At 44.0% G+C, this 61002-nt stretch overlaps 2 long non-coding RNA genes across 2 annotated transcripts; both read left to right on the top strand.

The window, feature by feature from the left end:
* The first annotated feature begins 9755 nt into the window (after positions 1-9755).
* On the top strand, positions 9756-10566 carry LOC122436472. Its single transcript, XR_006268022.1, has 2 exons — positions 9756-10296; positions 10379-10566. It is a non-coding gene; the product is annotated as an uncharacterized LOC122436472 (long non-coding RNA).
* A 1933-nt stretch (positions 10567-12499) lies between these two features.
* Positions 12500-18150, top strand: LOC122436466. Its single transcript, XR_006268014.1, has 2 exons — positions 12500-15508; positions 15922-18150. It is a non-coding gene; the product is annotated as an uncharacterized LOC122436466 (long non-coding RNA).
* Positions 18151-61002: the final 42852 nt, after the last annotated feature.

Below are 61002 nucleotides of genomic sequence, written 5' to 3'. Positions count from 1 at the left end.
ACACACAGGCGAGAAGGCCTATGTTTGTGGAGAGAGTGGGCAAAGGTTCAGTCAGAAGTTCCATCTCATCAAATAACAAAGGACAGACTTAGGGGAAAAGCCCTATGTTTGTGAAGAGTGTGGGCGAAGTCTCAGTCAGAAGTCAGGTGTCCTCACACACTAGAGTACACACAGAGAGGGGAAACGCTATGTTTGCAGGGAGTGTGGGTGAAGCTTCAGTTCGAAGTCAGTTCTCAGAGACGAGGACACACAGGGGAGAATCTCTGTTTGTGGGGGTTGTGGCTGAAGCTTCCGTGTGAGGTCCAATCTCATCAGTCTCCAGAAGACACACACAGGGGAGAAGCCCCATGTTTGTGGAGAGTGTGAGCAAAGTTTCAGTAAGAAGTCAGGTGTCATCACACAGGAGCACACACATGGGGAGAAATCGTATGTTTGCAAGGAGTGTGGGTGAAGCTTCGGTTAGAAGTCCGTTCTCATTAAAGCCCAGAGGACACACAGGGGGGAAGCCCTGTTTGTGGAGGGATGTGGGTGAAGCTTCAGTGTGAGGTCTAGTCTCATCAGAAAGAAGAAGACACACAGGGGAGAAGCCCCGTGTGTGTGCAGAGTGTGGGCGAAGTCTCAGAAGTCAGGTGTGCTCACATATCAGAGTACACACAGAGGGGGAGAAAGGCTATGTTTGCAGGGAGTGTGGGTGAAGCTTCAGTTGGAATGCAGTTCTCACAGACCAGAGGACACACAGGCGAGCGCCCTGTTTTTGGGGTGTGTGGGTGAAGCTTCCGTGTGAGTTGCAGTCGCATCAGACTCCAGAAGACACAGACAGGGGAGAAGCCCCATGTTTGTGGGGAGTGTGTGCAAAGTTTGAGTCAGAAGGCAGGTGTCTTGACACAGCAGAGGACACTCCCCGGGTTGAAAGCCTATGTTTGCAGAGGGTGTGGGTGAAGCTTCAGGTAGAAGTCAGGTGTCATCACAGACCAGAGTACACCCACCGGGGAGAACCCTGTGTTTGCAGGGAGTGTGGGCGAAGCTTCAGTTCGAAGTCAGTTGTCAGAGACAAGAGGACACACAGGGGAGAATCTCTGTTTGTGGGGGTTGTGGGTGAAGCTTCCTTGTGAGGTCCAATCTCCTCAGACTCCCGAAGACACACACAGGGGAGAAGCGCCATGTTTGTGGGGAGTGTTAGCAAAGTTTCAGTAAGAGGTCAGGTGTCATCACATAGGAGCACACACACCAGGGAGAAATCGTATGTTTGCAGAGAGTGTGGGTGAAGCTTCAGGTAGAAGTCAGGTCTGAGAGACCAGGGGACACACAGGGAAGAAGCCGTACGTTTGTAGGGAGTGTGGGTGAAGCTTCAGTTCGAAGTCAGTTGTCAGAGAGAAGAGGACACACAAGGGAGAATCTCTGTTTGTGGGGGTTGTGGGTGAAGCTTCCGTGTGAGGTCCAATCTCATCAGTCTCCAGAAGACACACACAGGGCTGAAAGCACATGTTTGTGGGGAGTGTGTGCAAAATTTCAGTCAGAAGGCAGGTGTCTTCACACAGCAGAAGACACACGCCGGGGAGAAACCCCATGTTTGCAGGGAGTGTGGGTGAAGCTTCAGGTAGAAGTCAGGTGTCATCACAGACCAGAGTACACCCAGCAGAGAGAACCGTGTGTTTGCAGGGAGTGTGGGCGAAGCTTCAGGTAGAAGTCAGGTCTCAGAGACCACAGGACACACCGGGGAGAAGCCCTACGTTTGTAGGCAGTCTGGGTGAAGAATCAGGTAGAAGTCAGTTCTCAGAGGCCAGAGGAGACACAGGGGAGAAGCACTGTCTGGGCCGGGGGGGGTGTGGGTGACTGTTCAGTGTGAGTTCCAATCTCATCAGACCCCAGAAGACACACAGGGGACAAGCCCCATGTTTGTGGGGAGTGTAGGCCCCCACTTTCAGTCAGAGGTCCCATCTCATCAAACAAGAGACGCCACACACTGGGAAGAAGGCCTATGTTTGTGGAGAGTGTGGGCCAAGTCTCAGAAGTCAGGTGTCCTCACACACCAGTGTACACACAGAGGGGAGGGGTGAAAGAAACGCTATGTTTGCAGGGACTGTGGGTGAAGCTTCAGTTAGAAGTCAGTTCTCATTAGAGACTAGCAACAGTAAGGGGAGAAGGCCTGTTTGTGGAGAGTGTGGGTGAAGCTTCAGTCTGAGGTCCAGTCTCACCAGACTCCAGAAGACACACCCAGGGGAGCAGCCCCATGTTTGTGGGGAGTGTGGGCAAAGTTCAGTCAGAATTCCCCTCTGATCAGGGAAGCCACACACTGGGGAGAAGCCCTAATTTTGTGGAGAGAGTGGGCAAAGTTTCAGTCAGAAGCCAGGTGTCCTCACACAGCAGAGGACACACACAAGGGAGAAACCCTATGTTTGTAGGGAGTGTGGGTGAAGCTTCAGTTAGAAGTCAGTTCTCATTAGAGACCAGAGGACACACAGGGCGAAGCCCTGTTTGTGAGTGGTCTGGGTGGAGCTTCAGTGTGAGGTCCAGTCTCATTAGACTCCAGAAGACACACACGGGAGAAGGCCCATGTTTGTGGGGAGTGGGGGCAAACTTTGAGTGAGAAGTCCTATCTCATCAGACAACAGAAGCCACACACAGGGGAGAAGCCCTACGTTTGTGGAGAGAGTGGGCGAAGTTTCAGTCAGAAGCCAGGTGTCCTCACACAGCAGAAGACACACACCAGGGAGAAACCCTATGTTTGTAGGGAGTGTGGGTGAAGCTTCAGTTAGAAATCAGTTCTCATTAGAGACCAGAGAACACACAGGGGCAAAGCCCAGTTTGTGAGTGGTCTGGGTGGAGCTTCAGTGTGAGGTCCAGTCTCATTAGACTCCAGAAGACACACACGGGAGAAGGCCCATGTTTGTGGGGAGTGGGGGCAAACTTTGAGTGAGCAGTCCTATCTCATCAGACAACAGAAGACACACACAGGCGAGAAGGCGTATGTTTGTGGAGAGAGTGGGCAAAGGTTCAGTCAGAAGTTCCATCTCATCAAATAACAAAGAACAGACTTAGGGGAAAAGCCCTATGTTTGTGAAGAGTGTGGGCGAAGTCTCAGTCAGAAGTCAGGTGTCCTCACACACTAGAGTACACACAGAGAGGGGAAACGCTATGTTTGCAGGGAGTGTGGGTGAAGCTTCAGTTCGAAGTCAGTTCTCAGAGACGAGGACACACAGGGGAGAATCTCTGTTTGTGGGGGTTGTGGCTGAAGCTTCCGTGTGAGGTCCAATCTCATCAGTCTCCAGAAGACACACACAGGGGAGAAGCCCCATGTTTGTGGGGAGTGTGAGCAAAGTTTCAGTAAGAAGTCAGGTGTCATCACACAGGAGCACACACATGGGGAGAAATCGTATGTTTGCAAGGAGTGTGGGTGAAGCTTCGGTTAGAAGTCCGTTCTCATTAAAGACCAGAGGACACACAGGGGAGAAGCCCTGTTTGTGGAGGGATGTGGGTGAAGCTTCAGTGTGAGGTCTAGTCTCATCAGAAAGAAGAAGACACACAGGGGAGAAGCCCCGTGTGTGTGCAGAGTGTGGGCGAAGTCTCAGAAGTCAGGTGTGCTCACATATCAGAGTACACACAGAGGGGGAGAAAGGCTATGTTTGCAGGGAGTGTGGGTGAAGCTTCAGTTGGAATGCAGTTGTCACAGACCAGAGGACACACAGGCGAGCGCCCTGTTTTTGGGGTGTGTGGGTGAAGCTTCCGTGTGAGTTGCAGTCGCATCAGACTCCAGAAGACACAGACAGGGGAGAAGCCCCATGTTTGTGGGGAGTGTGTGCAAAGTTTGAGTCAGAAGGCAGGTGTCTTGACACAGCAGAGGACACTCCCCGGGTTGAAAGCCTATGTTTGCAGAGGGTGTGGGTGAAGCTTCAGGTAGAAGTCAGGTGTCATCACAGACCAGAGTACACCCACCGGGGAGAACCCTGTGTTTGCAGGGAGTGTGGGCGAAGCTTCAGTTCGAAGTCAGTTGTCAGAGACAAGAGGACACACAGGGGAGAATCTCTGTTTGTGGGGGTTGTGGGTGAAGCTTCCTTGTGAGGTCCAATCTCCTCAGACTCCAGAAGACACACACAGGGGAGAAGCGCCATGTTTGTGGGGAGTGTTAGCAAAGTTTCAGTAAGAGGTCAGGTGTCATCACATAGGAGCACACACACCAGGGAGAAATCGTATGTTTGCAGAGAGTGTGGGTGAAGCTTCAGGTAGAAGTCAGGTCTGAGAGACCAGGGGACACACAGGGAAGAAGCCGTACGTTTGTAGGGAGTGTGGGTGAAGCTTCAGTTCGAAGTCAGTTGTCAGAGAGAAGAGGACACACAAGGGAGAATCTCTGTTTGTGGGGGTTGTGGGTGAAGCTTCCGTGTGAGGTCCAATCTCATCAGTCTCCAGAAGACACACACAGGGCTGAAAGCACATGTTTGTGGGGAGTGTGTGCAAAATTTCAGTCAGAAGGCAGGTGTCTTCACACAGCAGAAGACACACGCCGGGGAGAAACCCCATGTTTGCAGGGAGTGTGGGTGAAGCTTCAGGTAGAAGTCAGGTGTCATCACAGACCAGAGTACACCCAGCAGAGAGAACCGTGTGTTTGCAGGGAGTGTGGGCGAAGCTTCAGGTAGAAGTCAGGTCTCAGAGACCACAGGACACACCGGGGAGAAGCCCTACGTTTGTAGGCAGTCTGGGTGAAGAATCAGGTAGAAGTCAGTTCTCAGAGGCCAGAGGAGACACAGGGGAGAAGCACTGTCTGGGCCGGGGGGGGGGGTGTGGGTGACTGTTCAGTGTGAGTTCCAATCTCATCAGACCCCAGAAGACACACAGGGGACAAGCCCCATGTTTGTGGGGAGTGTAGGCCCCCACTTTCAGTCAGAGGTCCCATCTCATCAAACAAGAGACGCCACACACTGGGAAGAAGGCCTATGTTTGTGGAGAGTGTGGGCCAAGTCTCAGAAGTCAGGTGTCCTCACACACCAGTGTACACACAGAGGGGAGGGGTGAAAGAAACGCTATGTTTGCAGGGACTGTGGGTGAAGCTTCAGTTAGAAGTCAGTTCTCATTAGAGACTAGCAACAGTAAGGGGAGAAGGCCTGTTTGTGGAGAGTGTGGGTGAAGCTTCAGTCTGAGGTCCAGTCTCACCAGACTCCAGAAGACACACCCAGGGGAGCAGCCCCATGTTTGTGGGGAGTGTGGGCAAAGTTCAGTCAGAATTCCCCTCTGATCAGGGAAGCCACACACTGGGGAGAAGCCCTAATTTTGTGGAGAGAGTGGGCAAAGTTTCAGTCAGAAGCCAGGTGTCCTCACACAGCAGAGGACACACACAAGGGAGAAACCCTATGTTTGTAGGAAGTGTGGGTGAAGCTTCAGTTAGAAGTCAGTTCTCATTAGAGACCAGAGAACACACAGGTGTGGAGCCCTGTTTGTGAGTGGTCTGGGTGGAGCTTCAGTGTGAGGTCCAGTCTCATTAGACTCCAGAAGACACACACGGGAGAAGGCCCATGTTTGTGGGGAGTGGGGGCAAACTTTGAGCAGTCCTATCTCATCAGACAACAGAAGCCACACACAGGGGAGAAGCCCTACGTTTGTGGAGAGAGTGGGCGAAGTTTCAGTCAGAAGCCAGGTGTCCTCACACAGCAGAAGACACACACCAGGGAGAAACCCTATGTTTGTAGGGAGTGTGGGTGAAGCTTCAGTTAGAAGTCAGTTCTCATTAGAGACCAGAGAACACACAGGGGCAAAGCCCAGTTTGTGAGTGGTCTGGGTGGAGCTTCAGTGTGAGGTCCAGTCTCATTAGACTCCAGAAGACACACACGGGAGAAGGCCCATGTTTGTGGGGAGTGGGGGCAAACTTTGAGTGAGCAGTCCTATCTCATCAGACAACAGAAGACACACACAGGCGAGAAGGCGTATGTTTGTGGAGAGAGTGGGCAAAGGTTCAGTCAGAAGTTCCATCTCATCAAATAACAAAGAACAGACTTAGGGGAAAAGCCCTATGTTTGTGAAGAGTGTGGGCGAAGTCTCAGTCAGAAGTCAGGTGTCCTCACACACTAGAGTACACACAGAGAGGGGAAACGCTATGTTTGCAGGGAGTGTGGGTGAAGCTTCAGTTCGAAGTCAGTTCTCAGAGACGAGGACACACAGGGGAGAATCTCTGTTTGTGGGGGTTGTGGCTGAAGCTTCCGTGTGAGGTCCAATCTCATCAGTCTCCAGAAGACACACACAGGGGAGAAGCCCCATGTTTGTGGAGAGTGTGAGCAAAGTTTCAGTAAGAAGTCAGGTGTCATCACACAGGAGCACACACATGGGGAGAAATCGTATGTTTGCAAGGAGTGTGGGTGAAGCTTCGGTTAGAAGTCCGTTCTCATTAAAGACCAGAGGACACACAGGGGAGCAGCCCTGTTTGTGGAGGGATGTGGGTGAAGCTTCAGTGTGAGGTCTAGTCTCATCAGAAAGAAGAAGACACACAGGGGAGAAGCCCCGTGTGTGTGCAGAGTGTGGGCAAAGTCTCAGAAGTCAGGTGTGCTCACCCAACAGTACACACAGAGGGGGAGAAAGGCTATGTTTGCAGGGAGTGTGGGTGAAGCTTCAGTTGGAATGCAGTTCTCACAGACCAGAGGACACACAGGCGAGCGCCCTGTTTTTGGGGTGTGTGGGTGAAGCTTCCGTGTGAGTTGCAGTCGCATCAGACTCCAGAAGACACAGACAGGGGAGAAGCCCCATGTTTGTGGGGAGTGTGTGCAAAGTTTGAGTCAGAAGGCAGGTGTCTTGACACAGCAGAGGACACTCCCCGGGTTGAAAGCCTATGTTTGCAGAGGGTGTGGGTGAAGCTTCAGGTAGAAGTCAGGTGTCATCACAGACCAGAGTACACCCACCGGGGAGAACCCTGTGTTTGCAGGGAGTGTGGGCGAAGCTTCAGTTCGAAGTCTGTTGTCAGAGACAAGAGGACACACAGGGGAGAATCTCTGTTTGTGGGGGTTGTGGGTGAAGCTTCCTTGTGAGGTCCAATCTCCTCAGACTCCAGAAGACACACACAGGGGAGAAGCGCCATGTTTGTGGGGAGTGTTAGCAAAGTTTCAGTAAGAGGTCAGGTGTCATCACATAGGAGCACACACACCAGGGAGAAATCGTATGTTTGCAGAGAGTGTGGGTGAAGCTTCAGGTAGAAGTCAGGTCTGAGAGACCAGGGGACACACAGGGAAGAAGCCGTACGTTTGTAGGGAGTGTGGGTGAAGCTTCAGTTCGAAGTCAGTTGTCAGAGAGAAGAGGACACACAAGGGAGAATCTCTGTTTGTGGGGGTTGTGGGTGAAGCTTCCGTGTGAGGTCCAATCTCATCAGTCTCCAGAAGACACACACAGGGCTGAAAGCACATGTTTGTGGGGAGTGTGTGCAAAATTTCAGTCAGAGGGCAGGTGTCTTCACACAGCAGAAGACACACGCCGGGGAGAAACCCCATGTTTGCAGGGAGTGTGGGTGAAGCTTCAGGTAGAAGTCAGGTGTCATCACAGACCAGAGTACACCCAGCAGAGAGAACCGTGTGTTTGCAGGGAGTGTGGGCGAAGCTTCAGGTAGAAGTCAGGTCTCAGAGACCACAGGACACACCGGGGAGAAGCCCTACATTTGTAGGCAGTCTGGGTGAAGAATCAGGTAGAAGTCAGTTCTCAGAGGCCAGAGGAGACACAGGGGAGAAGCACTGTCTGGGCCGGGGGGGGGGGTGTGGGTGACTGTTCAGTGTGAGTTCCAATCTCATCAGACCCCAGAAGACACACAGGGGACAAGCCCCATGTTTGTGGGGAGTGTAGGCCCCCACTTTCAGTCAGAGGTCCCATCTCATCAAACAAGAGACGCCACACACTGGGAAGAAGGCCTATGTTTGTGGAGAGTGGGGGCCAAGTCTCAGAAGTCAGGTGTCCTCACACACCAGTGTACACACAGAGGGGAGGGGTGAAAGAAACGCTATGTTTGCAGGGACTGTGGGTGAAGCTTCAGTTAGAAGTCAGTTCTCATTAGAGACTAGCAACAGTAAGGGGAGAAGGCCTGTTTGTGGAGAGTGCGGGTGAAGCTTCAGTCTGAGGTCCAGTCTCACCAGACTCCAGAAGACACACCCAGGGGAGCAGCCCCATGTTTGTGGGGAGTGTGGGCAAAGTTCAGTCAGAATTCCCCTCTGATCAGGGAAGCCACACACTGGGGAGAGGCCCTAATTTTGTGGAGAGAGTGGGCAAAGTTTCAGTCAGAAGCCAGGTGTCCTCACACAGCAGAGGACACACACAAGGGAGAAACCCTATGTTTGTAGGAAGTGTGGGTGAAGCTTCAGTTAGAAGTCAGTTCTCATTAGAGACCAGAGAACACACAGGTGTGGAGCCGTGTTTGTGAGTGGTCTGGGTGGAGCTTCAGTGTGAGGTCCAGTCTCATTAGACTCCAGAAGACACACACAGGGGAGCAGCCCCATGTTTGTGGGGAGTGCGGGCAAAGCTTCAGTGAGAATTCCCCTGTGATCGGGGAAGACACACACAGGGGAGAAGCCCTACGTTTGTGGAGAGAGTGGGCGAAGTTTCAGTCAGAAGCCAGGTGTCCTCACACAGCAGAAGACACACACCAGGGAGAAACCCTATGTTTGTAGGGAATGTGGGTGAAGCTTCAGTTAGAAGTCAGTTCTCATTAGAGACCAGAGAACACACAGGTGTGGAGCCGTGTTTGTGAGTGGTCTGGGTGGAGCTTCAGTGTGAGGTCCAGTCTCATTAGACTCCAGAAGACACACACGGGAGAAGGCCCATGTTTGTGGGGAGTGGGGGCAAACTTTGAGTGAGAAGTCCTATCTCAGCAGACAACAGAAGCCACACACAGGGGAGAAGCCCTACGTTTGTGGAGAGAGTGGGCGAAGTTTCAGTCAGAAGCCAGGTGTCCTCACACAGCAGAAGGCACACACCAGGGAGAAACCCTATGTTTGTAGGGAGTGTGGGTGAAGCTTCAGTTAGAAATCAGTTCTCATTAGAGACCAGAGAACACACAGGGGCAAAGCCCAGTTTGTGAGTGGTCTGGGTGGAGCTTCAGTGTGAGGTCCAGCCTCATTAGACTCCAGAAGACACACACGGGAGAAGGCCCATGTTTGTGGGGAGTGGGGGCAAACTTTGAGTGAGAAGTCCTATCTCATCAGACAACAGAAGACACACACAGGCGAGGAGGCGTATGTTTGTGGAGAGAGTGGGCAAAGGTTCAGTCAGAAGTTCCATCTCATCAAATAACAAAGAACAGACTTAGGGGAAAAGCCCTATGTTTGTGAAGAGTGTGGGCGAAGTCTCAGTCAGAAGTCAGGTGTCCTCACACACTAGAGTACACACAGAGAGGGGAAACGCTATGTTTGCAGGGAGTGTGGGTGAAGCTTCAGTTCGAAGTCAGTTCTCAGAGACGAGGACACACAGGGGAGAATCTCCGTTTGTGGGGGTTGTGGCTGAAGCTTCCGTGTGAGGTCCAATCTCATCAGTCTCCAGAAGACACACACAGGGGAGAAGCCCCATGTTTGTGGAGAGTGTGAGCAAAGTTTCAGTAAGAAGTCAGGTGTCATCACACAGGAGCACACACATTGGGAGAAATCGTATGTTTGCAAGGAGTGTGGGTGAAGCTTCGGTTAGAAGTCCGTTCTCATTAAAGACCAGAGGACACACAGGGGAGAAGCCCTGTTTGTGGAGGGATGTGGGTGAAGCTTCAGTGTGAGGTCTAGTCTCATCAGAAAGAAGAAGACACACAGGGGAGAAGCCCCATGTTTGTGGGGAGTGAGGGCAAGCTTTCAGTGAGAAGTCCTATCTCATCAGACAACACAAGACACACACACAGGGTAGAAGGCCTATGTTTGTGGAGAGAGTGGGCAAAGTTTCATTGGGAATTTCCATCTCATTAATTTACAAAAGACACACACAGTGGAGAAGTCTCATGTTTGTGGAGAGTGTGTGCGAAGTCTCAGAAGCCAGGTGTCCTCACACAACAGAGTACACAGAGAGGGGTAGAAACGATATGTTTGCATGAAGTGTGGCTGAATCTTCAGTTAGAAGTGATTTCTCACAGACCAAAGTGCACACAGGGGAAAGCCGTGTTTGTGGGAGGTGTGGGTGATGCTTCAGTGAGTTCCAATCTCATCAGACTCCAGAAGACACACACAGAGGAGAAGCGCCATGTTTGTGGGGAGTGTATGCAAAGTTTCAGTCAGAAGGCAGGTGTCTTCACACCCCAGAGGACACACAACGTGGAGAAACCCTATGTTTGCAGGGAGTGTGGGTGAAGCTTCAGTTAGAGGTCAGGTGTTATCACATACCAGAGTACACACACCGGGGAAATCCCTGTGTTTGCAGGGAGTGTGGTGAGGTTTCAGTTAGATGTCAGTTCTCATTAGAGACTAGAAGACACACAGGGGAGAAGCCCCGTATTTGTGGGGAGTGTGGGCAATGTTTCAGTAAGAAGTCAGTTGTCATCACACACGAGCACACACACCAGGGAGAAATCGTATGTTTGTAAGGAGTGTGGGTGAAACTTCGGTTAGAAGTCAATTCTCATTAAAGACCGGAGGACACACAGGAGAGAAGTCCTGTTTGTGGGGGCAGTGTGGGTGAAGCTTCAGTGTGAGGTCCAGTCTCATCCGACTTCAGAAGACACACACATGGGAAAAACCCTATGTTTGAGGGTGTGTGTTGAATCTTCAGTTGGAAGTCAGTTCTCATTAGTCACCAGAAGACACACAGGGGAGAAGCTTTGTTTGTGTGGGGTGTGGGTGAAGCTTCAGTGTGAGGTCCAGTCTCATCAGACTCCAGAAGAAACACAAAGGTGGAAACCCCATGTTTGTGCGGAGTGTCGGCAAGGTTTTAGTGAGAAGTCCCATCTCACCAGACCACACAAGAGACACACAGGGGAGATGCCCTGTGTTTGTGGAAAGTGTGGGCAAATATTCAGTTCGAAATCAGGTGTCGTCACACTCCGGGGACACACACTGGGGAGAAACCCTATGTTTGCAGGGAGTGTGGGTGATGATTCAGTTAGAAGTCAGTTCTCAGAGGCCGGAGGACACACAGGGGAGAAACCCTGTCTGTGGGGGTTGTGGGTGACGGTTCAGTGTGAGTTCCAAACTCATCAGACTCCAGAAGACACACAGAGGGGACAAGCCCCATGTTTTTGGGAAGTGTGGGCAAAGGTTCAGTCAGAAGTCCCATCTCATCAGACAACACAACACACACACAGGGGACAAGCTCTATGTTTGTGGAGAGTTTGGGCTAAGTTTTAGTCAGAAGTCAGCTGTCATCACACACCAGAGGACACACAGAAGGGAGAAAGCCTATGTTTGCTGGGAGTGTGGCTGAATCTTCAGTTAGAAGTCAGTTCTCATTGGAAAACAGAGGACACACAGGGGAAAAGAGCTGCTTTTGTGGGGTGTGGGTGAATCTTCAGTGTGAGGTCCAATCTCATCAGACTACAGTAGACACACAAAGAGGAGAAGCCCATGTTTGTGAGGAGTGTGGGCAAAGTTTTAGTCAGAAGTCCCATCTCATCAGACAACAGAAGACACTCACAGGGTAAAAGCCCTATGTTTGTGGAGAGTGTGGGCAAAGTTTCAGTCAGAAGTCAGGTGTCATCACACACTAGAGGACACACACTGGGGAGAACCCTATGTTTGTACGGAGTGTGCGTGAAGCTTCAGTTAGCAGTCAGTTCCCATTAGTGGCCAGAGGACACACAGGGGAGAAGCCATATATTTGTGGAGAGTGCGGGCAACGTTTCAGTCAGAAGTCAGGTGTCATCAGACACCAGAGGACACACACTGGGAAGAAACCGTATGTTTGCAGGGAGTGTGGCTGAAACTAGTTAGAAGTCAGTTCTCGCTAGAGACCAGAGGACTCACAGAGGAAAAGCCCTGTTTGGGGGGGCATTGGTGTGAAGCTTCAGTGTGAGTTCCAATCTCGTCAGACTCCAGAAGACACACACAGGGGAAAAGCCCCATGTTTGTGGGGAGTGTGGGCAAACTTTCAATCAGAAGGCCCATCTCATCAGACAACACAAGACAAACACAAGGGAGAAGCCTTATGATGTGGAAAATATGGGCAAATATTCAGTCAGCAATCAGGTGTCATCACACACCGAGGACACACACTGGGGAGATACCCTATGTTTCCAGGGGATGTGGTTGAAGATTCAGTTTGAAGTCAGTTCTGAGAGACCAGAGGACACACAGAGGAAAAGCCCTATGTTTGTGGAGAGTGTGGGCCAAGTCTCAGAAGTCAGGTGTCCTCACACACCAGAGTACACACAGAGGGTAGAATCCCTATGTCTGCAGGGAGTGTGGGTGAAGCTTCAGTTAGAAGTCAGTTCTCATTAGAGACCAGAGGACACACAGGGGCGAAGCCCTGTTTGTGGAGGGATGTGGGTGAAGCTTCAGTGTGAGGTCTAGTCTCATCAGAAAGAAGAAGACACACAGGGGAGAAGCCCCGTGTGTGTGGAGAGTGTGGGCAAAGTCTCAGAAGTCAGGTGTGCTCACACAACAGAGTACACACAGAGGGGGAGAAAGGCTATGTTTTCAGGGGGTGTGGGTGAAGCTTCAGTTGGAATGCAGTTCTCACAGACCAGAGGACACACAGGCGAGCGCCCTGTTTTTGGGGTGTGTGGGTGAAGCTTCAGTGTGAGTTGCAGTCTCATCAGACTCCAGAAGACACAGACAGGGGAGAAGCCCCATGTTTGTGGGGAGTGTGTGCAAAGTTTGAGTCAGAAGGCAGGTGTCTTCACACAGCAGAAGACACTCCCCGGGTTGAAAGCCTATGTTTGCAGGGAGTGTGGGTGAAGCTTCAGGTAGAAGTCAGGTGTCATCACAGACCAGAGTACACACACCGATGAGAACCGTGTGTTTGCAGGGAGTGTGGGCGAAGCTTCAGTTCGAAGTCAGTTCTCAGAGACAAGAGGACACACAGGGGAGAATCTCTGTTTGTGGAGATTGTGGGTGAAGCTTCCGTGTGAGGTCCAATCTCATCAGTCTCCAGAAGACACACACAGGGCAGACAACACATGTTTGTGGGGAGTGTGGGCAAAATTTCAGTCAGAAGACACACGCCGGGGAGAAACCCCATGTTTGCCGGGAGTGTGGGTGAAGCTTCAGGTAGAAGTCAGGTGTCATCACAGACCAGAGTACACCCACCGGAGAGAACCCTGTGTTTGCAGGGAGTGTGGGCGAAGCTTCAGGTAGGAATCAGGTCTCAGAGACCACAGGACACACGGGGGAGAAGCCCTACGTTTGTAGGGAGTTTTGGTGAAGATTCAGGTAGAAGTCAGTTCTCAGAGGCCAGAGGACACACAGGGGAGAAGCCCTGTCTGGGGGGTGGCGGGGGTGTGGGTTAAGGTTCAGTGTGAGCTCCAATCTCATCAGACTCCTGAAGACACACAGGGGACAAGCCCCATGTTTGTGGGGAGTGTAGGCAAACTTTCAGTCAGAAGTTCCGTCTCATCCAACAACAGACGACACACACAGGGAAGAAGCCCTATGTTTGTGGAGAGTGTGGGCCAAGTCTCAGAAGTCAGGTGTCCTCACACACCATTGTACACACAGAGGGGTGGGGAGAAAGAAACCCTATGTTTGCAGGGACTGTGGGTGAAGCTTCACTTAGAAGTCAGTTCTCGTTAGAGACCAGCAACAGTCAGGGGAGAAGGCCTGTTTGTGGAGGGTGTGGGTGAAGCTTCAGTGTGAGGCCCAATCTCCTCAGACTCCAGAAGACACACACAGGGGAGAAGTGCCATGTTTGTGGGGAGTGTGGGAAATGATTCAGTCAGAGTTCCCATCTCATCAGAAAAGACACGCACAGGGGAGAAGGCCTATGTTTGTGGAGAGAGTGGGCAAAGTTTCAGTCAGAAGCCAGGTGTCCTCACACAGCAGAGGACACACACCAGGGAGAAACGCTTTGTTTGTAGGGTGTGTGGGTTAAGCTTCAGTTAGAAGTCAGTTCTCATTAGAGACCAGAGGACACACAGGGGCGAATCGTGTTTTTGAGTCGTCTTGGTGAAGCTTCAGTGTGAGGTCCAGTTTCCTCAGGCTCCAGAAGACACACACAGGGGAGAAGCCCCATGTTTGTGGGGAGTGAGGGCAAGCTTTCAGTGAGAAGTCCTATCTCATCAGACAACACAAGACACACACACAGGGTAGAAGGCCTATGTTTGTGGAGAGAGTGGGCAAAGTTTCATTGGGAATTTCCATCTCATTAATTTACAAAAGACACACACAGTGGAGAAGTCTCATGTTTGTGGAGAGTGTGTGCGAAGTCTCAGAAGCCAGGTGTCCTCACACAACAGAGTACACAGAGAGGGGTAGAAACGATATGTTTGCATGAAGTGTGGCTGAATCTTCAGTTAGAAGTGATTTCTCACAGACCAAAGCGCACACAGGGGAAAGCCGTGTTTGTGGGAGGTGTGGGTGATGCTTCAGTGAGTTCCAATCTCATCAGACTCCAGAAGACACACACAGAGGAGAAGCGCCATGTTTGTGGGGAGTGTATGCAAAGTTTCAGTCAGAAGGCAGGTGTCTTCACACCCCAGAGGACACACAACGTGGAGAAACCCTATGTTTGCAGGGAGTGTGGGTGAAGCTTCAGTTAGAGGTCAGGTGTTATCACATACCAGAGTACACACACCGGGGAAATCCCTGTGTTTGCAGGGAGTGTGGTGAGGTTTCAGTTAGATGTCAGTTCTCATTAGAGACTAGAAGACACACAGGGGAGAAGCCCCGTATTTGTGGGGAGTGTGGGCAATGTTTCAGTAAGAAGTCAGTTGTCATCACACACGAGCACACACACCAGGGAGAAATCGTATGTTTGTAAGGAGTGTGGGTGAAACTTCGGTTAGAAGTCAATTCTCATTAAAGACCGGAGGACACACAGGAGAGAAGTCCTGTTTGTGGGGGCAGTGTGGGTGAAGCTTCAGTGTGAGGTCCAGTCTCATCCGACTTCAGAAGACACACACATGGGAAAAACCCTATGTTTGAGGGTGTGTGTTGAATCTTCAGTTGGAAGTCAGTTCTCATTAGTCACCAGAAGACACACAGGGGAGAAGCTTTGTTTGTGTGGGGTGTGGGTGAAGCTTCAGTGTGAGGTCCAGTCTCATCAGACTCCAGAAGAAACACAAAGGTGGAAACCCCATGTTTGTGCGGAGTGTCGGCAAGGTTTTAGTGAGAAGTCCCATCTCACCAGACCACACAAGAGACACACAGGGGAGATGCCCTGTGTTTGTGGAAAGTGTGGGCAAATATTCAGTTCGAAATCAGGTGTCGTCACACTCCGGGGACACACACTGGGGAGAAACCCTATGTTTGCAGGGAGTGTGGGTGATGATTCAGTTAGAAGTCAGTTCTCAGAGGCCGGAGGACACACAGGGGAGAAACCCTGTCTGTGGGGGGTGTGGGTGACGGTTCAGTGTGAGTTCCAAACTCATCAGACTCCAGAAGACACACAGAGGGGACAAGCCCCATGTTTTTGGGAAGTGTGGGCAAAGGTTCAGTCAGAAGTCCCATCTCATCAGACAACACAACACACACACAGGGGACAAGCTCTATGTTTGTGGAGAGTTTGGGCTAAGTTTTAGTCAGAAGTCAGCTGTCATCACACACCAGAGGACACACAGAAGGGAGAAAGCCTATGTTTGCTGGGAGTGTGGCTGAATCTTCAGTTAGAAGTCAGTTCTCATTGGAAAACAGAGGACACACAGGGGAAAAGAGCTGCTTTTGTGGGGTGTGGGTGAATCTTCAGTGTGAGGTCCAATCTCATCAGACTACAGTAGACACACAAAGAGGAGAAGCCCATGTTTGTGAGGAGTGTGGGCAAAGTTTTAGTCAGAAGTCCCATCTCATCAGACAACAGAAGACACTCACAGGGTAAAAGCCCTATGTTTGTGGAGTGTGGGCAAAGTTTCAGTCAGAAGTCAGGTGTCATCACACACTAGAGGACACACACTGGGGAGAACCCTATGTTTGTACGGAGTGTGCGTGAAGCTTCAGTTAGCAGTCAGTTCCCATTAGTGGCCAGAGGACACACAGGGGAGAAGCCATATATTTGTGGAGAGTGCGGGCAACGTTTCAGTCAGAAGTCAGGTGTCATCAGACACCAGAGGACACACACTGGGAAGAAACCGTATGTTTGCAGGGAGTGTGGCTGAAACTAGTTAGAAGTCAGTTCTCGCTAGAGACCAGAGGACTCACAGAGGAAAAGCCCTGTTTGGGGGGCGTTGGTGTGAAGCTTCAGTGTGAGTTCCAATCTCGTCAGACTCCAGAAGACACACACAGGGGAAAAGCCCCATGTTTGTGGAGAGTGTGGGCAAACTTTCAATCAGAAGACCCATCTCATCAGACAACACAAGACAAACACAAGGGAGAAGCCTTATGATGTGGAAAATATGGGCAAATATTCAGTCAGCAATCAGGTGTCATCACACACCGAGGACACACACTGGGGAGATACCCTATGTTTCCAGGGTATGTGGTTGAAGATTCAGTTTGAAGTCAGTTCTCAGAGACCAGAGGACACACAGGGGAAAAGCCTTGTTTTTGGGGGGTGTGGGTGAAACATCAATGTGAGGTCCAATCTCCTCAGATTCCAGAAGACATACACAAGGGACAAGCCCCAATTTTGTGGGGAATATTGACAAAGTTTCGGTCAGAAGCCCCATCTCATCAAACAACAGAAGACACATACAAGGGCGAAGCCCTATGTTTGTAGATAGTGTGCGCGAAGTCTCAGTCAGAAGTCAGGTGTTCTCACACACCAGAGTACACAGAGAGGAGAAACTCTATGTTTGCAGGGAGTGTGGGGGGAAGCCTCATTTAGAAGTCAGTTCTCATTCGAGACCAGTGACACTCAGGGGAGAAGCCCTGTTTGTGGGGGGTGTGGGTGAAGCTTCAGTGTGATTTCCAATCTCATCAGACTCCAGAAGACACACACAGGGGAGCACCCCCATGTTTGTGGTGAGTGTGGGAAAAGTTTCAGTCCAAAGTCCCATCTCATCAGACAAGAGAAGACACACACAGGGGAGAATCCCTGTTTGTGGAGAGTGTGGGCAAAGTTTCAGTCAGAAGTCTGGTGTGAATACACACGAGAGGAAACACAGAAGGGAGAAACCGTATGTTTGCAGGGAATATGGGTGAAGATTCAGGTCGAAGTCAGTTCTCAGAGACCAGAGGACACACAGCGGAGAAACCCTGTTTGTGGGATGTGTGGGTGAAGCTTCACTGTAAGGTCCAGTCTCATCAGACTCCAGAAGAAACACACAGGGGACAAGCCTCATATTTGTGGAGACTGTGGGCAAGTTTTAGTCAGAAAACCCATCCCATCAGACAACAGAAGACACACACGGGAGAAGCCCTATATTTGTGGAGAGTGTGGGCGACGTTTCAGTCAGAAGTCAGGTGTCCTCACACACCAGAGGACACACAACGGGGAGAAACCCTATGTTTGCAGGGAGTGTGGGTGAAGCTTCAGTTAGAAGTAAGTTCTCATTAGAGACCAGGGGACACACAGGGGAGAAGCCCTGTTTGTGGGGGGTGTGGTTGAAGCTTCAGTGTGAGGTCCAATCTCATCAGACTCCAGAACACACTCACAGGGGCGAAGCCCCATATTTGTGGGGAATGTGGGCAAGGTTTCAGTCAGAAGTCCCACCTCATCAGACAACAGAAGTTACACACAGGGGAGAAGCGTCATGTTTGCCTGGAGTTTGAGTGAATCATGACCAATAATTCACATCTTAGCCACAGGATGGGCTAAGACAGACTAGTCTCCTCTAAGGGGTCAGAGAGGGTCTATGACCCATTATACTCCCTCAATAATATGAGGAGAGACTTCCCAGGTGGTCCAGTGGCTAAGCCTCCCACGCAGAGACCTACCTTCAATACCAATTGGGGAACTAGCTCCCACATGCTGCAACTAAGATACAGCACAGCCAAATAAATAAATATATAAATGAATATTTTAAAGAAAGTGTGTGATAAGCACAGAATTAATTGATTAAATAGGCCTTCCACTTTTGTGACAGGAGAGGAAGTAAATAAACAGCACAAGTTTTTTTAAGTGTTCTGGAGATGTTCATGCCCAATGCCTTTATGGTTTTTTGTACTCCTTTTCTAATAAATTTTGCCTCTACACAAATCTGAGTCCAGACTACATACTCATTCCACCCTTGTTACTGAGAGCAGTGGGGTCCAGTGGTAGCTGAACCCCTGGGAAGGATAATTCTAAAGCCAAATCAGTTAGGTCGCTGGACAGTCAGTTACTCAGTCCAGGGAGAAGCATCTGGGGTTTGAGACAGACTCATCAGGGAAGAGAATTCCCTGGCCTCCTGGGAAGTGTGGCTTCTCCTCCTAATAGACATTGACCTTCCTTTGACCTCTCCTTGTTGCCCTCTTGTGTCCTCTGACTTCTGTAGCATCAAAGATGAAGGCCACGTTCTCGTGTGTGTGTGTTTGCGCGCGCGTGTGTGTGTGCACACGTGTGTGTGCACACGTGTGTGTATGCACGCGCTCATGTGTGTATCCCTGGCTCAGTCTGGGGCATCTGGTCTCCATCACTCTGTCTTTGCCGCTCCCTCAGGGTCATCACAGCATCTGTACTTCAGATTCAGCTACAGGAGTCCAGGCCTCAGCCCTGCCTTCAGCAGCTGTGTAACCAGGGCAAGATGCTCAACCTTTCTGCGTCTCTATTCTCATATGTGATACAGGGTGGGAGTGTCAGCATTTTGTTCTTTTGCATAAGCATAGGCAGAATCTAGCAGAGGCTGGCCGAGAACACAAGCCCCACCTTTGCTCTTCTTTGTGGGGTTTATATATTTTTTAATTTATTTTTTAATTGAAGGATAATTGCTTTACAGAACTTTGTTTTCTGCATGTCCTTCAGATACCACACCTTCCGTGTCTTCAGAGCTAGCCAAGCAAGGGGCTGTTTAGGCACTCAGCTGCCCTGATGAGGGGGTGTGAGGTCAGGGGTACTAACAGAGGGTGACCTCCCTTTCCACAACTGCCATTCCCGCTGAGCTGGGTAGCCCTAGAGCCGCTCAACTGTCAGTTGAGCTGACAGTTGTCCACCCTGCTGAGAACAGAGCCTGGAGCCGCATGTGCAGGAAATCCCTGTCCGGCCCCAATCCCAACCCCCCACATGGAGGGTCCTTGAAGCCCACATGGCAGCTTTTCTAATGCATGGGCCTCGTACCTGTGCCCATGTGCTCTGGTCAATGCTGTCACAACCTTGAAATTCTTACCTATGGAATGGCTCATCCTTACACTTGCCTTTCATGATTGAAGTCTGATGGACCATAGGGTGTGCTGTGAGCAGAGCAGATGCACACAGCACGGGTCCCAGGAGTGACCAGGATGCACATGGGGACAAGGGGGCCACAAAGCCCTGCCCCCCAGGTGAGTGAAGGTGGTGACTGCACCAGGAAGCAGTCCATGGAAGCTAGCTATCCATGCTAGCTTAGACCCAGAACTGAGCTCTGACACAGAGTGGAGGCAATGGCATTCTTAACAGTCGATCACACTGTGAATGACCTCTTCCCTTCCTGATCCTTCTAGGATGTGTTCAGGAAGCTGAAGTCACCCAGTCACCAGAAGGGGAGAGTGAGCCACGTGGTGGAGGTGGGGGTGGAGGTGCAAACTCCAGGACTGGGTGCGACGGCCCTCAGTTTTCTGCCTGTTCCAGGCTTTTGAATCGTCTCTATGTGAACCGTGTCAGTAATAACCACCCACTATTTTCTCATTTCTTTCATGCTTTCTTAAGGAAAACGTTTGTCTGTGGCTTGGTTTCCTTATAGGAAGAGAAGCCAGGTAAACTCCGCATCTTCTGTGGCTTTACTAAGGGGTCATGGTAAGGAGAGTTATGGTGGTGCAGGCAGAATGGCTTCAACTGAAATACGGCAGGGACCCAGAAACTTGCAGGGGCTTCTCACCTGCACCTCCTGCCAGAGCTGAGCCTGCAATCCCCTGGAAACCTGAGCATTTTTCAAAGCTTCTTCCTCCCTACCCCTCTATTCCCCGCCCCTCCCCTTGAAAAGCTGACTCTTGGGCCAGCCCACAATACCCCCCAAATCCCCCATCACCCACAGCCCCACGCCCTGAAGTGGGATGACCTGGATGGTGGCAGGAATGGTGTGTGACCCCAGAACTTGAGGTCTCAGCTGACCTTGAGCAATGGGGCTGGTGCTTTACACAACCTCCCAGCCCTGGAAGCTGCCAGCAGCCACAAGCCAAGATCTGAAGTGGCATTGGGCAGGGAGGGGGGTGGGTGGAGTGGGAATGTAAGCTGTCTGAGGTCCCATCTTGTCCCCCCGACTGCTGCCAGGCCTCACCTGGCACTGTGACTGCCCTGCACAGGGACACAGGACAGCAGCAGTCACAGGGGCAGGAGAGTCAGCTGCCTCCCTCACACCTTCCACTCTGACTGCAGTCCCATAGCTGTATGAGCCCCACCTGTACATCTCTCTGTTTGGCTACCAGGGCTCAGGGGCCCTGGGTGAGTAGGTGAGGGCAGAGCACCAGAGACCCAGCCTGTCTTCAGCCACCAGACTCATCTTGTCACCAGATTCATGAGCCCAACCAGCATCTGAAGCCTTTTGGAGAATGACACCACAGATGCTAACCTCAGAGCTCAGACTCCTGAAAATTTACTAAACAGGTCTTTAGTCTCTTTTTTTTTTTTTTTTAAGTAGGAGGTTGGCAGGAAGCAGGCAGGGGAATGACTTCCTTGGTGGTACAGTGGTTAAGAATCTGCCTGCCAATGAAGGAGACATGGATTCAATCCCTGATCTGGGAAGATCCCACATGCCATGGAACAATTAGGCCCTTGCACAACTACTGGAGCCCAAGTGCCTAGAGCCCATGCTTCCCAACAAGAGAAGCCACCACACCAAGAAGTTCAAGCACAGAAAATAGTAAGTAGTCCCCAGACCCTAAAACCGGAGAAGAGCAAGCACAGCAACAAACACCCAGCACAATAAAAAATAAATCAGTTGCTCAGTCGTGTCCGACTCTTTGCAACCACATGAACGGCAGCATGCCAGGCCTCCCTTCCCATCACCAACTGCTGGAATCTACCCAAACCGATGTCCATTGAATCAGTGATGTCATCCAACAATCACATCCTCTGTCATCCCCTTCTCCTCCTGCCCTCAAGCTTTCCCAACATCTGGGTCTTTTCAAATGAGTAAGCACTTTGCATCAGGTGGCCAAAGTATTGGAGTTTCAGCTTCAACATCAGTCTTTTCAATGAACACCCAGGACTGATCTCCTTTAGGATGGACTGACTGGACCTCCACGAAGTCCAAGTGACTCTTAAGAGTCTTCTCCAGCACCACAGTTCAAAAGCATCAGTTCTTCGGTGCTCAGCTTTCCTTATAGTCCAACTCACATCCATACATGAACACTGGAAAAACCATAGCCTTGACAAGATGGACATTTGCTGACATAGTTAATGTCTCTGCTTTTTAATATGCTGTCTAGGCTGGTCATAACTTTCTTTCCAAAGAGTAAGCATATTTTAATTCCATTGCTGTAATCACCATCTGCTGTGACTTGGGGGGGCCCCCCAAAATAAAGTCAGCCACTGTTTCCACTGTTTCCAATTCTATTTACCATGAAGTGATAGGATATCCCTTTTGAAACACCCTCCCATCTCTTTCCCCATCCCAACCCTCTAGGTTGTTACAGCATATCTGTTTCAGTTTCATGAGGCATACAGCAAATTCCTGTTGGCTATCTATTGACATATGGTAATATAAGTTTTCAGTGGTCTTGTATGGGTGTGAGAGTTGGACTGTGAAGAAAGCTTAGTGCCGAAAAATTCATGATTTTGAACTGTGATGCTGAAGAAGACCCTTGAGAGTCCCTTAGACTGCAAACAGATCCAACTCCATCCTAAAGGAGGTCAGTCCTGGGTGTTTATTGGAAGGACTGATGTTGCAGCTGAAATTACAATACTTTGGCCACCTCATGCAAAGTGTTACCTCATTGGAAAAGACCCTGATGCTGGGAGGGATTGGGGGCAGAAGGAAAAAGGGACGTCAGAGGATGAGACGGCTTGATGGCATCACCAACTCAATGGACATGAGCTTGAGAAAACTCTGGGAATTGGTGATGGACAGGTAGGCCTGGCGTGCTGAGATTCATGGGGTCACAAAAAGTCGGACAAGACTGAGCGACTGAACTGAACTGAATAATGAGCTATGCCAAAGTCTTTGACTGTGTGGATCACAATAAACTGTGGAAAATTCTGAAACATGGGAATACCGGACCACCTGACCTGCCTCTTGAGAAACCTGTATGCAGGTCAGGAAGCAACAGTTGGAACTGGACATGGAACCACAGACTGGTTCCAGTTAGGAAAAGGAGTACGTCAAGGCTGTATATTGTCACCCTGTTTATTTAACTTAATGCAGAATACATTATGTGAAACACTGGGCTGGAGGAAGCACAAGCTAGAATCAAGATTGAGGGGAGAAATATCAATAACCTCAGATATGCAGGCAACACCACCCTTATGGCAGAAAGTGAAGAAGAACAAAAGGGTCTCTTGATGAAAATGGGAGAGGAGAGTGAAAAGTTGGCTTAAAACTCAAAAATTAAGATCCTGGCATCTGGTCCCATCACTTCATGGGAAACAGTGGAAACAGTGGCTGACTTTATTTTTCTGGGCTACAAAATCACTGCAGGTGGTGATTTCAGCCTTGAAATTAAAAGACACTTACTCCTTAGAAGGAAAGTTATGACCAACCTAGACAACATATTGAAAAGCAGAGACATTACTTTGTCAACAAAGGTCCATCTAGTCAAGGCTATGGTTTTTCCAGTGGTCATGTATGGATGTGAGAGTTGGACTAGAAAGAAAGCTGAGTGTGAAGAATTGATTGTTTTAAACTGTGGTGTTGGAGGAGACTCCTGAGAGTCCCTTGGACTGCAAGGAGATCCAAGCAGTCCATCCTAAAGGAGATTAGTCCTGGATGTTCATAGTAGGGACTGATGTTGAAGCAGAAACTCCAATACTTTGGCCACCTGATGCAAAGAGCTGACTCATTTGAAAGACCCTGATGCTGGGAAAGATTGAGGGCAGGAGGAGAATGGGCCAGCAGAGGATGAGATCGTTGGATGGCATCACTGACTCAATGAACATCGGTTTGGGTGGACTCTGGGAGTTACTGATGGACAGGGAAGCCTGGCAAGCTGCAGTTCATGGGTTATCAAAGAGTCGGACACGACTAAAGACTGAAGTGAACTGATACGTATATCTGAGGTTGTTAAAATACATCTTTCAACAATGTGTTTCCACCTTGTCATTGTAATCAGGCTTGTCATCCACTATTCTTAAACTAGGTAAAAGGTATCTCTTTGAAGTCTTTATTCACTTGCTTAGCCAGAACCTTTCTCATCTAAAGAGCAAGCTCAGGTCCATATCCTACCCAAAGTTCACTTAAATAAATGGAAGTCAAATTAAGAAATTTTAATTACATTTTCAACTTTAAAAACAGAAAGAAGGCATGTTTTCTTGTAGCAAAAGGCTCTGGATTAGTGGTTAAAGCAACTTCAGAATCTGTTCTCAATTTCTCATTAATGGCATCAACTTGGGAAAGTAGGACTCTCAACTTTAAAAATGCTGGATTGTTCACTGATTTTAAAGCAACAGAACTTTTTAAAATGAAATCTTCTATACAAAGAACAATATGAAAATGGCTCTAAATGGCTAGAGAGGGAGATTTCTGAAGATACCTACTCCACCACTCTTAGGCTTCCCAGGTGGCTCGGATGGTAAAGAATCAGCCTGCAATGCAGGAGACCTGGGTTTGATCCCTCAGCAGGGAAGATCCCCTGGAGAAGGGAATGGCGATCCACTCCGGTCTTCTTGCCTGGAGAATCCCCATGGACAGAGGAGCCTGGCGGGCTACTGTCCATGGCGTCGCAAAGAGTTGGACATGACTGAGCGACTAAGCACAGAGACCCTATAAGAGTTTGACAATACCTGTTCTACATGAACACACTACGTTTATGCTTGGAAATACTAACTTTATGATTAGAAAATGATTTTAGCAGCCTCAGTGATCTTACTGTTTATTAGCAAGCACTTTCTAATATTTCTTTTATTCCTCACAGTTAATCTGTGAGAAAGACTGCTATAGTGCCCATCTAAAGGATGAGAAAACAAACTATAAAGAGTCTGTCAGCTCATTCACTCAACATTGTTGGATGCTACTGTAAAGCACTGACAAAGATCAATACCAAGAGACCTGCTGCCTTCTCTAAAGAAAATCATATTCTAATAAAGGAGATACTGACTATTCTCTGAAGATGGGGCTATCAAAGGAGATGGGATGGTAGTTACCATGGTAGAGAAGACAGAAAAAGGAACATCTTACTTCTCTGAGTCCCAAGGGAAGGAGCTGAGAATAAGTAAAGATACAGGTTAATGAATGAAACTGAAAAAGATCAAAGCTAAATGTACTTACACAAGATAACGTTGGTAGTTAAGTTTCCTGAAGAAGAGAGATAAGAGAATTCTCAATAAAGAGCTTGAGGACAACGACAGAAATAGTTCAAGCAGCAAAAAGTGAGCCGGAGCTTACAGGGACACAAAAAATTGCCCAGAGGCACTGAAAGTCCAGCAAGGTTAGAGACCACAATCTCGGAATTTTCTCCAGGAGTGCCCCATAGTCTTAAAAAATATGAGCAGTGAAGACAGATGAATGGAATGGTTCAAGATGCTTTTCGCTTGTATTTCCGACCTTGCCCTGGGAGACAACAGGAAAAGTGGCAACTGGTAACAGGCCCCAGAGCCTGGGAGAATGAAGTCTGGGTCTTCTTGAGATCCCAGAGCACATTTAATGTGAGAAGAAAACAAGCAACACGTAGGATAGAATAATTCAATAATAACAGGTTGCATTTATTTATAGTGTTTATTATGTGACACTTGTAAGAACTTTATATGTTATCGACTCTATCCTTACAACCACTTTATGAGGTAGGTACTGTTGTTTTCTTCTCTTTTACAAAAGAGAAAACAGGCAGAGGTTAAGTGGTTCGCTTAAGTCTTACACCTAATAAATGAAGGGACTAGAACAGAATGTGGTATGAAGTTTTAACATTTCTAAAGTAGCTGGAAAACAAGTTTCAAGACAGAGTGAAGACCACAGTAATAGAGAAGAGGCCAGATCTATCCCCATTACTATTTAGTGCCAGTAGGAACACATAATAAACATACATTAAAATGAATAAATGAATGTCTGCCCACACGCACTGGATAAAGTTACAACTTAAACTAGAGAGAATATCTGTGAAGAATGCATGCAAGTCTTCAATGACTGAGGGAACATGTGTAAGAAGTTAGGAGACAGTCAAAGGAATCACTCAAAGAACAGTACAGAAGGGCCCAAGCCACAAGAGTGATAGATGCGGCAATCATTAGCATCTGGGCCCAAAGATTCATGGACTATAAGGAAATGGTGGTAGTCGCTAAGTCATGTCTGACTCTTGTGACCCCATGGACTGCCAGGTTCCTCTGTCCATGAGATTTTCCAGGCAAGAATACTGGAGTGGTTTGCCATTTCCTTCTCCATGGGATCTTCCCGACTCAGCAATCGAACCCGGGTCTCCTGCATTGCAGGCAGATTCTTTCCCAACTGAGCTACAAGGGAATAGGACACCTCAATTCAAGAAGATAAGCCTGTATCCTCAGGTCAAAGGTAAATTTCAGATGAAAAGAGGGTGACAAATTCCCACAACAGGTAGAGGTGACAGATGGTAGTCAATCTGCCATGAAAGAAGGGCCTTGCCAGGTATGGTTAACTGGCTGGGAGGAAGGCGTCACAGTGGAGCGAGTAAAATGTAGAGAAAGCTAGTAAACAGAAAAGACTAGACTAGCAAGTAGGTCTTCTGACACGCAATCCAAAGTAACTGCCAATACACACCTACATCTTTACCTTCAAGTCACTGTTTTTAGGAGACTAGCCTAACTAACCTTTAAGGAAAACTGCCACACGATCATTAATGACCTACAAATTAAGGCTTCACTTACAGCTGCAAGAGTTCAAATATTTTGGAATACTCCCAGAATCGACTTAGCTAAGTCATCGATTACTGTGGTTTGGCTTCAAGGATTAGTTGCTCATTTAATCAATCATTCACTACTCATCCACACTGTGTCTAATACTTCAGGATTGAAAAGGGGACCTGGTATAAACTTCGGGCAGGGACCACAACCTAGTTCATGAGTGAAACAAAAAAAAAAAAAAAAAAAAGAGGGTGGAAGAAAAGGAAGGAAGGAAATAAAAACAAAATGTAGTTTTAGATAAACACTTAATGTACATATCTGGAGTAGGATATGGCAGCCCGTTTGCCTGGAGAATCCCACGGACAGAGGAGCCTGGCGGGCTACAGTCAAAGGGGCCGCAAAGAGTTGAGACATGACTGAGCGACTAACACTTACTTTAATGTACATATTAGAATGTACACACAAAGTGAGTATTTACTCCTTCAATAAAGTTATCCCAGGAAGGTTATACACTTACTCCAATGTCTAAGTAACTATCACTACTGTATTTTCTCTTTTGAATCTACCCCTACCCGGCAAGAGCCAGTGGCATTCTTTTGAAACACCCCAGCAGTACCAAACCCATATATACTTTGAGACTGATTTCTTAACGTGGTCCACAAATTGAATCTGTAAGCTTCTTAAAAAATAACTGTATAGTAAATAAAATTACGTGCAAAAATAACCTTCAATTTTAACATATAAATTGTGGCATGTGTGCTCAGTCACTTAGTTGTGTCCAACCCTGGCGATCCCATGAACTGTGAGCCCACCAGGCTCCTCTGTGGAATTTTGCATGGAATTTTCCAGGTAAGAATACCGTGCCATTCCCTTCTCCAAAACTGTGGCAGAATCATGACTAAATATTGGTACAACAATTGCTCACTGTTTGTTAGGTCCTGTTCTAATGCTTGACTCTCTATCTCACAACAGCCATGTAAGACAGGTCCTACAATCTCATTTTACAGAGGAGAAAACTGAGGTTAGAAGTGGCGAAGTAACTTGTTGAAGATAACACAACTAGAAAGAGGTAGAGCTGACATTCAAACTCTTGATAGTGTATGAGCCCACACTCTTAACTATCATGCTCTCTAGTCTCTCTACTTTTTAGTCAGGTTTCTAAAACCTGTGCTGAATACTCTAATGTAAAACTAAATGAAAATTCCCTACAGACTATCCATAGTTTTACTCTTATAAGTAGGCAAAGAAATACACATTAAAACATTCAAGTACTATTTTTTCACCTATGAAATTAAAGATATCTAAGACACTGTGATACAGTAGAAGTTAAACTGATACAACCTTGAGATGTAATTAATTCCTAAAGCATTCACTTTAGAGCCAGAATGCCTAGGTTAAAAAGAACCTTAAGTTCTGCTACTTCCAAGCAAAGTGACCTTAAGCAAAACTTAATGTCTCAAGACTTCTTTTGTAAAAAAGATGATAACAGAATCCTAGAGCTATCCAAATTAAATTAGTTTACACATGCAAAGCACAAAGAGCAGCGTGTGGCACATTATAAGCATTCAGCAAGTGCAACTATTATTATTCCTACCTTTCTAGAGGTCAAAGTGGTTGGTCAATGTATTAGTTATGTTGAGTCCAGTAATTCCATAATCATAAGTGAAAAAGTGAAACTATCTGGTCCCTCAGTCATGTCCAACTCTTTGCAACCCCATGGACTGCATAACCTGCCAGGCTCCTTTGTGCACGGAATTCTCCAGACTAGGAATACTCAGTAGAAAACCATTCCCTTCTCCAGGGATCTTCCCTATCCAGGGATTCAACCCAGGTCTCCTGCATTGCAGGCAGATTCTTCACTGTCTGAGCCACCAAGGAAGCTCCTAAATAACCACAGTTGCATTCTCTGTAATACAGAAAGCACGTATTCACTGGCATCAATCAAACCCGTCAGCAAGGAAATGGATAAGTCAAAATACTGCAGAGTATTAGGTACTGATTCAAAATCATGTTTTTGATATATTTAACATGGAAATAAATGTATAGTGAGATACTGTATTTTTTAAAAAGCAGTAAATAAAAAGATGGTACCTCAAATTTACTGTGTGCTTACACATATATGTAAGATCATAAGGAAACACATCAAAATGTTAATACAGCTTACTTCCAAGTGGCAGGGTTACAGGTGATTCATTAGCTTACTTAGATGTTCAGACACTTATTAAGTTTTCTATCATGAATATGCATCACTTTTATAACTAGAAAAGCCACTAAAATGAGTTCATAGCTTTGCTAGACTACAAATGAATAATTTTCACAATATACTTATAGACACATTAACTGTAATTCATGTTTTAGCTCAGCGATTTCTTACTAGTGGCACCTTTTTTATTGACTTTATAATGATAAACAAGAACTACTATGAAAGTTCCGTTATTTAAAGCTACAAATTGTCCAATAATTTTTTATACAACTCTAGCAAAACTGCTAACACCAAGATTAACAGCAAAATTTTTTTTTCTGTTAAGCTTAACAGATAATTTTTTTCAAATAACAGCAAAAATTATCTCTGAGGTCTCCCAATTTATATCACAAAGGGAAGACACACTATTTTCTCCAGCCTTAATAATATAATCTTGTTGCAACAGAGAAAACACTGTTATTACCTAGCTACATTTAATGAATGAAACTTTCTCTACTTTGTTTCAACGAACTTGCCCTGTGACTACTGTATTCTTTAACAAGTCAAATTCTCATGTTATACTCTATACTATTAAAACTGTTTCAAATTTGATAACTTTAGCACTAATAATTTGGTAGCAATAATTTTCTTGGCCCCTCAGAACTGTTTTCAAAGACACTTTATAACTACTGTATCTTTTTATTTTTAAGCTTCTAAAGCCTGTGAGATACTAACTATAACACAGCTGGCTAAAACCAGCTGTTTTAGCTGCCTAAAACCATTAAATAGAAAAAAAGTCAGTCTAAGTGAAAGCAATACTTAAATGAATGCTAGATTTCCATAACATCCCTGTAAGAAAATATTAAAGAATAAAAAACAAGCCAAACTTAAAGGTTAATTCCACACCCTGTGCGATTTGCACAACTCATTCAATCTTTCTGTATGTACAGTCCAGGTAGTTTAGGCAACAGCTACTTATTCTAAATAAGAGAAACCTATTTTGAACATCAAAGCTGTTCCCTTAAATCTAACAAATATCACTACAGCTAAGAGAAACAAAAACATTAACTTTCCCTCTTGTCCTTAAATTCTTGTGCTCTTAAGTATTTAAGAACACAACAAACGAGTATCAGTCATTCTGTGGGTTCCATCTAACAGTAACTTCTCTACCATTAATTGTCCATACCACACAGGTGGAATTATTGCATGCACATCACAGCCAGAGATTCCTTATCATGACTGAGGACGCGTCTATCAACCAATAAGTGAAACCATTTTCAGATCACATTCTAATGACAATCACTTTCACCATTTGTCTCCGAAACTCTGAGGTCTAAGTCAAAAAAGGCAAATCAGAGGAGAGACCAGTATTCCCATTCAACCATGTCCCCTCCAATACAACCAAGCTGTTCAAGCCCATGTGGACAAACCACCCAACTACAGTACGGACAGTGAGGAATGACTATTACAAAGATAAGAACAAAAAGTTCACCTGACAGCAACTAATCCTACAGAGTGAAACAAAAGCGCAGGAGTGAGACACATGGCAACAGCAAGGAAATATGGGCAGGAACTTCTTGGGACAGCGTTCTTGGGTCCAAAGCCACAGAGTTTCCAGGAGTTTCACAACTACAGCTTCCTTTCTTTAAAAAGTTTTGTGTCCCTTGCTGTCACTTTGGGTACCAAAAAACCCCAAAAGATGTGAGATGCTATATATTTTATCCACTGCAGCAAAGTTTACAAACTGAAATAAAATATTTCCTCCATCGTCACTCTGTTACATACAGAAAGTCCTTCATTGTTTTCCGTCTTAAAAAGAACCAACTTCTCAGAACCTGATTTTACTGATGAGACTGCAACTGCCGTAGGTTTACACATTTACAAAATATCCTGTACCATCACTTACTAATTTGTAAAGATAACAAAACAATCTTCAAACATATTTTTATACTTTTGCACACATCAGCTTTATAAAACACACTCTGAAAGGAGTATTTGAAGCCTCTGCTTACACTACAATTTCCCTTAGAGTAGTTGTTTATCTCAAATGGTAAAATACAGTAGTTTTAGGTGTGCACACATGAATACACAAAAAGTATTTTCTTTATGGAATAAGATGCATTTATTACTTCTGACTTGCAATCCATGCAGACTACAGTTGTGTAAATGACTGCTAACCTGGAAGGAAAAAAAAATTCTGAAATTCTCTACGTGTTTATTTACCAAATAAATCAGTGAAATATCACACCACTGAGGTTTTATGTAGCCATCCTTATGAAAGTTCACAGAACTGTGATTTTTAAATGTATATATTAAAAAAATGCAATGGTTCTTTTCAGTAAGAACTACTTATGAGTGATGTTAATACCCATGAGAAAATTTAAAACTCTTAGACACTTTTAAATATTAGCAGAAACTAAGTACTGAATATCAAACACTAGCCACTTGCAAACCTCATTTAAGGATTTTAGAGAAACTTAAGACGGCAACAAGTTACAGATAAGAAAAGGCCTCAATTAGCTCATGACCATAATACCCCTGAAAAAAAAAAGTCAGTTTCAGGGCTGTGTGGTAACCTGTCACATACTCTGATACTCTTCAGCTAAAACAAGAAAAATTCTCTCCCACAGCTTCTTCCCAACAATACAAGATTCAGACAGGAGGGATATTGGTCTCTGAAGCTGTACTGATACATCCCAAGACCCCAGAACAGTGTAAGGCTGCCAGGGCTAACGCCATGACAGGCAGCCTAGATTAGGAGTAGGCCTGGTTTTCCGGGGTAACATGATTATCAGGCCTGGAGCCAGCCAATCAACATGCGCCTAGTAAGAAAGAGGGAACCTATCAGGGGAAAGCTGAAACGCCCGCCAACCGCCCAAGTTTGAAAAAAAGCACGCCAAGCTTTGGGCCAATAAGATTGCTTTGCAAACATGTAACCAATCCGTTTAAGCCAGCTACCAACTGCTTATGCACACCCTATAAATTTGGTAACAGCGTGGGCTCAGGGCTCTCTGACCCCACGGCCACTGTGCGGCAGGAGCCCTGACTCGAGTCAGCAATAAACTTCCCTTTTTGCGAACTGCATTGTCTTGAAAGCCTTCTCTCTTCCCGCTCGGGGATTCGGACATCGGGCATAACACAGTTCCTGGCACACAGTCCTCAGTATTTCCTAAATGAATCAAGGAGTGGAAGAACAGGTAGGGACAGGCAAAACAAGAGATCAGAGAGTTGATTACACATAGATAAAGGTAGAGCTGATTAATCAGAATATCCACAACACTGTGTTGATGTCAAATGTGAGCTATTCCACCTTTTAACAATAACCTTCTATTAGAAAAAGACAAGACTTCAAGAACAGCAAACTTTTCTTTAAAATTTACAACACTATTTGAAATTCTGAATAATTCTAGATTCTGCTCATTTAGTAGGAACTGATTCAGTAAGAAAACTATCACTACTCACAAATTCATAAACCCAGTTCACTTTTTATCATTATAAAGGAAAACGTGCAAGTGAGCTTGATCAGAGCTCTTCTGTCAACATTTGTTACTTTCTCTGTACTTTCTCACGATTACTTAGGGAAAAAACTTCAGATATCCAAAATCCCTTTAATGTGCACTAAAACATCTAATTCTCCTGATTATAGCCTACCTTTATTTACATAAAGTCTGAAGAGTCTTCACATAGGCATTAACATTTTTCTTATTACCATCTGGGAATTCTGCATCAGGTCTATTTTTTCCTTCTAAATTTTTAGAATCCAAGGAGGTCCTCAAGTTCTCTAGGGCGGTTTCTTACTCAACTAAGACAATTACATTAATCTTTCCTCTGAAGTGAAAACTACACTTTAGAAAAAGCATGCTTTAAGAAGTGAATACAAACCCTCTCTTCACCGCCCCCCACCACACAATATAACCTGCTTGTGATTCTAAGACAGGAAACCACAGCTTCTTCTCTAGTTGTCCCGGTTTAAAATCTTCTATTCAATTGCTAGTCTGTCCACCTTGACGTCTACCTGTTACAGAAGCGACATGAGCAAGTATGCCCAGTTTCTCTGTCCCAAGACTACACTCTAATTGCTTGCCATGGGCTATCTGATTCACACATGACATCCAAAGTTATACCCTATAATACTTAACACCAAAGGGGTATGACTTAATTTAAGGCCAAAAAAGTTTCTAAACAAAAATACTTTTGCTGTCACTAAAACCTAGAGTAAAGCAACTCACGGTGGTGATTACTTATTCTTTTGGGCTTCCATGGCTAGGAAATGAAGAACCAACCGTCCCATTTGTTTTCTCTTACTTCCCCTTGAGTGGCTAGGCCATTCCTGCACAGGAGGTTGTAAAGTGCACTGGAAGGTTGCGGATGAAAGATTCTGTAAACACACCGGCGTTGTTAGTGTATTACTACAGAGCACTGCGCGGAACGTCTGTCACCGCGTCGAGGGTAGGTGGACGGCAGAGCTCTTCCCGGGGAGGGGAAGAGCGGGAGAGGTCCGTCCCCGGCATCTTTTGGCAGGCCATCCTTTAGGCATGGTGATTTTTTTTCAACTGCTGCGAAACCTCACGTGAAAACTTACACACACACCCCACACCGGGAGAACGTAGACGGTCCCCGTCCTCGCAGAGCTGGGAGCCCCGGGGACCGAGCAGCAGCGAGGAGCGGGGTGCTAGGGGTTGGGCCTACACCCCAGGAGCGCGGCGAGGTGCCGGGACCGGCTGAGGGGCCCCGGCCGCAGCCGACGCCCGCGGGGCGACCGAAGGCGCAGCTCTGGGTGGGGGGCGCGGCGCCGGCCTCGGACGCCGGGGGCGCGGGGAACGGCCCGGGAGGGCGGCCGCGCCGGGGCCCCGCGCCACCCGGTTGCCGGGAAAGCTAGCGCCCCGCGACCGGCGGCGTGGGGGATGGGAGGCCGGGCCTGGGGTCTGTTTCGGGGGCGGCGGGGGGGGGAGGTCAGCCCGGGCCTCGCGTTCGTCTGTCGGCCGGGTCCCCCGACCCGGGGTCCCAGGCGCCGAGAAGAGACTCACCGGAAAGGCCCGGGTCCGCATCTTGGTGTCCTTCCGGCTCCCCGTGCCTTTGCTTAGATTCGACATGGTGCTCGTCCCCTCCCCGGTGGCGGCTTCGGGTCGCACTCCGAGGCGCCGGTGTCACATTTAAGGCGGGCAGGCAGGCGAGGGGCGACGCTGGGGGAGGCGGCGGCGCGGCCCCCGGCCTGGGCTGGGGAGCTGGCCGGCCCCTGGGCGGCCGCGGCGGGGGCAGCGGCGGCTCGGTCTCCGGCAGCTCGGGCTCGGCTGGGGACTGCGCTGGCGCGGCGGCTCCGCGGGGTACACACCTCACGCCCAGCTCGGCTCTTTATCTCGCTCCTCCGCGATGGCGGCGGCGGCGGCGACGTACAAACATCTCACTGCGCAGGTCGAACGTCCTCCTCCTCCTCCTCCTTCTCTTCCTCTTCCGCCTCAGCGAGACGAGATCCGGCCCAGAGGGTGGAGCGGGGGAGGAGGGAGGGAGGAGAGCCTGAGAGTGGCGAGATTGGGGGGAGGGGCGGTGGGAGGACCGGAGGGAGAGGCGGGCGGCCGCGGCAGGAGGAGGGGGACGCCCAAATCTCGCGAGAAGAGAGCGAGCGCGCTTTCCCGGGTGGGGCGGGGCGAAGCCTGAGAGAGGGAGCGGGCAACGGGAGAGGAGGAAGGGAACGAGGATTTGGGGAGGTGGGAGGGGCCAGCGGGGCGGAGAGGTAGGAAAGGGGCGGGACTGAGGTGGGAGGAGTAAGCTGACTTTTTGAAAGCCGAGCGTTGGCCTGGTTAAGGGGGCTGCTGATTGGTGCAGCGCCGGTGAGGGGGCGGGGTGCTGCTCACGTGGACGGAGTGGGCGGGGGAAGTTCCGAGAGCCGGAGCTGGGCTGTAGTAGGCAGTGTTCGGCTCCGCTTGGCTGGGCCGACCTCGCTGGGCTGGGCTAGAGCGGGAGGACGGTAGTCTCGGGGTGGAGCGTAGGGTACTAGGTGGGTAACCATGTCCTGAAACTGGTTCCTGTGTTTTTCTAGAGCATGTGGACTAGGGGTGGGTACTTGACCAGAAGCCAGAAAGTTGAAAGAGTTTGTGCAGGAGTTATTAATATATGCAGTGTCGGAAAGTAGAGTCCTGTATGCCTAACAAGGTATTCGGATTGGATGTGCACACTCCAGCTGTCGGGATTGAGGGATGGAAATCCATAAAATTTCCTTAAACTGCATAAGCTCTTGATTCACTATTGTCTGAGAGACCTAGAACTTACTAGTATTAAAATTTGTATTTCGTTGCCATTGAAATAACAACTCCCTTAACGCAGTGCAATATTTTGGTTAATGGTGTTAAATAGAAAATAGAATGATAGAAACCTAACCTTAACCTGCCAAATCATTTTTTCCATTACAAGAGTATGATACGTTTTGAAAGCAAAAATTTTTGTCTTTCATTTCAGTTTGCTGATAATTTGGGGAAAGGAAAGTTTGGCATTGCGTTCAAAAAGTCTAGTTTGATCAGTTTTGCTTTTCATTTATTATGGATTTTGCATCCTAGTTGACCTCTTTGTATTGTTATATTTGGATTTCTGACTGCAGAGGAATATGTGAGTTCCCACTAAAGTTTGCGATATCATTTTAAGTAAGAACCTGTTGGGATGAATATTAATAGAAGATTAATACTTTCTAAATTTATTTTAATGCTTTTTTTAAGCTGAAGTTTAATTCTTTTTAAGCATTTGGAAGATGGGGGTTTTATTTTTTTTTTTAATAAATGAACTGGAATGTAACTTTTGGATTTGTTCGCTGTAAGTTGGATTTTCCCTAAATTTACTTAATCCTGATAACTAGATTGACCAGTGTTGTGCTTTCACCCCTTACTTGGTTGAAATGCCCCACTGAAAACATTTTCTTGTTCTGTTTTCTGTTACTTGTTAATAAAACAGAGCTTAAGAAACAAGGAAATGGCAACCCACTCCAGTACTCTTGCCTAGAAAATCCCATGGATGGAGGAGCTTGGTGCAGACTACTGTCCATGGGGTCGCAAAGAGGCGTGCACGACTGAACGACTTCACTAAGCAATTTGGATGTTGCTTGAAGCAATACCTATGTAAATACTGAAGCTGAAAATAGGTCAAGAATTTTGTTGATAAATTAACAATGGGAGGGACTCTGATTTAAATGTAAATTACTAGGAGTCTTGGATAGGAGATTATAATCTGTATGCTGATTGAAACTTCATTTCCATAATCATTAGACGATGTTAACAAGCAATGTTTTTGTATTGGTTGCCATGTCAGGTCGCTCAATTTCTTTGTAATGTAAGCACCGCTCTGTCCAAGGGATTCTCCAGGCGAAAACACTGGAGTAGGTTGCCATTCCCTCCTCCAGGGGATCTTTCTGACCCAGGGATCAAACCCACATCTCCTGCATTGCAGGAGGATTCTTTATGCACTGAATCACCTGGGAAGCCCTTCTACTCTTTTACTGGATATAGTTTGTGTCTTTGGGGGCAAGGGCTAGGCTGTTTGTCTAGAGTCCCTTATCTGTGAAATGGAGATAAAAATGATGTTTCTTCCTTGGGCTACTCTAAAATTTAGATGATAAATACATTTTTAAAAACCCTGAAAGCAGTGCTCAACACAGAGCAGTCACTCAAAACCTGTCGGCTGCTATTGTCTTCAGTAATTAAGGCCCAGCTTATACTGTCTTCCTTTATTCAATATGTAGGTTTCTTTAAGAATGCTGTATGCTTTTACAAAATGAATCTTACTTGGATTTCAGAAACCAATTAAGTAGTGTTTTAAATCACTAGAGAACCCGTGTAGGGTTGTCAACTTTATTTGGCAAGTAAGAGCATTAGAGGGCTTTCCAGGTGGCTCAGTGGTAAAGAATCCCCCTGCCAATGCAGGAGTCACAGGAGATGCCAGTTTGATCCTTGGCCTGGGGAAATCCCCCAGAGAAGACAGTGGCAACCAACTTCAGTATTCTTGCGCAGGAAATCCCAAGAACAGAGGAGCCTGGCAGGCTACAATCCATGGTGTCACAAAAGAGTTGAGCACGACTTAGCCAGTAAAACAGCAACAACAAAGAGCATTAAAAGAAAATAAACAACCAGAAGTATAGACTAGCTTCATTATTTTATTTTGCTTTTTTAAGTATTTTAACCACAGAAATGGAGGAAGGTCAGTTTGTGAATGAAGAACAGTTCTTTAGAACAATGCATTGAGCTGATTTTTCTTCTTTGAGTGTGAACCTGAGAAAACACCAGCATTAACACCACACTAAAAGCCAGCATTTAGGAACCCCCCCTTCATTAAAGCATATGTCCATGTAACTGTGAAGCGTATAATCTCCTTTTGTTTTGTGAACTCAGATTTTCATTTATGGTTTTACTTAAGCAAAATTTAGCAGCATTTTAAAGAATCACTCTCTACTGTCTCCCTTTAGGTTGTTAACCACAAAGACCCAGAAAAATTCTTCAAAATGAATTTGTCTGCCACTGCCATAAAAAATTTTACTGCTTATTTATTTATTCATTTACTTAAGAAATATTTAGTTAATGGCTGCCATATATCAGGTGGTAAGGTAGATAAGACAGATGAGACCTACCATCACAATACATAGCCCTTCCTCCCTCCCCCATCCCCAAAATTTGGAAACGACAGGTCCATGCTGGATTTGGCAATAACTTTTTTGTACACTGTAGTCCAGAAATCAGAGCTTTTCCTTCCTAGAAAATCAGCATCCTCAAAAATGCCTATGAAATATCTTCTAAAGCAGCAGTAGACCATTCTCCTAATCCAGTCGTGTTCCCTGACCTGCAAATAGCAAATGAACTTTCAGGATATTCCTTTTTCTCTCAAGTGCGACCTGATCCAGCAGAGAAAGGAGCGCGGGACTAGGAACCTACTAGATGTTACAGGCCTACCAGTTGGTATTCCCACTTATGCTGACCGTGTCCTGACACAGGAGAATTGTGGCCCATTTCCATTTATTTGCAGGGAGCACGTGCAGTCAGAGAAGCCAGGAGGCTGAGTGGACCAGCCTCTTTTCTACATCCCAGTCTAGAGATGGGCAGTACAGACTGTGAGAAGCCAGTGAAAGGCAATAGCTTCTTCTTGGCCGTGAATTTCCAGGTATCCAGGATACCGAGCCACATTAATCACTGAATCGTACCTAGTGATTTGATTTTGCAGATGTTGCTTATTAAAACAGCTGACAGCCTACCAATTTATTTGGAAAGATCTGCTCATTGGCTTTAAACAGCAAAGGCTGTGTTAGGGGAAGATGCACGTTCTTCAAATTGGAAGGGAACGATTCGTAGATATTATCACTTCCTTGAAAAGAAGGGCTCAATCTACTTTCTTCCTTGTCTCCAGCAGGCAACTGGTAAGTATTGTAGGCCATCAAATTTGTACATGTTTAGAGCAGTAGCATTCATGTTTGCTTTATAAGATGACAGGTTATAGGAGTATTGGATTGACAACATAATCACAGAAAAACTGTAGATCTTTTCTACTTTTTACTGTTTTTTGTATGTATATCGTCTACACAAGAGCATGTAAGACCTATGAGCATAGGAAACAGGTTACATCTTGAATTAAAATCTTAAATGCCCATTGTATCATAAAAGCCCATCTCAATTGTTTATCACATGTCATGCTAAACAAAATCATCTCACTGGCAGCTCTGGAAATCTTCTCACTGGCCTGGACATGTTCTGTTTACTCCACATTTATCCAGTAAATTAATATTTTAAAAATAAAAATGTCTATACAACCGACAAACCTAATTTAACAGAATACATATTCTCAATTAAAAATTATAGGCATCATGTCAATGTAATTTTATTTTGAAGACAAATAATTTCCTCTTACTGATAACAGTAACTATATAAAGAAACCTCTGGGGGGCAATTATGGATATGTATTGCGCTCTCTTTCATGATGAGTAAAACGCATATTCAAATTTATAACTCTTCAGCTCTGTCTTTGTGAAGTAAGTTAATTTTGAAGATGAGGTAAAATGCAGTTCCAGAGGGCTATAAATGTAAATAGTCTAAATTTTATGCTAGATTTGGTAATTGTGTGAACTATAAATACAACAGTCAACAAATATAATAAAATAGTATTATCTTTCAACTTCTTCAATAAGCTGTTTGTTTTGAGTTCACAGTAAAACCTATATTCTTTATTGTTACATTTTCAATAGTGATGATAGAAATGAAGAATTAACTTTAAGAAACTTACAGATTTTTTTTTTTAAATTGTTGGGGCCGATTTCTAGCCCCAAGTTGATATGATCAATTAATCCCTAGCAATAAGTTGATTTGAAGTTACTGGTATCTGAACCTCCTGGTTCTTGAATGGCTGGTTTTTGGGCAGACAATCCACTGAAAGGATGGTTCTAAGAAAGGGGCAATGTGGACACCTTGTTAAGATGTAACAGGCAACTTTATATCTCGCCAAGGTTAAAACCTTGTAAAGCTTTTTCATGTATAAGAACTTTAGGTATGGTCCTTCTCTCTGAGGCACTTTGTTGAGAAGTGCCTACCTCTGCATGAAGCTTCATCTTTTGGGAAAATTTGCTTTAGATGCTCGTATTGTTAAGGCAGTTTCACACTATTTTATTTTTATAGTTATGTTTGTCCTTGTTTGGGGAGTGGTACTTGCTATTAGCATCTCCTGATTCCTTGTTTTAAAGTATTCAACTGTTGGGTGTGGTCTTTTTTTTTTTTTTGGGTGTGGTCTTGATGGGTAATGGAGTCCATTTCCTATCACAATAGCCAAAGGGGCCTGATGCCCACTCTCCACTGCCCAGCTCAACATGGGGATGTGTCATGTAGACTCAGGCAAGCGGGCCTTCTCCTTGAGTTGGTGGCTGAAGGACACAGGGACATTTGGTGGGCATACAAGCAGTGGCAGTGGGTGGCCTAGGCTCCTCCCACTGAATGACTTCAGTGTCATTTCTGCTCTTCAGCTTTCCAGAGGTCCCTGGGTTCCTGCTTTATCTCCCACCCTGATCTTCCCACCTCCACGCCTTTCTGTGACTCCTAACATGCTTTCCCCAATTTCTATTTTCACTTAAAATAGTCAAAGTTTGTTTCCACTGTGTAGGGTCCTGGCAAGAAACAAATGGCTCACTCATACAGGGAAACTGAGGCGAATTTAATTCAGGGACTATTTACAGAAGTGTGGGCAGAGTTAGGGAGTGACCATGGAATGATGAAGCATCTGAAGACTTAACAACAGAAGGGAACTTTGCATCCCTTCCAGGCTAGAAGGGCTACAAGAAGTGGCCACCAGGACCTGGAGACAGAATTCTCTCTGAAGCTATGGAACCAAAAGCTGTCTGAGAAGCTGAGACCTTAGGAGAGGACCCAAGCTTCTGGCTCAATAGGGAGGCAGACAGGGTAGAAAATACCCCAGCCTCAGTCTTCTCCTTCCTCCAGACTTCTGGCTGGTAACCTCCCATTGGATGAAGCTAACTGGAAGCCAGAAGGCAAGGAAGCCCATTAATGGGGCCCATAAAGGTCAGCCTTTCTGAGCACAGAGCAGAATAGAGAAGGGAACAGGGAATATCTGTGCAGAGTGCTTGTGAATAAGACTCAACTGATTAAAATACACATTTTTTTAAACCCCTTCATGTAGTTGTAAAGTCTGTGTGCAATAAGATGCCTCGCTGAGGAGGCACTGATATCCAAAGCAGGTGCACTGATATCCAAAGCAGGTGCACTTGCAAGGGCTGTCATTACTTAAAGGAAGGAAACCTATTTCCTTGATCAGAGGTGCCAACTGCCCGCTAAACTTCAGCTGTGAGTCTGTGTTTCCCTCAGTGGTGGGCAGGGCCCCTTGGTCTTTTCTAATTTGTATTAAAACTATCATATAGGGTTTCCCTGGTGCCTCGGTGTTAAAGAATCCACCTGCCAAAGCAGGAGATGCAGGTTTGATTGCTGGTCCTGGAAGATCCCATGTGCCACAGAGGAACGAAGTCCATGTGCCGCAACTATTGAGCTTGTGCTCTAGAGCCCGGGAACCTGTGCTCTGAAACAAGAGGAGCCACCGCAGCGAGAAGCCCACGCAGCACAACTAAATAAAATTATTTTGAAAACCTACCATGTAGACAAACAGTGATTGCATTACCCATACATTAAAATTTTAAACTATGAAAGAATATAGCACCATGGTTAAGCATGCCCACCCCGAAATCAGACCACCTGGATTCTAAACCAAATTCTGCAAGGCATCAGTTTTTATTGTTGTTCAGTCACTTAGCTGTGTCTGACTCTTCAAGACCCCATGGACTGCCCCACTCCAGGCTTCTTTGTCCCTCACCATCTGCTGGAGTGTGCCCAGGTTCATGTCCATTGTATCAATAATTGTACCATTTATTTTCATCAGTGAAATTAGGTTAATGATAATACCAGCTTCGCAAGGCTAACATGAGGATTAAGAGAAACAGTGGAGGTAAAGTATTTGGCACAACACCGACAGGCAGTTTGAACTCAAAGAACATGAACAATTGTTCCATGGTTGATTTCTAACCCTGCAGCCACCATCATATCCTGTTTGCTTGATCTCGTCCCCGGTGGCACCAGTACCATCACCACTTACACAGTAGCCTTTCTGTCATCTGTATCTGGTACCTAACACTACCATCATCCTCTCAGTCATATCACTTTCCAATCAGCTTTTCATTTTCCCTGCAACTTTTGCTTCTCTAGGCCTATTTCCTAGCTGTCCCTTAACCTATGAAGGTTGCTCCCAAGGTATCTGTCTTCCCAGGGAGACTCAGGAGCAGCAAGTCTTCTAAAAACAACCGAAAAGGAGACACAATGATGGGAATTTTGCTTTGACTTTCCAGCCATGTCAAAATCTTCAATAACTTTTATACTATTAAGATATCCTTTCTGTACTTTAAGATTTGATTTTACCACAATTCTAGAATTAAAATTGTAAATCTGCTATGCTTATTTTAAGGGCCGACAATGGACTTGAAAAAATAAACACACAAAGCAGTGTAACCTGACTGTCCCTTCTCATGATCTGTCTTCTGCTGTGTTCTTACCTTCCAAGGCACACAAAGCACAAACCTTGGATATGTAAATTACATGTGGTGCAATTCATCATCATTTGCACTTCCACTTTTCTCTCTCCACTGCCATGTCACTTTTGTTGTGCAGAAGTTAGCAGCAAGGCTCAAACTGACATCATGACAACTGAAAACTTATGTCTCATGTCAGTGTTAAGTACATGACAAATTAAATTCATCCTTAAGCTTTTTGTGTTCTCATCATTTTTCACCTGTATTATATTTCAGCACATGTTTTTAATTTTTCATTTAATCCTAATACTTGGCAATAATATCAACAGGATGCAAAATTAAAAGGCGTGCATGCTTAGTCGCTCAGTGGTGTCCAACTCTGCAACTGTATGTACTGTAGCCTGCCAGGCTCCTCTATCCATGGGATTTCCCAGGTAAGAATACTAGGGTGGGTTGCTATTTTCTTCTCCAGGGGGTCTTCCCAGCACAGGGCTCAAACCCACATCTCCTGCATTGGCAGGAGGATTTTTTACTACTGAGCCACCTGGGAAGCCTCAGTTTAAAACTAGTGGATAGCAAACTCCTCTTGACACTCTTGCATTGATTTAATCTCAGATAATAACTTCATCCTTATGGTTTTGATTGAAAGTATGATGCTATATTAAAATCTAAAGTATTTTTATATCTATTGATAAGTAGGCAGTTCTTTCCATAATTGTGTCCAGACTCTTAGAAGTAATAGAAATGGTCCACAAGACTCCTGTTTGATCAACTCATTTACCATCAGTTTTTGGTGCATTTACACATCTACCATTTGATGTTATACTAACTAATGTGGTAACAAGTGTCCGTGGGTAGGAATGGAGAAGGATTATGAATGAACTGGTTATGAGAAACATCACTTTTTAAAACAAGTCAGCACACTCTCCTTTATATAAATACCTGGCATATGGTCTAAACTCAAGGAATATTAGCAGTTATCAAGTGGTTATACCAAAGCCACGGAACAGCTATGGTTGTCCGTAAAAATAGCACACTTGAGGAGTTCCCTGGTGGTGATGTGGATAAGAATCTGCATACCAATGCAGGGGACACAGATTTAATCCCTGGTCCAGGAAGAGTCCACTTGCCGTGAAGCAATTAAGCTCATGTGTCACAACTACTAGTCTGTGAGCCACAACTACTGAAGCCTGCATATTCTATGACCCATGAGCCACAGCTAATGAGCCCCTGCACCGCACTACTGAAGCCCATGTTCCTAGAGCCTGTGCTCTGCAATAAGAGAAGCCATAGCAGTGAGAAGCCCGCTCACCACAGCTAGAGAATGCCTGCATGCAACAACAAAAACCCAGCGCAGGCAAAAACAAATAATATACGAAATTTTAAAAACCAGTGCATCTGAATCAGCCAAATTAATTTTTGTTGCAAGTAATAGAAAACTCAACTCAGATAGGCATATGCAACAATCAAATCTGCTGTCTCACATAGTAATTCCAAAGTTAGTGTGGGCTCTAGGTATGGTACATCAAGCCTCCAGCCCAGCCTTGTGACAGTCTTCCTGGCCCTGGTCTTGGGCTGATGGAGAGGTGGCTGCAGTCACCTCTGTGTCTGTGTCTGTATCACCTGCAGACACAACAAAGTCAACAGTGCAGGAAGGAGAGAATTGTCTCTCTCTGTAATGAGCCAGAAAGCTGTTCCCAGAAGCAGGAGACTCTCTTGTGGCTCATTGGCCACGACTAGATTACATGTGTATTTTAACCCACTCAGTAGCAAGGAGAGTGACCTTAGTTTATACTAACCGTTGGGGTAAAATGGATTTTGGGAGTCAACTATTAGTACAGAACACATTTATTTATCTGTGAAGAGAGTCTACATGGAGATTAAGTTTAGGGAAAGGGAAGTGTGTGTGTGTGTGTGTGTGTGTGTGTGTGTGTGTGTGTGTGAATAAAGGGGCATGATATCAGGCCTCAACCTACACTGAAATGAAAGGATAGCTCTCAAACCCAGAAAAGGAAATCAAAGAGAAGTGTATCATAGCCAGGGATCCACAGGAAGATGCAGCTTGTTTCAAATACATGCCACGGGTGTGCACATGTACGCACACCCTTGCAGACTTCTCTCAGGGGTCACAGGCTTCTCTCTCAGAGGTACTGAAGAAAGCTTATTCTCTGCTGCCTGCTTTAATGGGATCTGTAGATCAGGATCACCACAGGCAAATGCGCACAAGATGGGTGCCCACACAGAGCAACATGACAGGTCATGAAGAGGCCTCTCCACCCACCAAAATGCTGCCCTCAAAAACAAAGGAAATGAAATGCACAAAAACACAGAGAAATCAAACTAGCCATCTGCTTGGATGGACAAGATAGATAGCTAGCCAGCCATGGAATATGAAGTGAGTTTCTGTGCTGTCTCTCCAAGCCCCCATGGCACCCCATTCTCAGCCCAAAGACATCAGTTCCACTACTAGATAAAGCATGCCTAAAGTTTTTTTTTCAAAAGTAATGCTTTTCCTAGATTCCACATAAATGCATTAATATACGATATTTGTTTTTGTCTTTCTGACCTGCTTCACTCTGTATCACAGACACTAGGTCCATCCATGTCTCTACAAATAACCCTATTTCATTTCTTTTAGTGGCTGGGTTAATATTCCACTGTAAAACATGTACCACATCTTCTTTATCCATTCATCTGTTGTTGAACATTTAGATTGTTTCCGTATCCTGGCTAATGTAAATAGTGTTGCAATAAACATTGTGGAATCTAGAAAAATGATACTGATGAATATAGTTCCAGGGCAGGAATGGAGATGCAGACTTAGAGAACGGACTTGTGGACACAGGCAGGGAAGGGGAGGAGGGGATGGCCTGGGACATTAGGATTGACATATATACACCACCATGTATAAAACAGCAAGTGGGAACCTGCTGTAAAGCACAGGAAGCTCAACTCGGTGCTCTGTGATGACCTGTGATGACCTAGAAGGGTGGGAAGAGTTGAGGGGGGAGGGAGGGAACATATGTATACATACAGCTGGTTCGCTTCATTGTACAGCAGACACACATCATTGTAAAGCAATTATATTCCAATAAAAAAACAAAACAATGATAGATGAAGTTTACATATATATTTTTTTTTCAATATGAAAACATGTGGATACATTTTTGTACATGTAGTTAGAAAGTCTGAATGTTGATAAGCAGGACTGCACAAACATATTCATACATGAGATATGGACCTTTGATATTTTGTATATGAAAATATCACCTTAGCTTCTCAAACATGGAATATGATATTTCCTATATTTTAATATGGTAATCTGAGTGCAGAGTGCATATTATCCTAATGAACTATGAAATACACTCTATTTCACATTAGAAAAGCCATTTCACACCAGAATCCAAAAGTCTATAGGCAATAAATGCTGGAGAGGGTGTGGAGAAAAGGGAACACTCTTACACTGTTGGTGGGAATGCAAACTAGTACATCCACTATGGAGAACATTGTGAAGATCCCTTAAAAAAAAAAACTGAAAATAGAACTGCCATTTGACTCAGCAATCCCACTACTGGGCATACACACTGAGGAAACCAGAATTGAAAGAGACACGTGCACCCCAATGTTCATTGCAGCATTGTTTAAGCAACCTAGATATCCATCAGCAGATGAATGGATAAGAAAGCTGTGGTACATATACACAATGGAATATTACTCAGCCATTAAAGTGAGTGCATTTGAATCAGTTCTAATGAGGTGGATGCAACTGGAGCCTATTATACAGAGTGAAGTAAGCCAGAAATAAAAACACCAGTACACTGCCAGCTATTCGCAGAACAAAGGGACCGAGAAAGTCCAGAGAAGAGCTCACAGGCTGCGGACCGGCCCAGCCCCGATTGAGGCAGGAGGCAGGGGGGAGGGGAAGGGGGCAGGCTCGGCCCCAAGGACCGCATCCCCTGCCGCACTGCAAACGGGCCTCCAGTTTCTAATCCAAGACCTCCTGAGATCCTGGATGGTCGACATCCGCCGGGAGGGTCGCGGCGAGACACAGGGCGCAGGCACCCAACCGGCGGGGCGGGGACTGGGGCTGGGGACACGGAGGGCAGAAGGCGCACGCACCCAACTGGCGCCAGCGGAAACTGAGACTGGGACCGCAGATGGGAGTGGGCGCGCCGCACCTAGAGAGAGTGCGCCCGTCAAGCCCCTGGCTGCCTGGACCGCTCTGATGGGGAAGGCACAAAGAGCAGACGCAGCTTTTTGTCCCGTGCTTTTGTGGAACACCCGAGGGCTGGAACCGCACGCAGCTCGGGGCGCGCTCCATATAGAGCAGTGGGGAGCCTGAGCAGTGCAGACGGAGAAAGCAGCGCCAGCCCCCTCCCCGCAGCGCGACGGAACTAGCTACCTGAATAAGAGTCCACCTCCCCCCGCCTGTGTCAGGGCAGAAATGAGGCTCTGAAGAGACCGGCAAACAGAAGCCAAATAAACAAAGGGAACCGCTTCAGAAGGGACCGGTGCAACAGATTAAAATCGCTGTAGAAAACACCGACTACACTGGAAGGGGCCTGTAGATATCGAGACGTGTAAGCTGGAAGGAGGAGCTATCTGAAACTGAGCCAGACCCACACTGACTGCAATACCTCCAGAGAAATTCCTAGATATATTTTTACTTTTTTTTTAAAGTATTTTTTCTTTTTTCTCTTTTATTTTCCTTTAAAATTCCCTATTACCGCCCCCCCATTACTCCTTACCTTTCATTTTCATAGATTTTTACGATTTTTTTAATTATGGAAAAATTTTTTTTTTCTTTTTCTTTTTTTTCTTTTTCTTTTTTTTTCCTTCTTTTTTTTCTTTTTCTCTCCTATTTTCTATTTTTCTTTTTCTCTTATTTCTTTTAAAGTCCTCTAGTACTCCTCTACTACTCCTTAATTTTCAATACACTATAACCTTACAAAAAAAAGAAGAGAAGCCCTATTTTTAAACCGAACTTCATATATATTTCTAATTTTTTTGTTGTGTTTTGGTTTTTGTTTTTTAATATAGTATATTTAAGAGTCTAACCTTTACTCTAGATTTTTAATTTTTGTTTTTCATTATATGATAAAAATGTGAACATTTAAGAATCCAATATTCAGTTCCCATTTTTATTCAGGAGTGTGTTGGTTATTCTCTCCCAATCTTGACTCTCTGTTTTCTACCTCAGAACACCTCTGTTTCCTCCTTTACCCTTCTCTTCCCAATCCAATTCTGTGAATCTTTGTGGGTGTCTGGGCTACGAAGAACACTCTGGGAACAGACAACTGTGTAGATCTGTCTCTCTCCTCTTGAGTCCCCCTTTTTCTCCTCCTGCTCATCTCTATCTCCCTCCGCCATCTCCTCTTCTTCATGTAACTCTGTGAACCTCTCTGGGTGTCCCTAATGGGGGAGAAGCTTTTCGCCATTAACCTAGAAGTTTTATCATCAGTGCTGTATAGTTGGAGAAGTCCTGAGACTATAGGAAGAATAAAACTGAAATCCAGAGTCAGGAGACTTAAGCCCAAAACCTGAGAACACCAGAAAACTCCTGACTATGTGGAACTTTAAGTAATAAGTGACCGTCAAAGAGCCTCCATACCTACACTGAAACCAACCACCACCCAAGAGCCAATAAGTTTTATAGCAAGGCATACCAAGCAAATTCTCCAGGAACGCAGGAACATAGCCCTGAACATCAACATACAGGCTGCCCAAGGTCACACCTAACACATAGACCCATCTCAAAACTCATTACTGGGCACTCCATTGCTCTCCAAAGAGAAGAAATCAAGTTCCACGCACCAGAACACCTTACCACAACCTTCCCTAACCAGGAAACCTTGACAAGCCAATCGTCTAACCCCACCCACTGGGTAAAACGTCCACAATAAAAACGAACCACAGACCTCCAGAATACAGAAAGCCCACTCCAGACACAGCAATCTAAACAAGATGAAAAGGCAAAGAAATACCCAACAGGTAAAGGAACATGAAAAATGCCCACCAAGTCAAACAAAAGAGGAGGAGATAGGGAATCTACCTGAAAAAGAATTTAGAATAATGATAATAAAAATGATCCAAAAATCTTGAAAACAAAATGGAGTTACAGATAAATAGCCTGGAGACAAAGATTGAAAAGATGCAAGAAATTGTTTAATAAAGACCTAGAAGAAAAAAAGAGTCAATTAAAAATGAATAATGCAATGAATGAGATCAAAAACACTGTGGAGGGAACCAAGAGTAGAATAACGGAGACAGAAGATAGGATAAGTGAGGTAGAAGATAAAATGAAGGAAATAAATGAAGCAGAGAGGAAAAAGAAAAAAGAATCAAAAGAAATGAGGACAACCTCAGGGACCTCTGGGACAATGTGAAACGCCCCAACATTCGATCATAGGAGTCCCAGAAGAAGAAGACAAAAAGAAAGGCCATGAGAAGATACTCGAGGAGATAATAGCTGAAAACTTCCCTAAAATGGGGAAGGAAATAGCCACCCAAGTCCAAGAAACCCAGAGAGTCCCAAACAGGATAAACCCAAGGCGAAACACCCCAAGACACATATTAATCAAATTAACAAAGATCAAACACAAAGAACAAATATTAAAGCAGCAAGGGAAGAAACAACAAATAACACACAAAGGGATTCCCATAAGGATAACAGCTGATCTATCAATAGAAACCCTTCCAGGCCAGAAGGGAATGGCAGGCCATACTGAAAGTAATGAAAGAGAATAACCTTAACCTAGATTACTGTATCCAGCAAGGATCTCATTCAGATATGAAGGAGAATTCAAAAGCTTTACAGACAAGCAAAAGCTGAGAAAATTCAGCACCACCAAACCAGCTCTTCAACAAATGTTAAAGGATCTTCTCTAGACAGGAAATGCAGAAAGGTTGTATAAACGTGAACCCCAAACAACAAAGTAAATGGCAACGGGACCACACCTATCAATAATTACCTTAAATGTAAATGGGTTGAATGCCCCAACCAAAAGACAAAGATTTGCTGAGTGGATACAAATACAAGACCCCTGTATATGCTGTCTGCAAGAGACCCACCTCAAAACAAGAGACACATACAGACTAAAAGTGAAGGGCTGGAAAAAAAACATTTCACGCAAACAGAGACCAAAAGAAAGCAGGAGTCGCAATACTCATATCAGATAAAATAGACTTTCAAATAAAGGATGTGAAAAGAGACAAAGAAGGACACTACATAATGATCAAAGGATCAATCCAAGAAGAAGATATAACAATTATAAATATATATGCACCCAACATAGGAGCACCGCAATATGTATGGCAAATGCTAACGAGTATGAAAGAGGAAATTAATAGTAAGACAATAATAGTGGGAGACCTTAATACCCCACTCACAACTATGGATAGATCAACTAAACAGAAAATTAACAAGGAAACACAGACCTTAAATGACACAATGGACCAGCTAGACCTAATTGATATCTATAGGACATTTCACCCCAAAACAATCAATTTCACCTTTTTCTCAAGTGCACACGGAACCTTCTCCAGAATAGATCACATCCTGGGCCATAAATCTGGTCTTGGAAAATTCAAAAAAATTGAAATCATTCCAGTCATCTTTTCTGACCACAGTGCAGTAAGATTAGATTTCAAATACAGGGGAAAAAATTGTTAAAAATTCAAACATATGGAGGCTAAATAACACGCTTCTGAATAACCAACAAATCATAGAAGAAATCAAAACAGAAATCAAAATATGTATAGAAATGAATGAAAATGAAAACAAAACAACCCAAAACCTATGGGACACTGTAAAAGCAGTGCTAAGAGGAAGGTTCATAGCATTACAGGCTTACATCAAGAAACAAGAAAAAAGCCAAATAAATAACCTCACTCTACACCTAAAGCAATTAGAGAAGGAAGAAATGAAGAACCCCAGGGTTAGCAGAAGGAAAGAAATCTTAAAAATTCGGGCAGAGATAAATGCAAAAGAAACTAAAGAGACCATAGCAAAAATCAACAAAGCTAAAAGCTGGTTTTTTGAAAAAATAAACAAAATTGACAAACCATCAGCAAGGCTCATTAAGAAACAAAGAGAGAAGAACCAAATTAACACAATTAGAAATGAAAATGGAGAGATCACAACAGACAACACTGAAATACAAAGGATCATAAGAGACTACTACCAGCAGCTCTATGCCAATAAATTGGACAACTTGGATGAAATGGACAAATTCTTAGAAAAGTATAACTTTCCAAAACTGAACCAGGAAGAAATAGAAGATCTTAACAGGCCCATCACAAGCAAAGAAATCGAAGCTGTAATCAAAAATCTTCCAGCAAACAAAAGCCCAGGACCAGATGGCTTCACAGCTGAATTCTACCAAAAATTTAGAGAAGAGCTAACACCTATCTTACTCAAACTCTTCCAGAAAATTGCAGAAGAAGGTAAACTTCCAAACTCATTCTATGAGGCCACCATCACCCTAATTCCAAAACCAGACAAAGATGCCACAAAAAAAGAAAACTACAGGCCAATATCACTGATGAACATAGATGCAAAAATCCTTAACAAAATTCTAGCAAACAGAATCCAACAACATATTAAAAAAATCATACACCATGACCAAGTGGGCTTTATCCCAGGAATGCAAGGATTCTTTAATATCCACAAATCAATCAATGTAATACACCACATTAACAAATTGAAAGATAAAAACCATATGATTATCTCAATAGATGCAGAGAAAGCCTTTGACAAAATTCAACACTCATTTATGATTAAAACTCTCCAGAAAGCAGGCATAGAAGGAACATACCTCAACATCATAAAAGCTATATATGACAAACCCACAGCAAGCATCACCCTCAATGGTGAAAAATTGAAAGCATTTCCCCTGAAATCAGGAACAAGACAAGGGTGCCCACTCTCACCACTACTATTCAACATAGTGTTGGAAGTTTTGGCCGTAGCAATCAGAGCAGAAAAAGAAGTAAAAGGAATCCAGATAGGAAAAGAAGAAGTGAAACTCTCACTGTTTGCAGATGGCATGATCCTCTACATAGAAAACCCTAAACACTCTTCCAGAAAATTACTAGAGATAATCAATGAATATAGTAAAGTTGCAGGATATAAAATTAACACACAGAAATCCCTTGCATTCCTATATACTAACAATGAAAAAACAGAAAGAGAAATTAAGGAAACAATACCATTCACCATTGCAACAAAAAGAATAAGATACTTAGGAGTATATCTACCTAAAGAAACAAAAGACCTATACATAGAAAACTATAAAACACTGATGAAAGAAATCAAAGAGGACACAAACAGATGGAGAAACATACCGTGTTCATGGATTGGAAGAATCAAGATTGTCAAAATGGCTATTCTACCCAAAGCAATCTATAGATTCAATGCAATCCCTATCAAGCTACCAACGGTATTTTTCACAGAACTAGACCAAAGAATTTCACAATTTGTATGGAAATACAAAAAACCTCGAATAGCCAAAGTAATCTTGAGAAAGAAGAATGGAACTGGAGGAATCAACCTGCCTGACTTCAGACTCTACTACAAAGCCACAGTCATCAAGACAGTATGGTACTGGCACAAAGACAGAAATATAGATCAATGGAACAGAATAGAAAGGCCAGAGATACATCCACGAACCTATGGACACCTTATCTTTGACAAAGGAGCCAAGGATATACAATGGAAAAAAGACAACCTCTTTAACAAGTGGTGCTGGGAAAACTGGCCAACCACTTGTAAAAGAATGAAACTAGAACACTTTCTAACACCATACACAAAAATAAACTCAAAATGGGTTAAAGATCTAAATGTAAGACCAGAAACTATAAAACTCCTAGAGGAGAACATAGGCAAAACACTCTCTGACATAAATCACAGCAAGAGCCTCCATGACCCACCTCCCAGAATATTGGAAATAAAAGCAAAACTAAACAAATGGGACCTACTGAAACTTACAAGCTTTTGCACAACAAAGGAAACTATAAGTAAGGTGAAAAGACAGCCCTCAGATTGGGAGAAAATAATAGCAAAGGAAGAAACAGACAAAGGATTAATCTCAAAAATATACAAGCAACCCCTGCAGCTCAATTCCAGAAAAATAAATGACCCAACCAAAAAATGGGCCAAAGAACTAAACAGACATTTCTCCAAAGAAGACATACAGATGGCTAACAAACACGTGAAAAGATGCTCAACATCACTCATTATCAGAGAAATGCAAATCAAAACCACAGTGAGGTACCATTACACGCCAGTCAGGATGGCTGCTATCCAAAAGTCTACAAGCAATAAATGCTGGAGAGGGTGTGGAGAAAAGGGAACCCTCTTACACTGTTGGTGGGAATGCAAACTAGTACAGCCACTATGGAGAACAGTGTGGAGATTTCTTAAAAAACTGGAAGTAGAACTGCCATATGACCCAGCAATCCCACTCCTGGGCATACACACCGAGGAAACCAGATCTGAAAGAGACACGTGCACCCCAATGTTCATTGCAGCACTGTTTATAATAGCCAGGTCATGGAAGCAACCTAGATGCCCATCAGCAGATGAATGGATAAGGAAGCTGTGGTACATATACACCATGGAATATTACTCAGCCATTAAAAAGAATTCATTTGAATCAGTTCTAATGAGATGGATGAAACTGGAGCCCATTATACAGAGTGAAGTAAGCCAGAAAGATAAAGAACATTACAGCATACTAACACATATATATGGAATTTAGAAAGATGGTAATGATAACCCTATATGCAAAACAGAAAAAGAGACACAGAAGTACAGAACAGACTTTTGAACTCTGTGGGAGAAGGTGAGGGTGGGATGTTTCTAAAGAACAGCATGTATATTATCTATGGTGAAACAGATCACCAGCCCAGGTGGGATGCATGAGACAAGTGCTCGGGCCTGGTGCACTGGGAAGACCCAGAGGAATCGGGTGGAGAGGGAGGTGGGAGGTGGGATCAGGATGGGGAATATGTGTAACTCTATGGCTGATTCATGTCAATGTATGACAAACCCCACTGAAATGTTGTGAAGTAATTATCCTCCAACTAATTAAAAAAAAAATTTTTTTGGAAAAAAAAGAAAAAAACACCAGTACAGTACTGGTAACCCTATAAGGGAGACAGCAAAAACGAGACCTAGATGTATAGAACAGTCCTTTGCAGGAGGGTGGGATGATTTGGGCGAATGGCATTGAAACATATATATTATCACATGTGAAACAAATCATAATGCTCACAGCTCACAGTTCACGTGATGGTGCACTGGTATGACCCAGAGGGATGGGATAGGGAGGGAGGTGCGAGGGGGGTTCAGGATGGGGAACACATATACACCCGTGGCAGATTCATGTCAATGTATGGCAAGACTACTACAATATTGTAAAATAATTAGCCTCCAATTAAAATAAATATATTTATATTTAAAAAAAAGAAAATCTGAACACAACACTTCATACAAGAAATTTGAAATTTTCTATATACGACATTTAGGAATATTGAATTCTCTACCTTTAATATATGAATAACATGGTACCAACCATACTCCCTGAAGTATGGAATACTGTATATTTCACATATGACATTTTGGACACATCTTTTCCAATATGAAATATTCAAAGTTTTCTACATCACACATGAAAAGCTGCACCCTGATTTTCCTACATGAATATGGAATTCTCTGTGTTTAGCATAGGAAAACCTGGAGACAAATCACCTTATAAGAAATATTGACTTCTATATGTTTTGCATTAGAAAATCTGGGTACAGATTCTCTACTGAAACATGACATTTTCTACATTCAACTTATGAAAATCTGGGCATAGTATTTTTGTTAAACAAGAACTATAGCAGTCTGTATAACATGTGAGAATCTGGACATACATTATACTACCTGAAAAATGGAATATTCTTTCTCAATTAAAAACTGGGTTATGTAGATATTCTTTTCCTCCATGACCTATAAAATTCTCTGCATTTCACTTATGAAAATTTAGGCAATTTTTTTTTTCAGGAAATTTGGAATTCTCTTCATTTCACAGACTAAATTCTGAAGTCAGTCATCCAAAATGCAATTTTATATATTTTACTTATAGTATGATTTTTTTCTATATTTTTACATACAAAATGAGATGCAGGTATTCATATAAGAAAAGCAAGCAACTGGTTTTCCTGTATGAAAGTTGGTCTTCTATGTATTTCTTATATAAAAACCTGGATGCAGATTACCTACATAGAATATTGAATTCTTCATAATTCACAGATGAATGTCTATGTGAAGATGTCCCATCATGAAATGTGGAATTGTGTAATTCCACATAATTTTGTTCATTCCACATAAAAAAGAAAATCCAACATGAACGGTAGAATCCCTATATTTCACACTTGGAAACTTGGGTGTGACTAGTGGTCCCTGAATCATGGAATCTTCCATGTTTTCATGTGTTAATCTAGGCCCAGTAATTCCTACATGAAACATGATTCTCTCTGCTACACATGTGAAAATCCTTGGTGCTGAATGTTATGAAATATGGATTTCTCTACACATCACATATGACACATATGACAATATTACATTGTCAGAGAAATCCATGTGTAGAGAAATCCATATTGTCACATAGGACAATGTAATCTTATATGAAATTGGAAATCATTTGCATTTTGCATTGAAAATGTAGTCCCACAATATCCATAATGAAGTATGGAATCCTCTGTATTTCACATATGCACATCTGGTCGCTGATATTCCAACATGTAATGTGGAATTCTCTATATTTCATATGCAAACATCTTGGCACTAATTTTCCAACGTGAAATATGGATTTTGCATTACTACATGTGTGAAAATCCGAGAATATGGACTACACTGCATTTCATAATTGAAAAGCAGTGTGCAGATTTTCTTAGAGAAATTTGGAACCTTCTATATTAAAATATATGGGTGAAAATTGTCCTATGTACAGGGTGGATTTCTCAATATTATACGTGGGACAATCCAAGAGCATTTTACTGAGAAGAAATTTGAAATTTTCTTTTGGTCTTATTGAGAATTTGTGGGAAATTCTAAATAAAAAAGAATATGGACATTCCTTTCTTTCTTTTTTTAATAGTCCTATCTGGTCGGAGATTTTCATATATAAAATTTGTAATTTTCTTAACTTTATGTGAAAAATCTACTTCAGTCTCTTCATAAGTGAAACATAAAAACTCTGACATTTCATATGTGAAAATGGCTTCAGATTTCAAATATGAAACATGGAATTAAAAAGAAATAATTTGTATATGAAAATCTGAACAATGTTATTACTATATGAAATACGTGGAAGACTCTGAATGTCAATTTTTGAAATGGACATGCCCACTTGAAATTTGGAGTTTCCTATATTTCGTATCCAAACAGAAGGTACTGATTTTCTAAATGAAACAAGGAATCCTCTATAATTGCCATAAGTAAATACTGGAAATCTAAAATATGATTTGTTTATTATCTAAAATATGAAACAGTCTATATTGAACTTGAGCAGATTAGGGTGCTGATGAAACTAAATGAATTATGGAGTTCTCTCTATTTAACATCTGAAAACCTAAGCAATATATTCCTCAATGAAATGTGATATTCTCGATATTTCAATGCAAATTTGTGCACAGGAGGATTTTCTATATGGAATTCTATATGATATTCTATATGAAATTCTCTATATTTCACATAAGGAAGTAGATACAGATTTCCCTACATGAAATTCAGAATTTTCTGTATTCCACAAATAAAAATAATCTCTGATTCATTGAACAGAATATGTACTAAACTATTTTGCTTATGAAAATCTGGGCTGATATTTTCAAACAGAAAATTCTACACTCAAGGCTTGATATGTACCATATAGAGAAATTCATATATCAGCACCTACATGATTATGTAAAATATGGATAATCCCATTGTCCATGTAGGAAAAATCATCAAGTCAATTTCCGTATTTAAATTCCAGAGAACTCAAGATTCCATGTTAGAAATCTGCACATAGATTTTCATATCTGAAACATAGAGATTCCATATTTTAATGTAGTAAAATTGGTGCAAATGTTAGATATATATTTATTAGGATGTCTATATTGTATGGAAGACATCCAGAAAACTGATATTCACATAAAAAGTGGAGAATATTTTATGTAGGAAACCTGCACACATATTATTACATGAAATAGAGAATTCCAATATTCATATAGGAAAAGCTGTGTTCATCTTTTCATATGTAAAGTAGGTGACATTTCCTGTTTCAGGCTTGATGATCACAAATCAAATTTTACATATGATTTTTCCTTACCCTTTGAGGGAAATCAGTGCACAGATTTTATTAAAAATTCATGAAAATTCCAATTGCTATGTAGAGCTACATCCATCCAGATTTTAAAATATACAATAAAGGAAATTCTATATTTCACTTGAAAATTCAATGTTTCAAATCAGCATAAGACTCTCACATAGGAAATATAGGGAACTGTTTATTTTTGGGGAGGAAAATAGGAGCACAGATCTTCATGTGTGCAAAAAAAGAGTTCCACATTTCACAGAGAAATATCCTGATGCTGATTTCTATTTTATCTGAAACATAAAAACTATCCATATTTCTGTGAAAAATACCGTTGGTAGCTTGATAGGGATTGCATTGAATCTATAGATTGCTTTGAGTGGTATAGTCATTTTGACAATATTGATTCTTCCAATCCATGAACACAGTATATTTCTCCATCTGTTTGTGTCCTCTTTGATTTCTTTCATTAGTGTTTTATAGTTTTCTATATTTAGGTCTTTTGTTTATTTAGGTAGATATACTCCTAAGTATTTTATTCTTTTTGTCGCAATGGTGGATGGTATTGTTCCTTAATTTCTCTTTCTGTTTTCTCATTGTTAGTGTATAGGAATACAAGGGATTTCTGTGTGTTAATTTTATATCCTGCAACTTTACTATATTCGTTGATTAGCTCTAGTAATTTTCTGGTAGAGTCTTTCGGGTTTTCCATGTAAGGATGACATCATCTGCAAGCAGTGAGAGTTTCACTTCTTCTTTTCCTATCTGGATTCCAAAAATATACAAGCAACTCCTGCAGCTCAACTCCAGAAAAATAAATGGCCCAACCAAAAAATGGGCCAAAGAACTAAACAGACATTTCTCCAAAGAAGACATACAGATGGCTAACAAACACATGAAAAGCTGCTCAACATCACTCATTATCAGAGAAAATGCAAATCAAAACCACAATGAGGTACCATCACACACCAGTCAGGATGGCTGCTATCCAAAAGTCTACGAGGAATAAATGCTGGAGAGGGTGTGGAGAAAAGGGAACCCTCTTACACTGTTGGTGGGAATGCAAACTAGTACAGCCACTATGGAGAACAGTGTGGAGATTTCTTAAAAAACTGGAAGTAGAACTGCCATATGACCCAGCAATCCCACTTCTGGGCATACACACTGAGGAAACCAGATCTGAAAGAGACACGTGCACCCCAATGTTCATTGCAGCACTGTTTATAATAGCCACGACATGGAAGCAACCTAGATGCCCATCAGCAGATTTATGGATAAGGAAGCTGTGGTACATATACACCATGGAATATTACTCAGCCGTTAAAAAGAATTCATTTGAATCAGTTCTAATGAGATGGATGAAACTGGAGCCCATTATACAGAGTGAAGTAAGCCAGAAAGATAAAGAACATTACAGCATACTAACACATATATATGGAATTTAGAAAGATGGTAATGATAACCCTACATGCAAAACAGAAAAAGAGACACAGAAGTACAGAACAGACTTTTGAACTCTGTGGGAGAAGGTGAGGGTGGGATGTTTCGAAAGAACAGCATGTATATAATCTATGGTGAAACAGATCACCAGCCCAGGTGGGATACATGAGACAAGTGTTCCGGCCTGGTGCACTGGGAAGACCCAGAGGAATCGGGTGGAGAGGGAGGTGGGAGGTGGGATCGGAATGGGGAATACGTGTAACTGTATGGCTGATTCATGTCAATGTATGACAAACCCCACTGAAATATTGTGAAGTAACTAGCCTCCAACTAATAAAAAAATTTAAAAAAAAATAAAAACTGGAAATAGAAATCCCATATGACCCAGCAATTCCACTTCTAGGTATACACACCCAGGAAACCAGATCTGAAAGAGACACATGCACCCCAGTGTTCATGGCAGCACTGTTTATAATAGCCAGGACTGGAAGCAACCTAGATGCCCATCAGCAGATGAATGGATAAGGAAGCTGTGGTACATACACACCATGGAATATTACTCAGCCATTAAAAGTAATTCATCTGAATCAGTTCTAATGGGATGGATGAAACTGGAGCCCATTACACAGAGTGAAGTAAGCCAGAAAGATAAAGACCAATGACGTATACTGTCGCATACATATGGAATTTAGAAGGATATTAACGATAACCCAATATGCAAAACAGAAAAAGAGACACAGATGTACAGAGCAGACTTTTGGACTCTGTGGCAGAAGGCGAGGGTGGGATGTTCTGAGAGAATAGCTTTGAAACAAGCATACTATCAAAGGTGAAACAGATCACCAGCTCAGGTTGGATCCATGAGACAAGTGCTCGGGCCTGGTTCACTGGGAAGACCCAGAGGGATCGGGTGGAGAGGGAGGTAGGAGGGGGAATTGGGATGGGAAATACGTGTAAATCCATGGCTGATTCATGCCAATGTATGGCAAAAACCACTACAATATTGTAAAGTAATAAGTCTCCAACTAATAAAAATAAATGAAAAAAAAAAAAAAACATCCGTATATGATTGAAAAAAATCAAGAGTATTTTCATACATGAAATATACAGATTTTATATTTTATGTAGAAAATTCTATACTTCATGTACAATATCAGGAACTGATCTTCATACAGAAAGCATATAAAATTCTATATTTCATGTGTGAAAAGCTTCATCCTCATTTTCATATGTGAAATACAGAGGTTTCATATTAATAGAGGAAAATATTCCCCCCAGATTTTCATATGTGAATTATACAAAATTCAGTTGCTCATGGAATCACTCCCTTGTTGTTGTTTGGTACCAGTTGATTCCTTTCATTCCCTTGTTGATCAAATCAGTGCCTTATTTCACCTTTGCATGTTTTTCTGGAAGGTTACAGTATCTTGAAGTATTCATGTGTGTGGGACCGATCTGCAAAGAGGTATGAAGGTATGGAAGTGCTTTCCATGGACAGCTGAGTGCTATGCACTTTGTGTTCTGTGTTCTTGCATCGCCTTGGACAGGTTCACAGTATCAATCATTTTGGCATAGCTCCATTCCTTGAGTTTCCCTTCCAGGAACCACACACACATGGCACGGGGCCTTGGTCTGAGCTGACTTGGAGCATCTCCTTCTCAGCCTGCACCTCTCATGATCATTCCTTGTCAATCTCCTGCCCTCATCACAGGTCCAGCACTGCCTTGAGACCCAAAACCTCCAGAGCAAGGTGCCTCTGCTCTACCTAACTGGATATTTTTCTCTTTGCAACTGTTTGCCTGTTCTCCCAAGGATTATCTTCCTGTAGAAGGAAAAGACCAAATAGACTGGAAGTGCACTTTGATTTGTTCTGTTTAATTCCTTCATCTTCATTCTAAACTATGTTCTTTCTCGTAGATTTCTTAACACTGAGCTAGTGACCCAAGTTCGCTCTCTTAAGCCACCAACTTAGCTTTGAATTTGCAAAGCTGCCAGGGAAGTTGCAGAGGCGGGAACGCCTGGAACCCAGGTGAGGATTCTCAAAACATACCTTGGTGGCATGTTGACTGTTTAAAACTAAGCTAGCCTGGCAAATGGTCAATGAGGGGAAATGATTAAAAAACTAGAATATTACCCTGACCTCCTCTCTCACTGAAAGTGAAAAATAAATTCATGTGATGTTACCCTCCCTATGACAGGAGGCTAGAAATAATCCTTGGCCCCAGAATTAGGGAGTTGATGGGTAAGAAAGCTACATAAAATAACTGACTGTTCTTTATTAACATGCTTTTCCAAACACAGATTTCTTTGTTGGACTAAACCTATAAATAAATATTTGTCCAAAATCATATGCATTCAGCCTGCTTCACTCACTTCAGGCATCCTATTTCTGTGAGACCTCTGTGTGCATGAACTAAATTAGTTTATTTTTCTCAATCTGCCTTGAGCTCACATAATTATCAGGAGACCCAACAGGACCTCAGAGAGGGTAAGGGAGAAACTTGCCCATTCTGCATCAAGATAGACAAGGTCTCACACACAGGTGCTCGGGCCTGGTGCACTGGGAAGACCCAGAGGAATCGGGTGGACAGGGAGGTGGGAGGGGGGGATCGGGATGGGGAATACGTGTAAATCTATGGCTGATTCATATCAATGTATGACAAAACCCACTGAAAAAATAAATAAATAAATAAAGGGAAAAAAAGAAAAAAAAAAGATAGACAAGGTCGCACACATTCGCGGGCTCAGAAAAGAGTTGAGAAGGTCCTAAGTTTCTAACACCAGATAATCTGTACTCTCCAAGTGAACTGGATGGGAAAATTTGGGAAAATGAATGTGTATACAGTGATGTTGGTGTGTACCCAAACCCCCATATTATCTGCAAAGACTAGGACTGTGGTTTAAAATAAACAAACAAAAAAAAAAAAAATGAACAAACAAACCTCATCTTTTACTGCTCTCCTCTACTCCTTGTCTCTCCACCCCAAAGATTAAGAGGAGTATCTTTTTGCCACCTATGTACTGGAACAGAGATGTCACTGACTACATACTACATTACAAAGAAAACAGTCTATACAAAAATTGTTTGGGCAAAGTAACCAAAATATTCCAGTAAAACCAGCAGTCACAAATGAATATGAGGGCAGAAGCTTCCTCTCCTTTTACTGAATTCCAAAATTCAAAACCTCTAAATTTCAACAAAAATTAAAGTGCATGAAATGAAACAATTGTGAATTTGCCATTTTCAGGTTAGATAAGCAAATTAATAGAAGCTTTGCATGGGGAAATCAATTATATGAACTTCGCAGGCAAATGTTAAATCAAAGGTCATCCTTATGCTAACATAACAAAGGAAGTCTTGAACCAGCAACTACAAGAACCAGGACAACAAGGTGTGACCAAATAGAAAGCTGTATATTTATATATACAATTAAGTTTATGGGACTTCAAGAGAAAGATAAATACCGTATTTTGTCACATACAGACTCTAGAAAAATGATACTGAATAACTTATTTTACAGCGCAAATGGACAAACAGACATGAAGAATAGACTTATGGATATGGGGAGAGGGGAGGAGAAGGAGAGGTGTATGGAAAGACTAACATGGAAACTTACATTACCATAGGTAAAATAGTCATTGGGAATTTTGTCTATGGCTCAGGAAACTCAAACAGGGTATCTGTATCAACCTTAGAGGGGTGGGTTCAGGAGGGAGATGGGAGGGAGGTTCAAAAGGGAGGGGATATATGTATACCTGTGTCTGATTCATGTTGTGATTTGACAGAAAACAGCAAAATTTTGTAAAGCAATCATCCTTCAATAAAAAAGTAATTATCTAAATAAACTGCACCATGTGGACTGAATCCACAAAGAGACATTTCAAAGGAAGGTTTGAGCCCACAGAAGAATCAGAAAATGTAAAGTTTGGTTAGGTGAATTCAGGTGGCTGTTTAGCTACCTTGATGAATAATG

The sequence above is a fragment of the Cervus canadensis genome, chromosome Y (assembly GCF_019320065.1).
Source record: "Cervus canadensis isolate Bull #8, Minnesota chromosome Y, ASM1932006v1, whole genome shotgun sequence".
Classification (NCBI taxonomy): Eukaryota; Metazoa; Chordata; class Mammalia; order Artiodactyla; family Cervidae; genus Cervus; species Cervus canadensis.
The sequence above is the reverse complement of the archived record's forward strand: the minus strand, read 5'-3'. Positions and strand labels throughout refer to the sequence as shown.